Here is a 71,576-nt window from a genome sequence, read left to right on the forward strand (position 1 = left end):
TGTTAAGTGTTTATTCTAGTGAGAAATCCTCAATAAGACTCTTTATTGAGCAGCAAATCTGAAGAGTTTGTAGATTTTTTGCAAATGGAAATGTGCTTCATATTTCAAAGTTTGGGGAACTGACATTGACAAGGAACAGTGAACTGTCAGGGAAAGGACAGTTTGGTCTTCTATGTCTGTTTCAACACAATCTTAACACCTAATCATACTGCTGGGAATAGGTTTGGTACATGTGCTATATGTGTCTAGTGTCATGAGTGGCAAGAGGAACTCAAGCAATGCCATTTTTATGCAGTGTACGTTTTACACAGGTTCACACTGTGTATCTGGGGAGCTGTTAGTGAGCTAAAATGGCAACAGCCGAGCCTATACTTTCTGGGGCAGAGGAACTCTATGAAACTTTGACATTTGCGATGGCTGCCAGTGGATTGACAGGAGAATTCAGCTTTAGTAAAACAAGATGAAAGCTTTTGACTGCAGTGCAGTTGCTATAGCACATAGCAACACTCTGGAGAATTTTGGCAGCCCTTGTGAGTCAGAAAGACTGAAACAACTTGACGCAGCAATTTTAGAAAGTGGTGTGATGGGGAAGCACAGGAGTCTCCCTATTCTGAGTCAATTGTGACAAAAATGGGTGGGACAAATGGCACACAAACCATTCAGTACCATCACAGAACTAGGTGAAGCTCGGGTGTGCATACACACTTAACAGTAGCGATGCCAAAAAGGGTTTTCTTTCAAGTAAAGCCACTGAAGAACCACTTTTGGGTGCTCTAAATAACCCATTTTAGTGCGAATGACAAGAAATGATGTTACTTTTATTTTCATTGAAACAGCATTTATGGATGTTACTGTCTATAAGGCATGGCTCATTCTTGACTTCGGTCTGATTAGATGTTGTTTCACTGCTTTGTAACAGGGTCTTGGCCAAGAGTCTTGCTACCTCCCATAGAGGCAGCTGCTCCATAGGATATAGGCACAGGCTGTTGCAGCATGAGAGAAGTGTAGAATGTGTGGGGTGGCCTGTTTATCTCAGTCTGGGACAACTGGTCTGAAAGTCACTGGCATCTGTTCCTACCCATTTCCATTCAGTCAAAAGTAATAAACTCAGCATAGACTTTGTTATCTTAAAATGATGGGTACATTTAAATGTTTAATTGCAATTAATTTGGTTTTCATTGGAAATTATTTTTTGTCTCAAAATAAGTGTATTATATTTCTTAAGCTGTGTTTTAAGAACTTCTTATCCATTGTACATAAACCAGTAACTTAAACACACAACAGAATTCATTAATTTAATGTTGACATATTTTTAGATTCTAATTCAAACAACCTCATTGGATCATTTTTCTTAAGTGACAGAGTTACTGGAAGCCCTGTTAGGAGGCTGCATGAAGCTGGAATACTGCGCTGTATTCAGGTCACCCCCGACTGTGAGCGTTTACCCAGGCATATTTGTGACACAGAAAATCATGGCATCTTGCCAAAATAATAAGTGAATTGGCTGGTGTGCCTTCATGTTTATAGCAACCGTGTCATAGGAAGAGATACGCTTTTCAGCAGACGGAAACGCCATGTCTAATTCCTGTTAAAGCATTCTTAGCAGCGTCTCCTTAAAGACTGTGGACAGTTTGAAGAGTGCCTTGTTATGGCTTCTGACGCATGTTCATTATGACTCTAATCAGAATGAGTAAAGATATCCTCTTCTGAGATTATGTCAAAACAAAATCCCCAAAAATAGCTACCTGACAGAACAACTACAGATAGTACTGTGTCATAAATATCACTGCTATTATAAAAAGAAAAAAACAAGTGTCTTTGAACTGGTAACTTATGTTTTATTTTGGACAATTTCTGTTGATTAATATAATAATAATAATATATAATATAATATATAAGCATAATATAATCAGATTATGTTTTTGGAAACTCCCAAAGGAAAGTATCAGGTAATGGAAGTACCAAATGTCACAGATGATTTGTGACGAGATCACACAGGGTCCTGAGTCGCTTAGTAACCACAAACAGAGGCTAGGCACTGACCCATGCTCTGTTTATAGGCCTCTGTGCTAAAGGGAGACTATCTGAGTCATGAATGCATGTCTTGTGTGTAGTCAGTTTCACTTGGCCTGAAGAGTACACATATGAGTTTGAGAAGATATAGAAATTCACCAATAAATTCAGGGAGAAGATCACCTGAATGTGCAGCTGAAGAGCGAAATGTGTGCTTTTCAGGCTTTCTGCTTCTGTGTCCCTCAGACATGTGCAATCCCTGGGGGTAAAGGGCCCAGCTGCTGTTGGCATGGCGGCTATGTGGAGCTGTGGGGAGCAGGTGGGAGGCAGAAGGAAAAGGAGAAAGAAATCTCTAGAAACAACTCCATGAGGAAGTTAATGTGACAGTGGTTTCTGCTGATCATCTCAGATGGTATCTAGATTTAAGATTACACCATTAGTGGAAATAAGCATACTAGTATATTGGTTAAGCATACTAGTATACTAGTATAGTGTTATTATGAGTGGCTAATGTGAGACAGTCGCACTGTAAAACATGTGGTTTGCTCATCATTATTGTGATGTTGGCTTACTTAACTTACTGAAGGGGCACATGTTCACATTCCACCACTATACATCAAATCCTTAGTTAGTTAGTTAGAAGAGTTTCTGTGCAGCTTTCTTTTATAAAGCAGATGCTTTTTTATCACCTAACCAGCAGACATGCACACCAAAGGTCCAAGTGAGTGTTTCTCTGAGTGTTATGCTAATTAAGTAATTAATGAAAGTTACTGAAAGTTGTCACAGTAGTGCAGATCTGTCTTCAGCTATGTCAAAGTTTATTAAAATAACATGTAAACATCCCAAATGTAGCAGTACAAGCACAATACTTATAATTTGTCCATATTGTGCAGTCCTACTTCATTATCCATGACTTGTGATCAGACTGAATGGTTGCTAAATGATTTCAGATGTTGGTTGATAATGCTGTCTGGCTCCAGATGAACCTCAAATGGACATAATATTTAGCTTCAAGGTTCTAATTTGGATTTAATTGTCTTCACACAAGTAGAGAGACACTTCTGAGAGCAACCACGGAGATGAGTTAAATACCCTGGAAAGTTCTCTACTTTTCTTTTGTTTGTTTTCTATATTATCCATTATAATGTGTTCACTCTGTCCTGTCTGGAAATAAATCCGTTGTCAGTGCATGGCCTGCCCGACAGACTACGTGCCTGTATGAGGGACGTGAAAGCACTGCTGCTGGAAAGTGCCGGGGGTCTAAATGCCAGAGCATGTGACTCTGCCCGTAGGCGGAGTGGTTTAGAAACGCGAGGGCGGCACCACAGCAGGTCGGCTTTCAAAAAACAAGCAGTGGCTGCCCCGGCAACCCACCAAACATGCATACACAGATTCCAGTGAGAGAGTGAGAAAGATATATATATATACACACACACACACACACACACACTATATATTTATATATATAGTGTGTGTGTGTGTGTGTATATATATATATATATATAGATATATATACTATATATCTACTTTAAAATGCAAAATGCACCTTGTCTGTAGAGAAGAGAAGTATGGCCAATAAAACAGGACGATCTGGAGCCTAATGCCAGGTTTGGGCTATAAGGCTATAAACACCATTGAGTTGTAGAGCAGTGGAACTGTGCCCACTGAAATGATGGTGCTCCATCCAAAACTTTTGGGATGAGCTGAGAAGTTGAGGATAAGGTGGGGTGGTGATCATCCAACATACTGACCTCACTAAGGCTCTTCGCACTGAATGCAATGAAATCCTTTTTTTTTTTTTTTTTTTTTTTAAAGGTGCACGTATTTGTACGTATATTTGCACGTATAAATGTGTCCTCCGCATTTAACCCATCTGTGGTAGTGAACACACACGCACACACTAGTGAACTGGGGGCAGTGAGTACACACACACCCAGAGCGGTGGGCAGCCAACTCCAGCGCCCGGGGAGCAGAGAGGGTGAAGGGCCTTGCCCAACAGTGGCAACTTGCCGAACCCGGGAATCAAACCCACAACCCTGGTATCGACAGTCCAGAGCCACTGCCCCAGCAATGATCCAAAATCTAGTAGAAAGCCACCCCTGGACAGAGTAAAGAGTGATTTGCTTTTAGAACTGTGTCTCTGTGTATTGTTCTACACTAACAGCGTGTGGACAGTGGGTGGCACTGCAACTTTTGTTATGGGGTAGATTGTATTCAAAGTCAAAACACCTTATCATCCATCTTATTTCTGAATCTTTAAATGCAGTGAGGGATATTTGAAGTAATTTCTTGACAATGCCACAACTGTCTTCTAAGGGGGGGTTCTAATTAACAGGGAATCCTTGTGGTTCTAGACTGTTCTACTAAGAATAATATCATTTAAACAAAGTACTTTCCTCTTGTCTGCAACGAACACATTTTATTTTTATGCACACTGATCCAGAAGCCAAGAGTTTGAGTACAGCGTTTATGAAAAGTGGAGAAGTGACACTGCGGCTGACAACGCTTACAGTCACATTAGTGGTCAGAGGTGAGGAAAGAGGTCAAGAACGAGGGCTAAACGTTAAGCAGCCTTCTTATAAAATACATAAGTCTTCTCAAATGTGAATGTCTATCAGTGTGTGTGTGTATGTGTGTGTGTGTGTGTGTGTGTGTGTGCTGTCTTTCCATTAAAGAAAGCCTAGATTAATATAGATGTGTGCATGCATGAATATGTATCTGTGTGTGTTGTAAGCTCTCCCTCACTGGATTAACTAGATAGTTCTTAGTATGGAGATGGGTTTGTGTGTGTGTTTATGAGTGTATGTGTGATTATATGCAGATTAAAACATTGCATTTTGTGATTTTATATTTATTATACATCATGTGGAACTACCAGATTCATGCATGTCATTCTTGTATGTGAATGTTTGTGCGTGTGAATGCATTTGTGTATGTTTCATTTTCAGATTCAATGCAGATGAATACATCACTATCTATTTCTATAGCTAAGCACAGGATATTTAGGAGTGTAATAATAATTCCACTTTTTTCATTTACTTTCCAGAATAATGTCTCTCGTGGATACCATCTCTCCTGTGGAGTGTTGCATAGGGAGTCTTGCCCAATGAACCTTATTGGTGTAGTGTCAGGATAGCAAAGCATCACTATCTGTTTTTATTACGGAGCACAAGATAATTTTCCTGCTTTTTAAATGAATGGAATAATTTTCCCAATTTTTCTAAATTTCTCCAGGATAAAATCTCTGCCATTGTATTTAGTGTTACGAGTCTTTCCTAAGGAATCGTTTGGTGTAGTTGGTGAGCTTGCCAGCATGGGGAATCAGACCCGAGTCTGCCACAGGGAGAGTGATATTACTCACTACTTAAAATCAATTAAAATCGATTAAAATCAATGGAATAATAATTCCACACTTTGTTTTTTTTCAAGATTAATCTCCCCTGAGAAATGTCTCCCATGTATTTCCTCCTTCCCCTGCCTCATGACCCTGTCCTCTTCCTGATGAGCAGGAAGAGGACAGCAACGGTCCTCCGTAAACCTCCTTGGTGGACCCTCGGGCTCCCGCTATGACGTCACTGCGTGAGTAACGCGGGCAGGAAGCGGGCGCTAGGTGGCGCCACATACGAGCCGCCGTCAACGCCTCTGTGTGTGTGTGTGTGTGTGTGTATGTGCGTGTGTATGTGTTTTCGTCCTGCCTGCTCTTCTCTTCGGTTTCCAACCCCGGCGCCGCTCTCAGCTCTCTCCATCACCTGTGCTGCTACGGGGGGAGGAGGGAAAGGGGGTCCAGAAATGTGGATTTAGCTCGTAGAACGCCGCCGTGGTGGGACGGTGACCGTCCTTCTGTTCAGCCTCGCCACTCGTCTCTACGATGCATCCGCGACTATGGAGAGCCGTGCTGGGCATGACCCTGCTCTACCAGCTCGGGATGGCGGGCAAATACGGTGAGTAGAGAAGGTTGTGGAGATGCGCGAGGGGGGTAGACAGGCGAGGAGGGAGTGGGCAAGCAGGAGAGAAGTCAGCCAGAGAGAACCCACGAGAAGCAGACGTGAACTTGCGGAAGGTGGATCCGTGCGCCCTCGAAAGACACGTAGTCGTTAGTTTTGGACGCAGTCGTGCTCAGGGCAGCAGTTCTTGGCTCAGGTAACGCCTGTCTGTAACACACAGACAAGCTCTCCCAGCTGCTGGAGGGAAGTACAGGAAACATTAGGTCCATTTTATCACAGTTTGAGGTTTCTGCATAGACGAGGCAGAGCTCGTGACCAAGGTGCGTATTGTGGATTGAAGTAAAGCAGGAAACCACAGCAGCAGGGCACCTTTCGTCTTAAACGAGCGGTTCATATTGGCCAGATTGCAGCAGATTATTAAGAAGCCCAGTAAAGCCCCCCGTTGAGCTGAACGTGGTCACCAAAACAAACAGAAAACCGGGACTATGGCGGACGTGACCATATTGAGCAACTGGTGGAAATGGGCGAGCGCCTTAAGGTGGGAGCGTTCAGCACCGCGGACAGCGACCACAGCCACAGTCTGTTTGTTCTCCCTCTGCCCGAGTTAATTATTAAAAATAGGCCACTTGCTGCCCCTGCACTGACCATAGCAATCACAGGGCACAAGCCAATGCTGACAATGAGTGAATGAGTTGGGGTGTAGCTTGGATTTTGTTTTAAAATAATCAGATAATCAGATAATAATGGATGTTTGCTTGATTAGATCCGTCAGTCCTTCAATCGTTGCTCACCAATGATACTTTTGTGCTTTCTGTTTTAATCAATTCATAAGAATGAGAGTTGTCTAGATGCCTCTACAGTCTGTTTTTCCTATCTTTGCGTATCACCGGTGTGACTTGTAAATGCTTTTGGAGCTTCTCCCTATTTTTCTTCTTTTCATTTTTCTAAATAACAAAGAGTAGAGATGAAGAAAGTTCAAATAATACAGAATAATGTGTGTTGCTATCCACACTCTTGCATATACCTGAATGCCTCTCTCTCTTTCTCTCTCTCTCTCTCTCTCTCTCTCTCTCTCTCTCTCTCTCTCTCTCTCGTTAGCTCCTGCTCTCAGGGGCAGCAGTGATTCACTGTGTATGCAGACCCACGTCACACGCTCTTGGTGTCCGTCATAAACCGGCCACAGATCTTTCAAGATCCATACTGGCATCCTGTTGTGCGTGTGTTGTATAGTGTACTGTGAGGAAGTTGTATGTGTGTGCTCCTGCATGTAGATGTGTTCATTTAATTCTGCAGGTGTGCGGTTAATGTTTTCATTACCCCTTTAGACTAGGAGAACATTGCTCACTCCTAACTCTGTACCCTACATATTATCACCACAGTAGTTCATGGTAAAGACTGGATAATATTACAATACTAACATTAATAACGGACTAAATAAGCCTGAAGTTGATTGTCATTTCAAATATTGTTTTTCCTCTATTTTCCTTTTAATTTATTGGGTTGTATCAGCCATCAGCATGCAGAGTGTGTCCAGTGTGAGCAGGAAGCTGTCAGATCAGAGGCTGTCTCTCTCACATTCAGTGATGTGATAACATCCTCTCTTTCCCTCTCGCCCTTGTTCCCTTTCTCTCCCTCTCTCCATTTCCTCCTGAATCACTCATTTTGTCACACAGCTTTGATCGCCACCTGTTAGCGAGCGGGGACGTGAGATTGACAAGCCTCGTCTCATCCTATTTATATTTGCTATGAATAATGCAAGTAGGATATGCTCACTGGGGTTGGCAGAAATCACCAGCACATCTGCCCATTCCCTCTGCTGGTAAATAGCTGATGTACAACCAGCTAGAGCACTGAGAGGAAGAAACCGGAGAGAGTATGGACAAGGAAAAGGAAAGCTCTTGTTTTGGGGGTTTGGCAGTCTTTGCTTGATTGTTATGAAATGTGTTAAAGCATTTGTGATTCTGAAACTGAGTTGTTGATGACTTGCTGTGATTGTGTTGCTGTTCACCTCAAAGTCATTGATGTTTGAAAGACACTGGTCTCTATATATAGTCTATAAAGATGCAGGTGTTGGTGTAACACAGCAATGTTGCCGAGTGCTTCAGATTGTTTTTAAGGAACAGTTCACAACCAAGTCTGGTTCCTTTTTACAATACTGGTAGTGTAGGGTTTACTATTGTGTCATAAAAATAATGCAGGGCAGAACATGTTATTAAACCGTCCAATCAAAACAAACTACAGTATACAGTATTTTCAAAAGTATGCAAAGGTCTAAGCTTCACCATGACCAATAGCAAAGACAAACTAGTGGGGTATAGAGCCCCCTTAGCACTGAGAACAGAGTGCCGTTTGTGATCCAGAACTAATCATCCAACATCAGTACCTGTCTTCACTAATGCTCCTGTGGTTGAATGCAGTCACATCCTCATAGCAATGTTCCAGTCATGTAAAGCAAATGTTACTACAGCAAACTGGGGGTAAACTCCCTAATAATACCATTGATATTTGAAGATATTGGTAAAGCCAACGTTTTCAAATATTTGGACATACTCTTTTAAATATAAAGGAAATATAAAGGTACCACAAAAGGTTATTGCCATAGATGCCATAGAATAACCACTTTTGTTTCCATAAAGAACCACTTTTGAGTTTGAGTGTGAAGAACCTAAAGCCTCAAGTTCCTTCTTGTGATGGAAAGGTTCAAGATGACCAATTTAAAGGTTCTCCACACCCACATAGCTCTGTTGCAAGCAGGGTTCTTAATGGAACCAAATGTAGTTCTTCTGTGGCATTGCTCAAAGAACACCTTTACACCTTTACATTACTAGTGCTGTGATTTTGTGATAGATGTGGAAAATACTGTGGAATATACTGAATTTCATCAGTTGCCTGTTAGCACTGCTTAGCTCTGCCTTTGGGCCGCTTCAGGCCTAACTGTTACCCAGTGTTATCACAGCAGCTTTTTATCTGTGTTTGTCCTGCTCCATTCAATTGGCAGGAGTGCTGCTGGCCAGCCTAGGTGATTTCTGCACACAACCCCCTCCTCCCCAAGCATACACACACACCATACAAATACATGTACACACATTCAGACAGGAAGTTGGTAAGGAGCCGACTGGCCCCTAAGTCACGTCAGTATTTGTTCAGCTGTGTCCAGCCAGCATTAGCACCAAGGTTGCTTTAGCCCTTATGTTGTCCTCACAAAAACTCTGCACCTGGAAGAAAGCAGGCCCTCAGCTGCTGCTTCAGGGCACTGTGTGGCTAAATGCTGCTCATTATCAGAGTTTAATGTGCTTTTGTCGGTGCTATCAGGTTGTGGCTCTAGCTTCACTCCTGAATGTGAAGCAGACGGAGAGAAACAGGTGGAGACAGATTTGAGTGGAGTGGCTGTTTACAGGCTGCCCACTGATGCGAAGCTGATGTGTGTGTGTGTGTACGGGAGAGGTCACTCACCCAGACGTACAAAAGCCCAACTCAAATAAGATCTGCTGCCTACTGCTCACATCTGTTTAGTTGCTGTCACAAAAAAAAAAAAAAAAAAAAACGTGTATTACCAAAATAGCAACTTTACAGGCAACCTTCTTAACTTTCAATGGAAGTGTAAAAATATTTTATGACATTTTGTCTAACTAGTGATTTTACTGTGTATTTACCACTGTGCACTAAAAAAGATGAGCCATGGGGGTTGTTTGACTTACAGACTGAAAACATGTTATTACAGTTGACCTACCTGTTCTCTGCCAACATAAATCATCCTTTTACAGAAACTGTTGCCATGTTGGACAAGCTGTGTAAAAAGATGCTTCAGTCTAACCAATGGACCAAATTAGCTGTTGATTCTAATCTACATTTTAAATATAGTGTTATGAAATATAATGTTATGTTCAGGCTGCTACAATTCCCCTCAAAGGTGAATGGCATTTTGACAGCGTTCTCTTAAAGCAGTTGCTATGTAAAGTCTAAAATGTTTTTCTTCTGAGACACATAAAGCACCAACACACCTTTTCAAACTGGTGCTAAAAACACAACAACAAAGGAGAGTTCAACACGGATTGAGGAGAACGCTAACTGCCAGTGTTGTTCTGTTCATCAGTTAAAGCAACACTATGGAGAGTTGCCATATCTTTCTCCTGGGCTTACCTTTCAGTTAGGAAGTATAAATTGTGCTTTGAGCTACCACTAAAGAACACTTTGTTCTTGACGATTTGAGAGATACAGAACCATAATTAAAAGTGAAGGAAGCAAGTGGACTGACATGACCATATTGAGATAAAAGTAAAAACAAGCCCAGAGTAGCAACAACAGTGAGGCTATTCTCCTTATTACGAGTCAGTGGAGCAACACAATGATTTTAAAGCTATTATTATAAGGCACAAATGCTACATAGAGGCGTCAATTTTACCAACAATTTTACTTTAAAATAAAAGTTCCAAAATCGCTGTTTTGAATCCTGGGTCATGCTGGGAGGCCCAAGTGGGTAGATGGCCTGCTTTCTCTCCCCACATCACCTCAGTGTCTGCTAGATGATGAATCAGAGCTGGGTACCTGGCTCTTTCCTCTGCGTTGGTTACCCAGTGACATTGCATTGATGGCAGTGCGAAAAGAGGTGATGGCTGGTTGCACACATGTTGGAGGAGGCTTTATGTGTCAGTCCTAACCCTCTCAGTGTCAGGACCATCACATATGATGTGAGGATGGACTAACAAGCGGGTTGGAAAATTGGGGAGGAGTATTGGGTAAAAAAAAAAGCTTTAAGAGACCAATGTATTTGATAGCATTGTACTGAGTGAATGGGGGAGATGAAGGGCCATCCCACCCACCCAGAGAGAGTGAGATCAAGTATGTTTGCTTGTACTCCCATGAATGGCTGCGGGATCACAAGGGATCAAACTTATGATCCTGTATTAATAGAACCAGTGTTTTGATGATTGAAGAAACAACATTGTTTGAATTGTGTGGAGTTTGTTAATTGTTTCACTTTTCTCTCTCTCTCTCTCTTTCTCTCTCTCTCTCTCATTCTCTCTCACTCCTCTAGGCTGTCTGTTTGAGAAGAGGCTATGCTCCAAAGAGCAGTTCTGCTCTGATGGTGAGTGTGTCAGAAATAACCCACTGCTGGTGAAGGTTAGCGTAGCTCTCTAATGCTAACCTCTGTGTCCTGCCGCTGCACTTCCTGCTCATGATGATTTAATCAGAAGCTTGGTGCTTCCTGCCTCAGGTCCACTGTATCCAGCCAGTGCACAACAAGACCCTCACACCCCCCCCCCCCCCCACACACACACACACACGCACACACAAACACAGCCACACAGCACACATACACACTGCTAAATAATTTACACTGTCATCCCCATCACAGGAACCTTCACTTGGCTTATTCCTTATCTGTCTGGAGACAGCGAGAGTGTGTGTGTGCATGGATGCTCGAACTGTGTGTACATTTTAAATGGCCTGATGTGTGAAAGTGTGCCGTTTCCTACAAGGACAGAACATTTCAGAACATTGCGAGTTCACTATACTGCAACCAGCATGTCACAGGCCATTCTCTGCCCGTCACCTGCTCTCCATCTCTCTCTCTGTCTCTCTCTCTCGCGCGCTCTCTCGTCTTTTCTTTTCCCTGTCCCTCACCAAGTCCCTCCCCCACTGCCCTCCATCTCCATAGCAACCCTGACATCATCAAGCCCATTGCAACTTGGTGTACGCCTCCACAATCACTGATGAGTCACTACCCTACGCTTACGCACAGGCGCTGTGTTTCTGCTGCACAGTAACACACACACACACAGACACACACACACACACACACACATTTGCGTGTGTACCCATAGACACAGTTTAATCACTGCTCTTGTGCAAATGTTGTTGAAGAAGGATCCTGAAATACAGTCGCTATTCTGTGAGCATTATCAGGCCATAAATGGTCAAGGCTGCCTCTTCTCATGCTGATGGAAGTGGTTGACAGATGTATAGGTACACTCTGTGCTGTATATGTGGGCGTATGTGAGTTTATTATATTCTATGAGACCCCTTTCAGGCACCTTTTCACAGATATATATATATATATAGGCACACACACTCTTTTTTCACATCCAGTACATAGAAGCAGGTTCTCCAGACGTACTCACATCACATATTCACAGAGCAGTGCTCCCACACACCCAATAGAAACCAAGTGCGGCAGACACCCTGTTGTTTTAATGTCACTCTCTTTTCATCCTTCTAAACTCCTGCGGCGGCTGCTTTTGCTCTTCGTCATGATAAGAGAGCATGAGGACAGTAAGACCTCATATCTCTGTATTAGAGTTGTAATCAGTATTTTTGTCAAGTGTAAAAGCTTTCTCTCTCCATTATGCCCTCCATTAGGCATTTAATAGCACTGGGAGCTGAAAACTCTCCCCTGAACACCTTAAAAAAATTTCAGCATAATTAGGAAAAAAAGCAGTGGTTTCCCTTGTTGCTGACTTTTTCTCCAGTTGAGATCATGTATTATATTAGGCATTATATTATATCATATTTTATTATTTTTAGAAAAGCTGTCGTTCACTGACATTGGAAAATAATTTTTTAAGTTTGATCATGTAATTATTGGATGAACTTGATCTAAAAAGACATTTTAATATGGAAGAAGTGGAAAAACAATATGTATGTGTACTGATCAGTCTGAACATTAGCACCACCTGCCTAATATTGAGTAGGTCCCCCTTTTGCCACCACAAAAGATCTGACCAATTAAGGCATGGCCCCCAGAAGTCCTTTAAAGACATCCTGTGGTGTCTGGCACCAGGACATTAACAGCAGATCCTTTAAGTCCTGTAAGTTGTGAGTTGGAGCCTTTATGGATCACATCAATGAGCCTTAGGTGCCCTTTACCCTGTCGGTGCACCAGTTTGCTAGTTTTAAATGAAATTTGAGATACAAAGTGCGAATTTGAGATACACATTTTATGCTTGACAGCAATGAAATATCATATCATATACGTTTTCTATCACACAAAAACAACAACTTTAAAACAGCAACTTTAAAGGAGAAGAAAAAAGCCTTCGTAACTTTCAATGGAAGTCTAAATAAAAACATTTTATTCCAAGTCAAGTTATGTCAAAACTCAAAAATGGTGACTCAAGATTTTTTTACATCGACCACATCAGTGGCATAGATATAACACTTTATTAACTAGTAATACAAATAAATTGTCTAAAACACTCCAAGTGAGTACTGTTTTTCTGTCTAGCTTTAATGTATCATCACTTCAACAGTTGACCAGAGTCTTACTTATTATACCAGATTATGGCTCATATTTCCGTATCTGTGTGTAACTGAACCATCTTGCCCATATAGTGCCACTCTCCTGTTTCTCTCCACCTAAAAATAGCTGTGAGTCATGTCAGCTCTGGATGGAGAAATGGGGTTGAGTTCAGGCTGAGAGCTCGGCCGCCGCTTTCAGGGATCAATTCCGCCAAGGTCTTTTTTAAAACGCAGCGTTTTTGTTAGGGATGACTCAGTGGTTTGCATGTAGGCGATGAATTTTGGATGTGTGTGTGTGTGTGTGAGAGAGAGATATGTATATGAATTTCACACATGGGACAGGAGGATGTGTTAAGAAAGAAACATGAAGAAATGTTGTAGTGTACAGCAAGTGTATTTTCTTCATTTTACAGAATGGCAGCTATATAGAAAAGATCAATTAGCTATACTAATGCTCACTACATGACAAGATTTTGGATATGAGCCTGTGGAAATATTGAATATTGAATACTCACGTAGATCTTCTTGTTTTATATTGTGTAGGGAGGAAGACCTTTATTAAAATGTATATGTAGAATTCCTCATATACCTCTCTCTCTCTCTCTCTTTCTCTGTGTATTTGTGTATATGTGATGTGCTAATGCTTATCCTGTGTGTTATAGACAGGCTATTTGGCCAGTGTCGGAGCTCCAGACAGGATCAGGTTCAGTACCAGGTGTCTGTGCCTGTTCTCCAGAGACTGCAGGAAGTACTTAAACAGCTGATGATGCAAGGTACACGCAAGCATAGCTCATTCAACTCCTATTACTCATCACTCATTTACAGAGTTCTCTCAAAGTTAAACATGTTTAACAATCATCAAGTAGTTAAAAATATATCAGTGCACGCCTACTCGCTGTGACTCATGTTACTTTAAAATGTGCTCACCAAATACCACAGATGAATACTGTAACCATACACGACTAGATGAGCAATAAAGTTGGAGGATTTGCTACCAAACTTACCAAAGTTAGAGACATTTGACTTTTGATTTTACTTTTGACAGAAATTTTTTGGCTTGATTTATTTTTACATATATATACATCTTTAAATATGAATCTTAACTATGTACAAACCTCTCTTTTCTTAATTCACATACATTTTAAATCTTAATCATTAGTTTCATAGCAGTTACTGAATAATAATGAATGATAATGAGTGAATAATGAGCCTCTCATTCTCTAAAACTTTCTCTGTTGTGTGTGTGTGTGTGTGTGTGTGTGTGTGTGTGTGTGTGTATGGACAGGATTCTCCTGGCAGGATGAGATCACCCAGCACATTATAGCAAAGGAGCTGAGCCGTATTCCTCACTCTCGGGCTCAAACACCTCAGTTAGGACAGTGAGTAGTAGTGGCAGCAGCAGCAGTGATCATTAGCATTAGAATCCTTGTTCTTTCCATTCTTGCACAAAATGATACTCTGTCGTCTTCTCTGTGGTCGTAGCCAAAGCTGTTGGACTGACTTCAAGGGTTTCAGTTTTCTATAATACAGTTAATAACAATAAAAGCTAAATGGGTTTTGGCTAGGATGTACAGATCTAGGAAAATCTCTAATCAGCGAAGAAGCTGTACCATATGTGGAGATTATTTAAACTCTTTTGAAAAGCTCTGCACTCTGCATATCTCAATTAAATGTTCTTTAGAAAATCAAAAGTGGTTCTTTAAAGAACTTAAAAATGAATTCATCAGGTAAAAAGCCTTTTTCTGTGGTACTGTGGTTTTATATTCAGCCAAAAAAAACAGAGGTTTTTGTTGTTGTTACAAAATAACACATTTTCTATTTTGTCACTGTCATGCAAATATCTCATATCTTTACAAGAGAAGTAAAAAACTTCAATGGAAAACTTTCAATGGAAGTCAATGTAAAAAGCTTTTAATCCAAATCATTTGATGCATTTCTGTTGGTCCGTTCATCATGAATGTTTAACACAGTGTAAAGAACACTGCCAGATTCATATTATGCCACAAAGTAAATGCAAAAATGGATATAATCTTGCATGACGGCAGCAATGTGTGTTTGTATTTATATATAAAATGTACATTTTACTACTACCAAATATTATGTTGAAATATTTCACCCAATATTTGAAAAGTGAGATGAATCTCTTTGTGTTTTTTTGTACAGGGCGACACAGCATTCTCCTAAGAAGGCCCATTCCAGCTCGAAGACAGAACCCAGTGTGGCTCAGAACTATCTGGATTATATGATTTTAGATCCTCGCCAGTCCTCATCTCTACGCATGCAGGCACTACCACTGGACCCATATGCCTACTTACAGGTACAGCTCTAGATATTGATATGCGTGTGTGTGTGTGTGTGGTGGGTTTTTGTTTCTGTCTGTAACAGGGTGGTGGGGGGTGGTTAGAAGCTATTTGCATGTATAGCATGTGTCTAATTTCGAGGATAGAAGGGGGATGTGAAGGTTTCTTTGCCTTTATTAAAAGAAAACAAGACGCATAAATACTTTCATGCTGTTTCAAACTGACTACAACCCTGCATTTATGTAGTCATGTTTGACAAAGTGTACATTTCCTGAAAAGTAAACATCAAAAAACAGGCAATTCTTTTTTTCCTGACGTCTCCTGAAAATGAATTGGGTGCCTGCATCTTCTTCATCTGGTCTCTCTCTAATTGTCATCTAACAGGACGATATCACGCAGTCCCTGAATTCGCATGCCGGCGTGGGCTACCAGCGCCCCTCCTCACGCTCCGGCTCACAGCAGCAGCGAGACAGAGAGCGGCAGCTGCTGGAGGATGCTGTCTCCCTCTACCTCTCCTCCGCACAGCCCTCATTTCGCCATCGGGGGGCAGCAGGCCTCCCCGCCGCCCCTTATTATGAAGACTTGGACTTCCCGCTGGATTATGGAGAGGACTACACCCTGCAGGAGCGACCCAGCTCACGCCAGCGCACCAACAAAAAGGTTCCACAGGACTATAGCTCTCTGACCGGGCTGGACGGTAGGTCCCAATACGTCCACGCTGGGAAGGGGGGAAAAGGGGTTCGCTTTTGTTTTATAATGCAACTGTAAAGCTTTTTGTCTAGGCCCGCATCATAGGTGTAACGCCCTTTAATAAAACGATTCTGCATGCTTTTTTCTTATTTACAGCTGCGTTTTAGTCATTGAATATTAAGTATTTGGAAATGTGACGTATTCCAGGGCAGGCAAAAATGCTGTGAAAAAATCGGCTACCCTTTTCTGAGGTTTTGGAAAGTCTTAAACCTTCATTACCATTAGTATTGTCATTTGTAAAGTAATGTGATTTGAGAATGTTTGTTTTAGACTTTGAGTAAGTGTGTTTGTGTGTGTGTCTGTGTGTATGTGTTGTAGATGCCACAACGGTGCAGCTGGCCACGGTGTTGGAGAGGTTGGGGATAGAACCAGAAGAATTGAGCCCTCAGCAGTTAAACCGATTTGCTGTACTACTGCAGCTTCTGCAGACAGAAGAGACTGGCAACACAGGTACAACACAAAACACACACACAGACACACACAAATGCATATATATATATATATATATATATATATATATATATATATATATATATATATATATATATATATATATATATAAACAACAAATCTCAAGCCATTTAATTTGATGCGTTTCTCTAATAAGTCAATGCTTTAAAAAAGGCAGTATTCATTTCATCGTGCTCTCTCTTATTTTATCATTCTCAGAGAACCAACCGGGAACAGTCACAGTGAAAGAGGTTTGTTCTAAAATAATTTAGCGTCACATTATGCAGGGATTATTTTAAAATGTTGTGCTAAACAGATTTCCCAGTAGCATGATATTAGCGTTTAAATTGTCTTAACTATAAAAGGCAGCAACCACAGTGAAATTCTCTCTATTTATTTTTTCAAGATTTGTTTGTGCTTTTACATCACTTTTGGGAAAACTCACTGCTAAGCTCTGATAATTAATTTTTATAGCTGTGAGTGCAGGGTTCTTCCATACCAACATCTAGCTGTGCAATAATACAATTAGGACCTGCAATCCACGTGTGATACTGTAAAAGCTGGATCAAATTACGGTGGAACTCTGTAAGGCTCTGGTGTCTGTGATGAACTTTAATTTAGCATTAGATCTCGCCTTTGTTTCCGTTCTCTTGCTGTATTATTGTTCTGATTGCAACGATTGACAGCGTACGATCTCCTTGTTTTGTTATCACAGACGATTGTAGCGGGCAGTGACACAGTGTCACAGAAAGGTGCCAAACCTCCGTCTCCTGCTGTGGCTGTACCCTCTGCTGCCGGGCCACAGCTGGCTCCTACCCTGGTCCCCACCTTAGCCTCAGTGACCGTGCCTCACAGAGCTGGTTCAACCACACAGGGACCCATCGTGCCAGTGAAGGACATGGAACTGAACGAGAAGAGTTCACCAGATCTGAAAACAGGAGGCAAAGATGGCAACAGTGTCAGAGAGGAGTATGGCTACATAGTCACGAACCAGAGGTACCAGATTTGTTTAGTTTAACCCTTTGAAACCCTAAGGAATCGGAATGTGGCTTGAATAATACGACAATGGCTCACTCCACCTTCAGATTTAATAGACTGCATTCACCAAAGTCTTCCTCAGAAAGTCTTTTCTTAAACTTGTTCTTGAGAAAAGTCCTAAAAAAGTCTGTGTCAGATTCATGATGTGTTTTTAAAGTGTAGAATTGTTCACAGTTCTACTCTCATAAAGATGTAACATTTAACAAATCCCAAATAAGAAATCATTGGTGAATGTCAGAATCTTCTTGAAAATGTAAGTGGGTTTTAAGAAGATTTTTTTTCTTAAGAAAAGATGGTAAATTAGGTCCACACCTTTTCTACACTTCCATACATTAGTCTCATAAACTACATCAGTGTCATAGAAAATTTAACCATGTGTAACTCCACAAAATATGCTAAACAAAATAGGTACCAAAAATCACAATACTTTTTGCATTACAATTAACTGAATTATAAACCTATGCTTGAAGTGGTTAAGCTTATCCAGACTAATGAAGGGAAATGTCTCTGGAAAATTGGGATTTACAGCTTAATGTAGTCCAGAACCCATTTTAATGACACTCAAAAGAGGAAAACCATTTTGCAGAGGAAAGCTATACAGTACAAAGTGTTTATGACACTTAAAACTCTAATAGAAAGTTTCTCAAACTGCATTAAGTACAGTAAAATACCAAGTGAAAGTACTACATTCTACAAATGATCCTACTACTCGTTTACAAATGATCCTACTTGTGTCATTTAGGAAGGTTCAAAAAGGAAGCAGTAATTGTTTACAGCTCACATCATTTTATACATTTCCACATTACAGTAGTTTCTAAGGATGCTTGTGTGGGTATGTGTGTGATTTCCCAGCCCTTTGAGCCTGTATGATGGGGTGAAGCTGTTAGAGACGCTGGCAGAAAGAATCCACCTCACAACAAGCAGCTTCATCAACATCAGGTACAGTCAGTATACGTTTGTGTATATGTGCCTTTGTGTGTATGTGATTGTGTAAGAGTGAGTGTACATGTGCCCGTTTAAGGCATGAAAGAACAGGGACACACAGAAGGTGCCAAAGAAAGACAAAGTGTAATCCATTAAGTGTAATCTCAGCTGCCCAGAGCACATCCATCAGCAGCTGTGTGTGTGTGTGTGTGTGTGTGTGTATGTGTGTATCTGCAGTGTGGTAGGGCCTGCGCTGACGTTCAGGATCAGACAGAACTCTCTGAACCTCAGCGCCGAGGACGTGGCCGAAAAAGCGGGTGAGTGACAGGCTGTCTCGCACACACACCTTCTATTCTCACCACTCTCATTCCAACTCTCAATCTACAAGCAATTTAACAAAAAACAGTCTGAGAGCAAGCGAGAGTGAGAGAGAGTGAGAGAGAGGCATTAGCTGTGTCTCTAATTATTTTAAACATCACCTATTGCTCTCAAACATCTCACAAACACTTCAGAAGCATTAGCCTACTTCTCTAAAAGCACAGGGCTTTATTAGATACATAATTTAGTGCGTTAAACTCGATGCCACAATTAAACGATGCCACAATTTTCCTTTTTTTGTTTTTTATGACGGCCACACTTCACATTTGTTCCTATGACAGAATGACACACGGTTTATGCATTCGTTGTGCATGAAAGTGATCACATTATGAGCAGTTTACCTCCCTTTGCTCCTCAGTGGCTGAGAAGAATTTCTTGGAGGGAGAGACGGGACTGAAGATCATTCAGACAGGAGTGGGAGAGGTGGGTACCTTTGTTTTCCATTCTGTCTGCCTGTTTCTTTTTCTCTCTCTCTCTGTCTTTTCTGCAGAGATTCCCAGTCGTGCGTTTCACAACGAAAACGCACATTCAGTTTTACTGACAAGTATATAGATCGTCCGCTCTGTTAATTGGCTTGCAAAGTGGGGCGCTTTTTCACTTTACATGTGTATCTATTGGTGATGCCAGACTCATTAGTTGTACAACTAAGCAGGGAAGGCCCTAATTGGAATTCATTCGAATCGGTACATCATTTCATCCCAGGATGTAAATCACATATTGTGACACAGTTTCGGCCCGGTCCATTCAGATTCACGTCACATTCAGACCAAATTCAGCAGCAGCAGGCCTGAAGGAGGGAAAAAAAAAACAGAAAAGAAAAAGGCGCTAAAGCTGTGCCTCTGTTCCTGGCTGTCCGATTCTGTACTGTACTGTTCTCCCGCTCAAATCCTGCAGCTTTTTTCCCCCGCTGCTCCTCAGTTCTCTCCCTCACCCACTCTTTTTCTCTGTGTCCCCTGCCATTCTCCCCTCTGCCATTCTTCTGGCCCTTCTCTTTTTGTTACCTCTGCCGCTGACCCCTCCCCTCTCCCCTCTTCTCCCCCATCTCCCCCCCTTCCCCCCCCCTTCTTTTTTTTTTCTCGTGGCCTTTGTGCTCGCTGTGCATATTCAAGCGTTTGCCTCTCTTTCCCTCTCTCCGCTCGCACTCTCCCTTTTCACTGCGTACAGCTGTTGACCCTTGAATGCGGCCGAGCGGCTTTTGTTGCATCCGGCTGCTCATATTTTTAATTATTCTACATTGTCCTGTTGTGTGGCTATGACACTCTTCGCTTTGACATGTGTAATGTATGAATGATTGTGTGTGCGTGTGTCTGTGGGTGTGTCTGTGTGTGTCTGAGTGTGTGTGTGTGTGTGTGTGTGTGTGTGTGTATGTGTCCCAATGTCCATGTATTTGTGTGTGTGTGTGTGTGTGTGTGTGTGTGTGTGTGTCCGTCTTTTGTGCCCTATCTTTCAGTTTTCTCTCTTTCTCTTTCTCGCTGCCTCAGTAATGAGACCTGGTTGCACCTGCTTCTTTTTTGTCTCTCCATTATGAGGGCCAAATCCTCTTCTGCACCTCCCCACCATCACCTCTTTCTCTCTCTCTCTTTCTCTGTCCCTCTTTACTTCTCTCATTTCTCTTGATCATTGAATTGAATTGAATTGAATTTGTGTATATGGTTCGCAGAATTGCCGAGGTGCTATCCCCCTGCTACCTTACTTAGATTATCCAGCAATCTTGTTAAGTGTGATATCTACTCAGCACACTCTGTGGCACACATCATAAAATGCTCTAAAAGAGAGCATCATGTGTAAGCGTAGAAGTTGTACCATCTAAAATGTTGTTCAAAGCTCTCTTTATTGGGGTTCATGGTGTTACTGCTGTTTAAAGTTCACTATTAATCAGATCAGAGGTTGTTTGTCCCAACTTGCTTACAAATCTGTAATCTGTGCCGAGGTCTTTTTGGTGTCACCTAATGATTGGGGTCATTCCAGATGTGCAGGTCGAACTAGGCTAGCTGTTAATTCATTTGAAGCCCATTTTTTTCTGCACCGTGACACTTTTCTATATACCCTATTCGTTTTATTGTCTCCTCATGCTCTTAGCATCCCCCCTCCCCTCGGACAGCCCCCCTCCTCTCCCTCTCAGCCATGAGCAACATGTGGAGCAGGGCTGTGGGACGTGGGGCCTTCAAATGAGCCGGCCGCTGCTCACGAAGCCACATTTGCTTCCCTCCTTTTCCTGCTGCTTCTATATATTCTGTGCGCTCGTCCCTTGCACCTCTCCCAGCTTCCTTCAGGGACGCAACATTTAATATGCTGTTCGCCCAGATCCAGTGCTTGGGCTTTCCAGAGGCTGCTGAGAGTAAATTCAGTGCTGCGTTGAGGAGCGTTGTCCCGGTGCAGCGATTAATCAAGGAGATGGGTGCGTGTGAGCTCCTTTCTACTGCTCACATGTGCCTCTGCTGCAGATATGTACTGAGGTAGGACCGAGATGCACTGTTTTAGCCTGCTTTTTAATAAGGTTACGAGGAATTAATATGATTGTGTACACTAAGGTAATGCCTCAGAATGTAATTCTAGTCAACTAGTCATAAAAGACCTTTACTGTGTGATCTCTATGGTCATATAAATGTACTATTTCAGTGTTGTTTTAACACATGGAAGGTTCATTTTAAGTTCATGACTATACAGGTTAAATACCAGTATTGTGTTTTTATGTATAATTTCAGAAAAACCTATGTGAAGTATGATTGTGTTTTTTAGTAGACATTTCCTGTGCTGACTATCAGACTTGGAATTGGAAGTTTTTCAGGCACTGCATCTGCCCTCTAAGTCAGTGTGACCCAGTGTCGAACTGAACAGCAGATCAATACTCGCTGTTCCACTGTGTGAACTGTGCTGAGATAAGCCTGAGCACACTAACTGTAACTGGAATTGTGAATGGAATTAGTCTTACTTGCAAAATGTATTAAAGGAAAATATTTGAAACATATTTATCATTACTTTATACAATAAACAAAATAAAACAAAACAAAAATAGATTAGGCCTAGGCAGATGAATTAGATTAAACTAAGTAATAGTTTGCACATGCATTCTTTGCATATCTAAATGTGGTAGAAATTGCTTATTGTAAGGTACAACCTGTTTATAGATTAGAGTCATGAATTGTAATGTGTAAGAAGTGTTAATGGTTGCTCCTCCTTTACTTAGATTTATTATGGCAGTTAGAGGTTGGACCACACCTTGATGAATTGCTCATTGGTTAGTTGTGTGTTTGGGTGTAGTAAGTGTGCCCAAAATGATTAAATGAATGAATATGTATACCTGTAAATGAACCTATATTTGCTCATATGTACATGTGTGTACACATATAAACTATATATACTATTCATACTATTATAATGTTATATTAGTAAATATGATATTAATGATCAATTATTAGGCTGCTAAGAAATTAAGTAATTACATTTTAAGCTTTGATTGGCATTTTCCACTTTTCCACTTTTCTTTGCAGATTTAATAAAAATTTCAGCAAACTTACCTTCTTAAAACAAAAACAAAAGACGTGTGATTTGTTTCCGTTCCCTCCACAGAGGGAAATTAAGAAACAATTAAGAAGCAAAAAATCAAACAACATCCGCAAAATAAGACACTCTTTGGATCTTGCTTTCCGTTTTGGATGGCTCTTTCTTGTAATGTCTTTGTGTGTGTGTGAATAAGGGTATGTGTGTGCATATGTACATTTGAAATTAAACACTGTTACTGAGCTCTGAGTGTATCATCTCGGATGGTGATGTCAGGTGGATTGGTTGCTGTGGAAACTAGGCAGTGCAGCCTGGATGAGTGAGATGATGTAATGCGTTTGTAGCCGTTGCGGGCGCCCTACAGTTCACTGGATTTCTATTGGTTTCATTTAGGAATCAGTGCTTGGATTACTGTTAAGTGGGTGACCGCATCAGGCCTATTATCCCACCCATCCTGTATATTCTACTCTCAGTGCCTAGATTTCGTCAACTCATTTTGTACATTTTCAAAGTTTCTCCAAGCTGTCCAGTTTTTTTTTTTTTACATTTGTAGCATCAGGTCTCATTGTGGACTGGGGTGCATTTTTTACGGGATTGTGAAGACTTTTCAGGAATTTTCAGAGGCATTTATTTAGGGATTATATTGAAGGCTTTGCACAGATTATCTTTAAGGTTGAGGACAGTGCTGCTGCAGCAGGAATTTTGACGAGTCATGCACAGAATGCTTCAATCTGATAACGAGGCAGCTTCACTGCGCTGCTGAAATAAAGTTTCTAGGACTGAATGGGGGAGAAGATAAAACGCAGACTGCTTACTGATGGGATATGAGATTTGCTGAGATCTCTGAAAGATGGCCCACACTCCCATTTCTTCTCCACTCCATCTATTGTGATGCAGATAGGGAAGCTCTATGTGATCTTAACCCTCAAATCACCAAAAACACACACACATACACACACGCACACACACACTATGTGTGTGAGTATACTCTTTTTTTTGTGGCATAGGTTAAAGGGCTCAGTTGAGGTCAAAGGGGTTATGGGGGGATGGTCTAGAGGTCCTGGGACATTGCTTATTATTCCGTCACTTCTCAAGGAACAGATGTTATCACCAACAGACAGACGTACTATCTCTCCATACAATAGTTTCTGATTATTTTAATATATATATATATATATATATATATATATATATATATATATATATATATTAAAAGAATCAGAAACTGTAGTGTGGGCCTTTTAAAGCGGTTTAAATACTTGAATATGCAGTGTGTGTGTGTGGAGTGGGATGTGTGTGATAATGATCAGTCAGCATGCATCTCTTCTGCAGAGAAAATTCATGCAGAGACATTTTAGTTTGATTCAGTGAGTGGTGCTGCGCTTGTATGAAATGCATTAGTCATAGTGGTGTTAAACAAATCAGCACCCTCCAGTTTCCTCAAGTTTTAGAAGACTTGTACACCCTTAAAAAGAACGGTTCTTAAATGGTTCTTGCCTTGAAAGTGTAATTCTTGGAAATACAACTTTTTATTGATGTAGAACCGTCACATTACATGGAATTTCTTTAAAGAACTTTAAAGGTTCTTCACAGCTGTGTAGCACAATTACAAAAATATATTCTTAAAAAATCTCCTATCGAAGGTTAGGTTCTTTATGGATCCAAACGTGGTTCCCTGTAGCTTTGCTTCAAAGAACCCCTTTTTAGCCATAAACATTATGCATATTATTCAGTGAATCTGGAACCTTTATTCTTAGCACAATTGTGTGTCTTCTGGGGTTCTTTAGTATTGGTAATGATTATGTATAGAACCATGAAAACTCAAAGAACCTATTAGTACCTGTTAGAATATTCTCAAAAAATCTTCTTTTAAAAAGGGTTCCTCTACTGTTCAAAGTCATAGAACATAGCTTTTTATGGTACTGTGTAGAACCCTTTTTTGTCAAGCATGTGCAGAGACAAATTGTGTTCTGTATTCTGCATGTTTTATCTGCCACTCAAGGCCCTTTTGCTCATTCTCACTCCTTCCACTCCTTCATGCCGTTGGCCTCCACTCTCCCTCACTTTCCCTCATTCTCCCTCACACTCCCTCAATTCCTCTCTCCTCTCTGCCTCCCTCGTTTCTCTGCCTGGCCCTCTCAGACCCTGGGGGGCCTTTGTGCTCCTGTCCTAAACCAGCTCATTTTTCCTGCCCGCGCCCCTGCTCCATTCTGAAAGCCTGTCACTCTTCCTTTTGGGGGCCTCTCTGGAGTAGCAGGTGAGGCGCCCCACGCCCCGTCCCCTTCAACCCCCTTTCCCCCTCCCCCCACTTTCACCCTGCATTGTCCCCCCTGTCCAGTTGCACACTGCCTACCCCCGCTTACCCCCTTCCACACCCCCTTATCCACTCTCTCGGAACATTCTTCTGGCCTTTCAAGAGAAAGGGCCGAACGTAGGGAGGGATGAAGAAGGGGGACAGAGACTCGTACTGAGAAACATGTGAGGAATGAGAGGGGACAGGAAAAAAAGGGAAAGAGGGTGTGAAGAGGACTGAGAGAAAGAAGGCCGAGGGGGTGGAGTGGGGACTTGGGAATGGTTGATGAATTTTGAGAAATGTTGGAAGGAGGGAGAGAGTGCCTTGACATCTCCGTGGTGAGACAGACGGATGTATTCACACTCTTCTCTCATTGCTAACTCAGCGCGCTGCCTTCTTCAGATGGCTGTGAGCGCTGTGCCGTTTGTCCGCAGGCACTTTGCTGAGACTGTTTTACATATGCACATTAAAGCCCAATTTCATTTTAGTTGGATCCACTGAGTAATGTTGAGTCTGTAATAAATTCATTCGTCTCAGTGGTGTAAAAAAGAAAGTCCTGTCCTACTTCAAACATCATGATTTCTCCTCAATTCCTCCCCCACCCTGTACGATGCTCTCAAGGCATGTTTTTGTGCCATCAGATTAGTCCTAGTCCTCCATTAAATAATCACTCTCACTTCAAAGGTAGGCCTAATCTGTGTCCAGCGCCCCAGCTGTCAAGGTTTAAACATGGGATTAGTGACTGAGTTTATCTTGTGTTTGCACTGACCGGCTGTTTTACTCCTAATAAAAGTGTGTATTAATTATACATCATTGCTGTCACAAAAACTTTATCTTTATGTTTAACCTTTTTCACCTTTAGACATAACTCAAATCTGGCAGTTGTTTTTTACATTGTGGTACAATTTTATGATGAATGGGCCAATACAAAGTCTACAAAATGACTTGGATTTAAATCTATTGACATCGACTTCCATTGAACGTTAAGGTGTTTTTGTTCTTTCTCTGGTAAAGTTGCTAGTTTTTTTGCTAAGGTTTTTGCATGACAGCAACGATATATTATATACAATATCTCATTTTTCTGAAGTTGTCTACAATATTATTCCACCTGCAACAATCTGTTTATTCATAAAAATGGTGTAAAAACATGTAGAGAGCAGCTTTACCAGCTAGTTTGATTCATTTTCATTTTATGTTCGTTCTCATTCTTTTTCTATTTCTATTCCAAGGTTTTGTTTAATAAGTAATGACTGTCGGCAATATCCTCTCCCTTCCTTTCCTTTCATCTCATGTCCTCTCTTGTCCTCGCTATCGCTCTCCCTCACTCTCACTCTCCCTTATTCTCTCTTTCCCTTTCTCTCACCTCTCTCTCTCTCTTTCTCCCTCATGGCTGTGGATTACACAGAGCATTCTCTTGTTGCCATGGCAGCACCAGAGCCTGTTCTCCCCTGCGGAGGCTCCCAGACGCCATGGCAACATCAACAGGCAGGGGTTGGAGGCAGGGGGGCCGAACGCATTTACCTCTCTCTCTCTTTCTCTCATTCTGTCTCGGCCTGTCCTTTCTTCTCTCCCAGGAAATGAGTAAGAGTAACCGAAGAGAATCAGGGTGTGAGAGAAAGAGAGAAAGTGAGGGTGAGAAAGTGAGCGTGATAGCGAGTGAGTAAGAGATCTCTCCTCTGGCTGATTAACCCTGCATTCAGGGGAGGGGTTTCCTTAATTGTTTACTTGTCTGTAATTATGCAAAGGGGGCGAGGGGCAGGTGACTTTTGCTAATTATTTCAGGGGGTTGAGGAGGGCTGGCACGTGGCGGTATGTGCGCGAGTGTGTGAGCGTGTGCTTGTGTGGGTTGCCTGGGTAATTAGTCGCTGATGATGGCGCTGACATCCAGCTTGTTTACACAAACAGAGAGAGAAAAAACAAAAGAGACAAAGACTGAGAGAGTGCGGGGGAGACGCTCTGGTAACTGTGCCAGAGAGACCACCCAAAACCCAGCACCTAGCATGCCCTCTCCTCCTCTGCGCTGCCATTGCAGACACGTTCGGCTGAGCCTTTGACTCCTCGCCGCATTCACAAATATTCACCTCATTTTTAGGGGCAGAGTTCGGCCCAAGTGGCTGTTGGAAAATGCAAGGTTCTTTATTCCAATGTTTTCCCTCTCAACTCTCGCGTCATTGTTTAATTGTTCTGTGTGACTCTGGGAACGCAGATGCAGCTGAGCAGATTCAATTTACATTTAAATTGACTTTGAATGTTTAATTACAATAATATTGCTGGTTAGGATTAAAAGGGGTTGGCTAATCATTCATCACGTTTTCTTTCTCCCTATCTCCCTGTCTGCCTGTCTCCCTCTCTCCTTTTTTCTTCCTTTTTTACTGTCTGCCTTACCATAGAGGAGCGAGGGGCTTCCTCAGGCCACACGGATTGGAGATGGCTCGCGTGGGGTCGTCCTGACCATGGTTGCCATGGCATGTGTTGGTGCAGTGGTGTTGGTTGCCCTAGCAATCGCCTGTCTGCGTCACCATGCCCGTCAACTTGCCTCCGGCAAGCTGGGACTGGGCCCTGAGGCTGGAGCTGAGACACATTTTGACTACCAGGTGGGAAAGCAAACTACTGCACAGAAATGCTGAAAAGAGGCAGGAGTAAAATGCTGCAAACAAAAATAAGTAAATTAATAAACATGTTAAACATGTTGGAAACAAAGCTACAAGCTTTTGAATTAACCAGTAACCAGCCTGTGTGATAATGTGATGTAGCCTTAAAGGTAACATATTCTTTGTAGGCTGTGCTTTTGAACTGTGGCAGTGAGTTTCCTGTGTGTTGGTGTGTGTGTTGGTGTCTCAGGAGCTTTGTCGGCAGCACATGGCAGCAAAGTCGTCATTTAGCCGCCCAGAATCTGGCGGTCGGAGAGGTACAGACACTTCCCGTGTGAGCAGTGTGTCGTCTCAGTTCAGCGACGGGCCTCAGCACAGTCCCAGCTCACACAGCAGCACGCCATCCTGGAGTGAAGAGCCTGCACAGTCCAACATGGATATCTCTACTGGACACATGATACTGGTACAGCACCCTAGTCATACACATATAAGTCTAGTGTGACACCAGCATTTTATTTCATAGGAAATAATGGCTTTTACATTGATTATAAAACTTATAAGAGAAAACGGCAACAGCCTTACACATAAAAATTTAACTTGAAATATATAGTTATCAAAACAAGAATTTGTGTATTACATTGGTAAAGCTTATTATTTTAAGGTACATAATTCTACATTTAATGGCAGTTATGCTCTAATAATCATAAATAGGATAAATCAGAAATAAGCAAACATTTTTTGAAAGTCAAAATCTATGTTTTATAAGAAGAAATCTTCTTAGGCACAGTTGGTGAATGAGACCTATTGGCTTGATGTGAGCTTATACCTAGAGCCTAGACCGGCATTTATGAATCTAAAATATACATTAAATTATTTCTGTCTAGAGAAAGTAAAATTCATAACAGAAATGTAATGGTAAGTGCTCTGTATCTGTCAGCTGCTTCTTTAATTAAACATTTAAACATTTAGAACCTCTAATTAATCTGGCTCATATTGGTTGTATCATTTAGAAATTAATTTTTAAAACCTTTAATAATTTTTAAACCCTTTATTAATACTTTCCCTACTGTGTATGTTCATGTTCTGTCCCCTTAAACATGGAGACCTCAAACACAGAGCCAACTCAGCAACCTGAGCAGCTTGTACCAAAGAAAACTTTGTGTTCATTGTTCAATAAACTGATCGTTTATTAATCGTAATCGAGGTAAAATGTTCAATTAATCATAAGGTTGATTTGAGGTCACACTGCCCAGCACTAGCAGAATAAACTAAACCGGCTTCACTGCAAGCTTTGACAAGCATCTGCATTACCATGTTTTACCAGGCATACATGGAGGACCATCTGAAGAATAAGGACCGTTTGCTGAAGGAGTGGGAGGCTCTGTGCTCGTACCAGGCTGAACCCAGCTCTGTCTCCATCGCCCAGAACGAGAGAAACCTGGAGAAGAATCGCTATCCTGACTTTGTACCCTGTAAGACTCTGTGCAGGACATGGTCTTCAGTAGTTATATTGCACATTATTACAGTGGCATAATATTTCCCATCTGTTCTCCACGAGTCACATGTAACCCACACAAGTTTTTTTTTACTGTGATATCCTGGTTTTGTGTTTGCATGCACCAGATGACCATTCCCGGGTGAAGCTGAAGCCTGAAATCAACCCCAACAGAGAGGACTACATTAATGCCAGCATTATAGTAAGAACAAATCTGACTAATTTTCACTAAGCAGTTTTTGTACAAAAGGTGCGCAAAAATGTCACAAAGTTGAATGTAGTTGGTTAATTTAATAGAATTACCCTTTTCCCTGACAGATAGACCATGACCCTCGCATGCCTGCTTACATCGCAACCCAAGGCCCCCTGCCACACACCATTGCTGACTTCTGGCAGGTTCGTAACAGTTCAGTGGTTAACAATTAACTCCCATACTGTTCCATTCAATAACCATTTACTTACTAGCAACAGAAAGCCTGTTGGGCAGACACAGCATGTTAGCTGGGTTTTGTGTCTGTATGTTTGATATGTATATATATATGCGTGTGTGTTGCAGATGGTATGGGAGAATGGCTGCACAGTGATAGTGATGATGACTGCTCTGGTGGAGGATGGAGAACAGCAGTGTGAACGCTACTGGCCTGATGAAGGATCGTCATTATACAACATCTATGAGGTGAAAAATGAAATAGTTTTCAGTAGAATTAACTTGTTACTTACAATAAAACAATGTTAAAGTGTTTGAGTTTACCTACATTACATTTACTGTATACTGCTCTGAAGTAATACTTACAGTGTTAAGTTAGGACAAAGTAGTGAAGATCAGTCCATGGTTTTCCATAAATCATTTGTCTGAACTCCACAAAAAAATCTGCAAACTACCTGAGAGCTTGTTGACTAGTTTCTATTTTAGGCACCAATCTAACCTCAACACCTCGTCCAGATGCTTGCGCGAGTACGGATCGTTATCAGCAGCACCATATGGTTGTCACTGGTTCTCACTGGGCTTCCTCATGACCCTCAGGTGAACCTGGTGTCAGAGCACATCTGGTGTAAGGACTTCCTGGTGCGAAGTTTTTACCTGAAGAACGTGCAGACGCAGGAGACACGCACATTGACCCAGTTCCACCTGCTCAGCTGGCCTGCACAGGGCATCCCCACCTCCACACGCCCCCTGCTGGATTTCCGCAGGTACTGCTACAGATGAGCTCCACCACTGGACTGATACACAGCCATTCACATGATTGATCACACACAGGGACGCCAGAAGACATTTTAAGTTGGAAGTGCTGAAATCGGAAGTATCACTAATGTGATGAACACAGTGACATCATGCATCATGTTTTTTTCTATTTAATTTAAATTGTTTAGATATTTTACATCAAAACAGATCTGTCAGATCAGATGGTGAATGATGATTATCTGTCATTAGGAGAGAGACGATAATACAGTCCCGTGCAACTGACTGATACAGCAACTGCAGATGCAGGCTCTGCTCATTTCATTTTCTCACGTTCTGGCTAAACCTTACAAATAAGAAGAGATTTTAAACAATTCTTTGAGGATGGTTGAAATTTGTCATGTTATGCCAATATTTGAACTGCTAAAGCTCTGGTCCATGCTTTCTTATCGTCCTATTGACTTCTGCAACGTCATGTTCATTGGTATTCCAAACACAACCATCTGCTCTCTTCAGTATGTTCAAAACTTAGCAGCTAGAATTTTCTCAGATTATAAAATTCTGCCCATGTCAGAATACATTATTTTTATTAGCTGCAGTTGCAGAACAACTCTGACAGCAAGCAGTGGTACAGAACGTTTCAGCACCTCCCCTTCTAGCGTCCCTCCACACACCAGTGAATTCTGTCCTGGTGAACTGCTGCCTAAGTCCTAGGTCAATCCTTGCTATTTTCACTTCTCCTTATGTGGGTCCTGTTTCTATGTGTCCCTCAAGCCCTGTGAAAAAAAAACACCCTTGAAGACGTGTTTGCTCAGTTCTTCTCCATTCCTTGCCTCTGCAGCTGGGGTTCCTGGTTCATGCTGCTTCCCTGCTCTCCTCCCTCTCAGCCTCTGTCACTTTCATGTTCTCTCTCTCTTTCTTTCTTTCTTTTCCTCTCACTCTATTTATCTCTGTCTCTCTTCTTTCTCTCCCCCTGTTTCTGATGGAGGCTGGTGGGCTCCTGAACGTTGCACACCTCCCAGTGTCATTTTTGTGGTTTGCAGCTAGTAGTCTGGGTCCAGTTGCATAGTCACAAAAATGATCATTGGTAGGTGTGAGTGCAGCAGGAACAAGGCTGAAAGGACGCTCCAGTGCCTCTCCCTCTTCCTCCCCTCTCCTCCTCCTCTTTCTCCTTTCTGCCCTGAAACGAGGTGGCTTTGACATCTGCGCTTTTCCTCTCCTCTAAACCCTGTCTGCGAGACTGAATGCTCAGAGTGAAACAGCATGTTAATTTTAAATAAAACTGTGGGAAATAATGTCTGACTGGGGAAAGGCTTCTCCCACCACCTTTTCTAACCCTGTTGTATTTTTTTTTTTCGGCCTGGCCATCCCTTTTCAGGAAAGTGAACAAGTGCTACCGCGGCCGCTCCTGCCCCATCATTGTGCACTGCAGGTAAACAACTACAGTACCAGTCTCAGTCTCAAGGGGGCAGAAAGGAACTCTTTACTGCCAAGTATTGTTAGATGTGAGATAGTAGTTCTTAAACAGGTCCTTAGGAATACCACATTTTTGCTTGATTGGGATTTGAAATACCAATTGGGGTGGTACGCGTCAGTTCACTGGAGGGGGACCCTCAAGTTCAGTAGCTTTTTAGAGAACATAATAATACCATATTACTTTGCAGTTGTGTTTCTTTAAGTCACATTGCCTCCATGTGCCTGCATTGATTCCAGGCTTTTTATATTAGCTTCTGTTTAAAGAAAAGGTTATGAAATTGTACAGATATGACCCTACCTCTAGTAAAGCGAATGTATTGTACCTTTGAGGGGACATTTACAATGACTGTGACCAAAATGGCTTCCTATTTACAGTTTAGGGCACTACTGAGTATGTGTGCCAGTTTTCTGAATCATGCCCAAATTGTGAAGTAGAAATTGAGTGTGATACTTTTGTGTGTGAAAACCTGTGCAGTACCTTTTTTAAGACAGTATAGAGCAAAAATAAGGGGCGTCTGGGGGTCTCTGAGGACTGAAAGAACCACTGATATGAGGCATATGACTGTATTTATTTGTTGTGCAATTCCTTGTAGTGAAGGCACTGGACGAACTGGCACCTACATTCTTATTGACATGGTCCTGAATCGCATGGCGAAAGGTATTCCTCTACATGCAGTCTAAGCCATAGTCTTACTTTATATTATATATTACTATCACTGATGTTTGATGATATGTATGATATTGATGATGTCATATTTCTAGGTGTGAAAGAGATTGACATTGCTGCCACACTGGAGCACATCCGTGATCAGAGGCCGAGTATGGTGCGCACCAAGGTAAGCAAGCTACTGCATCCTTTTTGCATGTGCATGTTTTATATATGTTGGTGTAGAAGGTTCTCCTAAAAAAACATACTGTATAATACCTTCAACTATCTCTTTCTGCAGGATCAGTTTGAGTTCGCTCTCACAGCTGTGGCAGAAGAAGTGAATGCCATTCTGAAGGCCCTCCCACAGTGAGCCATTGTGTGGTGTGCCAGTATGCCAATATGCATCCTTCCCTCCCTTCACCCACACTTACATACACTCATATAAGCTAATACATGGACTCTACCATGCTTGGGAATTTTTCTAATGCATTTTAAACCATGGCCTTATTCATGGAGGACAGTGGGAAGGCTCCTTGAAATTACTTTATCATTATTTATCATCACTGTGTGCTGGGTAAAATGGGGAGGGCTTTCACAGAGTCAATCATAACCTGGTAGATGGCCATATGAAAAAAAAACAACTTGTCACATAAGCTTCAGGTACTGACACAAATGGACCTAATTTCATTGTGGCAAATTTTAGCACATCTCTTTTTTCCTGCAAGCAGATGATGCCTATTGATAATCTTAACTCTGCAAAGGTTGAAATGACATCCATGTTTATTGTCCTATTCAGTCAGACATGGTGGTTGCATATGTGTATGCACAATGCTATAGATTGAACAGAGATGGGGACTCTTTTTGGAGGAATGTATTGCTTGATTAGTGTATCACAACACAATGTGTAATACCCATCACCCAATGTGCTTGCATTTCCTCATGCTCTTGTGGGACCTTTCTGTTGTGTGATTATTGTAAATAATTCATGGACAAGTCTATTTGTTGATTCCTGTAGCAAATGTGTGGAAAATTATACAAAAAAAGAGAAATATATGACTATAATTTTTAAATTGTTCTGAATTAAATGTGGTGTGGTGCAGCAGCATGGCGTGGGCTATTTGTGTTCTGTGGTCTTCATCATGGGATTGACCTTCCTTTTATCTTGTATCTTGTACTGCATTGAAACCACATATAGAAGTCGCAGGGGGCTGTTGTACGGCCTGGGGTGGGGTGTACTGCTTGGGTGTTGGACATCTCAGTAAACAAACAGAGGTTTTATTGAGAAATGTTCTGTTTTTCTCTAAAGTCTCTAAATGCAGTACAAACCACCAGTGTGCCACTTGAGAGCTTTTCTGGGCTTGAGGGCTTTCCTCTACTAAGACTTCAGGTGTCAGACAGAAGTGCAAATATAACAGAAGGAAGCCGTTGACAGGCACCCTTCAGGTCAGTGCAGTCCAGTCAAGTTTATGTCAAGACCTTGAAGGACATCCCTGCATTAGTCTCAAGCTTGGATATGAGTCAGGATGTCTTTTTAATAAAATAATAAAAAAAAACATGAAAACCCTTTGAACAAATATTGAGCTTTATCATAATTTCAGATGAGTATGAATTCCTAAATATAGCATTTTAAATATGCTTTACATTTGTTGTATCTGAAACACTCAGCATGATTCAAACACACTTTCCAGTAGCTTTTTCCATAAGACACTTTCTTAACTTAGTTTTAATGAGATTTGTGTATTCGAGTATTAGAATATTATAAAATAAACTTCCAGTCTATCCTCTTGAGCTTTGGATTCACACACCAACACAAACACACACACAAACATCCTCAGTACATATTTTGCCATGTTTGCCATGTTGTATTTTTTCCAAATAAAACTTTGAAAAGAGTGAGCAGCAGCAGAGCCAGAGGGCGAGCAGAGCACCTGGGAGCTCTTCACCTGTTCAGGGCACATGGATGGACGATGCGTTAGTGCTGTCACTGAGACAGGCTACGTACCTCTACTGCTTTACTGCCATTCTTTACAACATACCAACACTAGCATATGGTGTTAGGGTGAGTACCAGTAGACAGAAACTCTTAATGAAAACATGAAGTGATGGTAAAACTATTACAGTACTATCCCCTAAATTATCCCTTATATCCCTTATATCACGTATATGTGAATGCAGTGCTAATGTGCATTACTTTAGATCGCAGGAGTAGGCAGCCCTCTAACGTGTGGAACAAATTAAAGATACTTAAAAACTGCTTCAACGCCAAATGCTATACAAGCTTCTAAACTGGAGTACTAGACGAGGGTAGCCCACCCCTACCCTACAGTGTTCAGAAATGAAGTAGTCTGGTGTTAAGGATGCACTACACACAGAATGAAAAGTACAGGGTTTGGAGGTTAAACTAAACTAATTTTTACCTCAGGGGGACAGAAGGGGGGAGATGGTGACCAATCAGCCCGTGAAGGCCTGGAAGTCAGACTCTGTAACAGTAGGGAGAGGGAGTCAGGCAAACAAAGACAAAAGAAAGCATATGAAAAAAAAGAAACATATGCAGATGAACGTGATGCACATCAATAATATCTCAATGTAGGCCAATGTGGGCTGACTACAGTAGACACTATGGCAGCACAACAGACAAGACAAGAAATCTGTTTAAACTGAGGAGAAGAACTTGATGTTTGCCTCAATGGGTCTAAAAGTGTAGTGTAATTCATGTCCAATGCAGGATTACAAAATAAATGTAACAAGGCCTGATATTAAGGACATTAGAAGGAATTAATCTACAAACTATACAAGAGAAAATAATGCACCTTTAGGATACTTTAGGTGTAACTGTTTCAGTGTTGCAAGAGATTGGAAATGATCAATGTGTTTAAATATGTTTGTAAAAATGAGTGCATATCAAATTAGTTTTTGACATTTATTGTTCTTTCTTTTAGTGTTGACAAATCCAAGTGACCAATGAATGAATTACAGATGTTTTAAACAAGTAAAAAAAAAATCAAAAAGTATATTCATAAGTACCAAACTGCAGCCCCAATTTGGGATATATTTTAGTTCCAAGACTTTTAGATAATACAAACCTTTCAGATACCATTGATCATGAACAAAGCAGCTCTTTCTTAACATGGCATAATAAAAAATATATCATGAAAATATATCATGAAATCAACTGCCAGTGAAAAACAGTCAGTATCATATTTGAAACCTGTGCTTTTACTATTGTTTTGATTTGATCTGTTTTACAATCTTCCTGTAGCACATAAGAAAAATAATTAGGCTTTTATAAATGCCATTTTGGCAACAGACAGGCAGGTGATAGATAAGACATATCTAGCTCCTTTGGAAACACTAACATGAATTGGCACATTATTGTATTGCATTCTCCACCACAATCATGCATCTCACTCCTCACACAGAAAAGGCACTGAGCAACATCAACTTTTGCTTCATTTTGATATAAAACTAACAAATCCTCCTTTTCCAACCAACATTCGAAAACAGAATTAGCAGCACTGAAATCAGGCTAAGGGCTGTGGGCCTAGTTTCCATTTGATTGTAGCTTACATTAAAAGAGAACAGTATATATATATATATATATATATATATATATATATATATATATATATATATATATATATACAAATCAAATCAGCATATATCGACCACCCCAGATTTGGCATGAATTCAGCCCATAATATCAGCTCCACTTACTGTATAGGACCATTTTGTAGTTCTATAATTACAGACTGTAGTCCATCTGTTTCTCTACATACTTTGTTAGCCTCCTGACATGGTGGTGGTGTATTAGTGTGTGTTGTGCTGGTAGGAGTGGATCAGACACAGCAGTGCTGCTGGAGTTTTTAAACACCGCAGTGTCACTGCTGGACTGAGAATAGTCCAGCAACCAAAAATATCCTGCCAACAGCGTCCTGTGGGCAGCATCCTGTGACTACTGATGAGTGAGTAGAGGATGATCAACACAAACTGTGCAGCAACAGATGAGCTTCTGTCTCTGACTTTACATCTACAAGGTGGACCAACAAGGTAGGAATGTCTCTAGGAATAGAGTGGACAGTGAGTGTCTGATCCACTCGTACTAGAACAACACACACAACCATGTCAACCGTGTCACTACAGTGCCGAGAATGACACACCACCTAAATAATGCCTGCTCTGTGGTGAACCTGATAATTGAAGAACAGGGTGAAATTATCTGTAATTATAGAACTACAAAGTGCTCTTATACAGTCAGTGGAGCTGATATAATGGGCAAAGTTAATTCCAAACCAGGGTGGTCATAATATTCGGATATGACTGTGTAGCATCTATTGCATCATTATGATGTACAGCATTAACTGAACAAAGTATGCCATCACACCACACACAAACATTTTCAAATAATCATTTTAAATTATTTTTTTGCAGCAGTTCATAATTCACCATTTTGTGGAGTTGTGTATGAGAACATTCATAGCAGAATCATTTTGAGAAATTCCTCATCGCCTAAAAAACTCTCTACATTCAACAGTTCCCTTTAAAAAGAACTCCAAACTAATAGTGCTGCGGCTGGAGAGCAGATACAGTGAAATACTACATGTAACTTTTCCCAAACTAACTTTACCTCAGAATCTGAGCGGTAAAAATGCCTCAATTCAGTTTCCGGGCTTAATGAGACCAAAGTTGCATGTAGGGCGTGAAGATGAACAAACATAGTTACTTATCTCACAGCTAAGAAGGGAATTTACATAAAGCACAAATATATAGTGTAGCTGTATGTGATTTGCTTTAGTACAATGTTCATGGCACTGGATTTTCAGGCACAAACATTGATTACCTTTGCAAATGAAAAGGAAAACTGTCAGTTGTTAGGCAAACTAATTACCCTGTCATAAACATTCATATTGGCACCAGTCCTGTTATTCACACCACACCAGCAAAAAACAACAAAATAAATCACCATCTCCCCCTTTACACAGTGCTTATAATACTCTGCAACAACAGGCAGAGATCTCTGTTAGCACACTGCACAAATCAACAGACCGAGTTAAAAACACCACAAGAGCCATTCAAAAAGTTAATACTGATAACATCATGCAGCAGTGCATAACAGTGCATCCAGCCATGATTCATTCCACTGCTCAGGATCGTCTCCCACTAAAACACCACACATCGACACTTCCTTCGTCTTTTCAGCACTGTGGTCCCATTGCCTATGGGCTCCTCGCCCCCTCTGTCCTCTACAACAACCCCTCCTGGGCTGACACTCCTTTCTGATCCCTTCCCTGTTCCTCTCTCCTCTGGAGACGAGGGGCTGCTTTGTGCTGAGTCATCTGTGCCATCCCTCTCTGCTCTGGGCTCATGAGTGAAATCCCCCCCATTCCCTCCTTGGCCACCCCAAGCTTGCTTGTCCCGCCCTTCCCCAGCACCTGAGATCATGTCCTGGGCGGAGGCGGCTGCACGCTGCTGAGCCTCCATCTCTGACAGGCTGTAAGCCAGGGCCATCTGCAGATCTTCGTCCTCCTCGTCCTCACTGGCGTCGGGGCAGCTGAAGAAGGGGGCGGAGCTAAAGGAACGCTGGGTGGAATTCCGGGGCGTGTGGTTAGCCAAGTCGGAGTGGGCGGCTCTCGGAGGGAGTTGCTGCTGCTGTGTCTGCTGAGGTTGGCTGGTCTGCTCTCTGCGACTGATTTCTAGAGCTAAGGCCATCTCATCTTCCACACCTGAGAAAAGAAACACAGACTGCTACAGTGACAGTCTGGGTCTGCAAGGTCTAGACACTTGACATAGGCACACTTCATTCAGCCAAAAATCTTATTCACACAGTTCACCTCTTATCGACGAGAGCATAAGTCATGATGGTGTAAAAAAGTGTTTTATTTATGCAGCAAATGTAGATAACAATGGAATTTATAGCCAATTGTTAGCATTGTACAAACTTAAAAAACACTCACACACTTACTGTAAAACTTACTGTAAGTTGTTAAGTAAGCTTAAATATTTTGCTTTATACATTGCATAAAGTGTAAACTGTTATCTATTAACTAGACAAAAGCAAGCTGTTTAGCTAAAAACAATAGCATTAACCATCTTAACGCTACCTGCAATGAACAGGTACGCAATGATTCCCTGATGACCCTGACCATGATGAAACTGATAAGAAGATGAATAAATGGGTGGATCTTAAAGTCTGAATTTTGTCCATAATTTGTTCAATATCTGCCGAAGCTAACTGCCAGCTAAAGACTACAATTACTTGTTTGCTAGCCTTTTAGCTCCAGTTCAAGTAAAGAAGTGAACATCTTGGCTTGTTTGGGGTAAGGGATAAGATTGTGTCCAAGTGTAAAATGAAGCTGAACCATCACTTTAAATCTACTGTGAGGAAAAGGTTACTGTATAGACTGAAGAATAAATGCGAAAGATTTACCGTTGATGAGGATAGTTTTCAAAACCCCATCCTCCTCGATTTCTGTTCTCTCTTGTCCATTCTCTCTGATCCTGTAAAAACAAATAATTAACACAATTTCAGTTGCATCTTTTTTAAGATTACTGTCTCACTTTATCACAAACATTAATGTGTGTCTTGTTATAAATACTTGTTTTGAATTTCCTTAAGGGAAGCCTATTAAAATAAACATCCTCAACCTCACTGCTAATTAAATTAGCTTAAGTGGGAAAAATAACAGCACTTGATGTGTGCTGCAATGCAAAACAAAAATTAATGATAATGAAAAAAGCTAAGATAAAGATAAGAGAACTGAACTGACTTTTTTGTGGTGGTGCGTTTCCCGTTAATAATGCGTGTGGAAGTGGACACCGACTTAAAATTTCCTCCTCCCATGCCTCCCATTGAGGAGGAGGACGACGAAAAGGTGGTGAAGTCAGCTGCAGGTAAAAGAGAAAAGACAAAAAAGTCAACTTAAAGTCTAGTCAGTAAATGAATAAACCTCTCAAGCAAATTACACAAAATTTCACAGTCTTTAAGCTAAATATTATTTAGCATGCTAAGACAATATGACTGGATAAAGACAAATTCCCTTGTGGGTCTTTTCTGGAGCAACACATAATCACAGAGTTCGGTTAATTCTATTTTTTCCAATAGCAATACGCTAACTGTGAGCTGAATCTTAAAGGAAAACATAAAGGAAACATGTGCTACAGAATGGAAAAGCTTCCAACCATCTGTTGAGGGGAAGGAGAAGAACCGGCTGGTCCCGAGTCTGGAGGATCCATGGTTGTGAAATGCGCTGTGCATGCCTCCAAAAGGGAAATCATCTAACAGGTGGCAGATACAAAGAAAGACAGAGAGTTTAGGAGTGAGAAAGGCAGCCATTAAGGCACACAGCTCACTGGAACACTGCAGAAGCAACAGGAGAGGGAGAATGTGACATGCTTGTGTGAGTTGTAGGTGTGATGGAAACTCTGACAGAGAAGAAACAGCAGCAGTCAATGAGCCTGCCATCGAAGCATGTGCTAACTCCCACTGACTAACCGAAGAAATCGGCAAATGGATCTTGGCCTCCAAAGAACTCCCGAAACACCTCGTCTGGGCTGCGGAATGTGAAGGTGAATCCTGGGAAGTCGTCTGTATAAGAGCTACCGCCAGAGCCTGGGGGAAGGGAGAAAAAACATAAGTGCATTTTTCTATTTTATGAGTATTACATATACAATACTTATATATATAAACCACAAATATGGTCAAATGTGTCTCTTTTGGTTTTGGCAGAAGGGCTTAAAGAAAGCCTAAAAGATTATTTAGAACAGTTCAAATCATTTAGGGCAATAATTTTAGCATGAATACAAAAAGGTAAGATAAGATTATCTTTTATATCGCAGTGGAGGAGGGTGGACTGTATGTGGACGGAGTGAGTTTATGTCAAGGTGGGGGATTTTAAACTGGCAAGGAGTTTTGGTTGAATGTTGAAGTAAAGGAGTAAAGAGCTGCAAAAACTGTATTTCCTGACCTGAGCGTGGCATGTCACTTTTGCCATAAGTATCATAGGCTTCTCTTTTACTTCCTTGAAAATGTAAAAAACATGGCACAGCATTAGTACAGGAATATATATATATATATATATATATATATGCAACTGCAAAACAGAGTTCTGTGATGTCTTACTGTCTGACAGGACTTCATAGGCCTCTGCAATCTCCTTGAATTTTCTTTCTGCCTCCTCTTTGTTGTCTGGGTTCTTGTCTGGGTGCCATCGCAAGGCCTGCTTCCTGTAGCTACACAAGCACACACATACACATGCATCCAAGCACACAAAGACGTTTGACTGTAAAGGTGCATTTTAGTGCATTTTGTATCTTGAAGGAACTAGTCGTTTGGAACCAAACCAAACAGTTTGTATACTACCCTTAACCAATCTAAAACACACAAAATAAGAATTGGGACAGTGTAATGGTAATTGGTGAACTGGATCTGCAGTCCAAGCAAACAGAGAAACCTGAAGCTGGTCCAGAACAGGGCATTAGTCCACTGTGCATAAACAGTGCTGAGTCATAAATGTTTTAAAGGGAAATGTGCTTGGTCATCCTATCTGTGACTGTGCCTTGAAACACAGCCATAGACGGGCTACCCTACTCAACACCAATAACACAAATATATTTTGTGTTATATATATATATATATATATATATATATATATATATATATATATATATATAATATATATATTTCTTTATATATATAGAGATTTTTCTTGTGCTGGACATGTGTTAGTGCTAGTCTGACCTCTAAGTCTGACCTAACATATTTGGAAATATGCCATAGATAATATTGAGCAATATGTCTGAGTGTTCAGTTGCACAAGTGTCTGTGAAGTGAGCCCAACTGGGCCACTTGTATACTACACTGCTTCTTACTGATGATAGCAACTCAAGCTAACAGGCAGGCAGCCTTGACGTTCTGCTGTCCATAAAACAAGATAAGGGTGAAAATAACTGAATTCCGAATGATCAAAAAGATAATGTAAAAGAACTTACGCTTTTTTGATGTCATCTGGAGAAGCGCTGCGTGACACTCCCAGAACGTCATAATAATCCACCATGTCTTCCCCTCCTCACTGCACCTATTCACCTCTTGTAATAAAGAGATGAAAATTAGCATCTCTGTGAATTTAGGGGATAAATGAGTGTTATTACATGCTAACACAAGGAGCGTGGCCATAACACAACCTGTGTCCTAACAACTTGTTACTGTGTGTCAGATCCAGTATGAATTGGAGGAAAGCATGACATGTAATGCAGTATGTTGCTGCATTCTTGTTAAACCTATTACACAAAACTCTGCTGTTGGCCTAAGCTTAATGCTGATTTGAGACGCTGATGGGGGCTTTCTGGTTAGTCAACAGTTCCATTAACTAACTGGTGATTGTCTGAACCACTACTAGTGCATTGTTGATTTTGCCTCCATCAACTATGGGATTTGGATCAACTGACTGAATATAGAAAGGCATTTCCCTCGAATGAGGCCGAGTTCTCTGGAAGCCACACACACACACAGACACACACAGACACACACACACACACACACACACACACACAATGTGCTGTTATTTCCAGCCCTGACTCCGCGATGTGTTTGGCCCATATGGTCACTGACAGCTGCAGTGCCAACACGCGTCATCCTATTACATCGAGAGTGTACAAAGTAGTCCAGACTAAAGACACTTATTGACCAGCGTGTTTCAGTAATCCAGTAGACCCTCTTTATTGTCCATGCTATCCACAAGACGAAGCGAGATGGCAGTTTTTACCTTTTTTAGAAGTGTCCACCGACCAGGCGCAGCGCCTCTCCGTAAACACGAATGAATTATTTGGGGTGAAGCCGCTGAACGCTGAGCGAAAAGAGGCGGATCCTTCGCGAGAGGTTGTGGCTGATCTCTAACCGACAGCCTCTATTACCGACATGTACACACACACACACACGCACACACACACGACTCCGTCACGTTCTCTCTCGCCGTGCTGCTCTGCCGTGCCTCATATCCAGACCGAGGGCTTTTCCACGCGGCTATATTTGTCCCTCCGCCGCCCTTCTCCTCCCGGCCGCGCCGCTGCGTCACAATCAGCTGAGCGCGAGCTCCAAAAAACAAAAAATAGAACGTCTAGAACATGCCAGGGCGTCACAACCAGGCGCCAGAGCCCCGCCCACTTCTTCTCCCCTAACTTCTGAAGAGTAAATAAAACACTATGGCACTAAAGGACACTTCAGCTTTTATAACTATTTTACCTTTACGTTTTAGTCTTTAGTCCACCTCCACCTCTACTAGCGTTTTATCCTTTGTTTTCATGTACAGTACCTGAACAAAAACTGTTGAAGTATTATTTGTAGATGAGGCGACCACGCCGTTAGCTACCAATTTACCAAAATTTATTGGCCTACTTACATATTAATCGTAGCTACGGCATATTTTGCGAACCCTGGGCTGCTGACATCAAACTGAAGCAAAACATCACACTTTCAGGACAAGCTAGACTACTTTAAAGGATACACACACCTACAATATCTGCTGACGTTTTAAATCTTATATAAAAGTTTGTACAGTAGTGAAGTCCATTGTACAGTATCATATTATTATTGTTTATTTTTTAAATACTTTTCTATTATTATGAAAGGGATTCATAAAAAGCAGCTTCAAATATCTCAGCTCATGCAACCTTTTGTGGTATTACTCAAAATTGTCTGTTCGATTCTGTAAACGCTACCATGTTTTTTTTATAGCAAAATTATTTTCAATACAGCTGAACTACACTTTTGAAAATTAGCTTTTCTGCTATTCATGTTTTGCAACAGAACTGTGAAAATACAGAATAGAAGAATTCACTGTCAAGCTAAGTCACAGTGATAATGTATGTATATATATACAGTGTGACTTTTTAAATTGTCATTATCCATAAATGTATGCATGACAACTTTACAAAGGTATAAGGGTGTGTAAATGTGAGTTTTGAATGAGGATAATTTCCAGTAAATGAGGGTCATATAAGAAACACACTCCAAAAACTTTTTAAATCACTTTTTAATTCAGTTTCAGTTACAAAAACAGAGCAAGCCTTGTGTTTTTGACATTTGCTATTTCATCTAGACTCACTCATTTTGGCAAGTCTGAAGATTGCAGATTCAGCCATGCAGTTTAGAAAATTACTAGTCAATAATTTTCTCTTTAATATTCTTCTCCTTCTTCATCTTCTTCTCCCATGCTGTCGGTGCCCACTTCTTCATAGTCCTTCTCCAGAGCTGCCATGTCCTCTCTGGCCTCTGAGAACTCTCCCTCCTCCATGCCCTCTCCCACATACCAGTGCACAAAGGCTCTTTTGGCATACATCAGGTCAAACTTGTGGTCCAGACGAGCCCAGGCCTCAGCAATGGCTGTGGTGTTGCTCAGCATGCACACGGCTCTCTGCACCTTGGCCAGGTCTCCTCCAGGAACCACAGTGGGGGGCTGGTAGTTGATACCCACTTTGAAACCAGTGGGACACCAGTCCACAAACTGGATGGTTCGTTTGGTCTTGATTGAAGCAATGGCTGAGTTGACATCTTTGGGCACCACGTCTCCACGGTACAGGAGACAGCAGGCCATGTATTTACCATGACGAGGGTCACACTTCACCATCTGGTTAGAAGGCTCAAAGCAGGCATTGGTGATGTCAGCAACAGATAGCTGTTCATGGTAGGCCTTTTCAGCAGAGATCACAGGTGCATAGGTGGCCAGAGGAAAGTGGATGCGAGGGTAGGGAACCAGGTTGGTCTGAAACTCTGTCAGATCCACATTCAGAGCTCCATCGAATCTGAGAGAGGCAGTGATGGAGGAGACTATCTGCCCAATGAGCCTATTGAGGTTGGTGTAAGTGGGACGCTCAATGTCCAGATTTTTACGACAGATGTCATAGATGGCTTCATTGTCCACCATGAAGGCACAGTCTGAGTGCTCCAGGGTGGTGTGGGTGGTCAGGATGGAGTTGTAGGGCTCCACCACTGCTGTGGATACCTGAGGAGCTGGATAGATGGCAAACTCGAGCTTTGACTTCTTGCCGTAGTCAACAGAGAGGCGCTCCATTAAGAGGGAGGTGAAGCCAGAGCCAGTTCCTCCACCAAAACTGTGAAAAATTAGGAATCCCTGAAGGCCAGTGCATTGGTCAGCCTGTAGGGAGGGGGAGGATAAGCAGACTGAAAATTAATTTCCATGAGAAATATTAAAGTTACATTAAGGACTGAAACATTGAATTATTATGTTCTTGGAATTTTTTTATTATATATATTTGTCAGTGCAAATCTTAATAATTGGTACTGTAATGCCTTCAAGGAGCAACTTTCTATTAAATTAAAGATAATATCTAACCAGTTTACGGGTCCTGTCCAGCACCAGGTCAATGATCTCCTTTCCGATAGTGTAGTGTCCACGTGCATAGTTATTGGCTGCATCCTCTTTTCCAGTAATGAGTTGCTCAGGATGGAAGAGCTGACGATACGTGCCCGTACGGATCTCATCTGTGTATGAACATTACAGAAGTAGTTTGCAAACAAGATCACAACTAGACACATATTTCATGGTAATAATAATATAATAATATAATATAATGTATATTATATGTTGTATTACATTTGTCTGACAGTTCACCTAAAGGGCCCATATCTTATTTTTCTTGCATCAGTTTCCCATGGATACACTTATGAAATGTCTGTGGTTTTGTGCCCCAGTAACTTCAAATTCAATTTGAAAATGGCCACATGACCATTCTCTGAGCTCTCATTATCTCTTAAACACAGGCTGTTTTGTAATTGTGCCATTAAGACAGTATTAAACAGTATGTAAATGAGCTCTAAATTAAAGCTTTGTATTTTCCCTTATTTAAAACATCAATGTAAATGTGCTGGTTTTGTGAATAAGTGCAGTTTTTGAGACATCACAAAAATAAATGTAGCAAAATGGCTGCCTTTTCCTCAATTAGAATGGTATGTTTTACTTCTTTTTTCACAAAGAGGTGAAGAAAAGTCAGTTTTCCATTATATGGGCCCTTTAAACAGTTGGCATTCTCTCACGTGTCATCTTACCAATCACAGTGGGCTCCAGATCTACAAAGATGGCACGTGGCACATGTTTCCCTGCTCCTGTTTCACTGAAGAATGTGTTGAAGGAATCATCTCCTCCTCCAATAGTCTTGTCACTAGGCATTTGACCGTCAGGCTGGATCCCATGTTCCAGACAGTAAAGCTCCCAGCATGCATTTCCCATCTGGGCCCCAGCTTGGCCAACATGCATTGAGATACACTCACGCTACAAAAATGCATAAGAGTAGAATGAAGAGAATAAAATAATCATTTTTCACAATCCAGTTTTCTGTTCCAGACACTTCATTTGCTCCAAGTAATATCTTCACAGCATAATACATTAACTGCTTTGCAGTCAGTATTAAACTCTAAGCATCTTCTTATGTTATAAATGAATGGCGATTATTTAAAAAAGCATCTCAAATTAAGACTTAGAACTGTCCATCAGTTTACTTCATAGTTCTTTTTCCACCTCTCTTATCTACTGTTTAGTCTACAATACTGTCCTGCCGAGTTACTGTACATTTGCATGTGCGTGTCATGCTAAGGCCAGCTCATTGGAGCTGTGTGTTGGAGAGGAAATAGCCCAGTTCCCTAGAGGACAGCCCCCACTCCACCCCTCCTCTGTCCCATTCAGCTGCACACTCTCCTTTGTGTAACAAGTAGAGATATCTCGCCCAAGCTGCTTCAGCAAAAAACAGACATATCCTTTATTCCCCACGGCTCCAGTCTCTCCGATGTCTGTCACTCATGATCTCATCTACTGCTAATGCGTCTCTGTATGTCATAAAGGCAAATGAATGGTTTCATTCTCTTAAGTATAAAGGCTTTGCTCTAATAGGAATGTTCCTTGTCACTTGGTTATTATCACAAGGTTTTCTAGCTCTTCTAGGATCGCAGAACCGCTTGAAGCTGACTTGCTGATCAAAAAACGGAGAAGTGAGTACGTAGGCTTCCTGCTGGAATCTGAAGCAGTGTCTGGGATTTGGCTTTGAAGGCCTCAGCCACATCCTCTTTATTAGGAGAGGCGTGCTCCCTGTGCTGTAGACTCTGCGACCCTGTCTGAACTTTTCCTTTGTCTAAACAGTTTATACACCGTAGAATCAGCCTGCACTGACATTTGTCGGACCACACATTTAAAGCATAGACATTTCCAAACTATACAAATTAGAAATAGTTTTGATCACATAAATTTGTTTGCATCCTGCTAGTCAAATCATGCCCTGTTCGAGAATTTAGAGTTCAGTCAGTTTTTTTTCCAGATTACTAAAAGAATGCTTGTAAGAGTTGATCTACGTCAGCACTCACCATCTTGATAGATTTTCCTTCAGGCCGACTTGAGGGTTCGGAAAGAGAAGGCAGTTGTGGGGGAGAGAGGGAGAGGTGGGGTTTTTATAGTGAGGGAGGAGGAAGGGAGGGAGGAAGCAGGAAGCAGGATCGCCTGTTGGTGCGACAGAGACAGTTATGCAAAAAGGCCGCCCTCTTTACAGAGGCAAGGGCTGCGCCCAGAACCACGCACTGCTATGCTACACTTCTATACATACTATACTAATGAATGCAGTACTGAGGGTGGTGTACTATAAATACATACTGTTTATTGTGGTAGTATGCAGGTTTTGCAGCAAAACAGCATACTTCCTTTCTATCTTGTTCTTATCCCTTTCTCTCTCTCTCTCTCTCTCTCTCTCTCTCTCTCTCTCTCTCTCTCTCTCTCTCTCTAGGGAGTTCTGGGTGTGTGAAAAGCCATCTGGACCTTTTACCGGCTGTGGGATGTGCTAAACAACTTCGAAGGAATTTTAAAGAAAAAGTACTCTTTACTGATCTAATAGTAATCTTTTATGCTCCATAGAGCCAGTACTGGTTAGCATTCTTCTAGTTTCCATCTTATTACTAAATAATAATATTAGGATACAAAAATGTCTCAGAGTTTAACAGGCTGCTGTCATCTTACAGTTTTGAGAAGTTCGGTTTTGCCCATAAAAAAAAAAAACATTTCACTGCATTTCATTGCATTTAGGATTAAGCAAGTCATTATTACAGGTTTACACTTAAATAATACCCACAGCTGTCTTTAGTACACTGGTGAATTCCAAAAGGGCAATAATTACATGAACACTATAATGGACTGTGTTATAATGCATTAAATATTGCATGTTTATCTTGTTCAAACAAAAATTTAACTTTGCATCCTTTTATACAAAGCATTTGTTTGTGTTTAATAAAACCAGTTAAATTGATTATTACCACATGAAGTAGTTGGGTCGGTAGAAGGGCAATTAAAATGACAAATCAGTGTATGATTTTTTTTGTCCAGATTAAAAATGGGCAAACTAAAAAATATATACTGCTTATAAATTCATTAACACCAGTAATGCAGCAAATAGCTCAGTATAGTAATGTGTTTATGCTTAATGAAAGCACAATTCTCCTCTTTATTAGGAAGGCAAGGGAATACAAAAGACGTTTGTCATTCAAGGATGATTTGTGTGGTACAGAGTGATGGTGGATGATCTAAACAGTGCTTCTTTTTTCCCCATTGTTCCTCATGAAGTCCTACAGATGTCTACATTATAGGGAAAAGCCACAAGATGGGGCTGTTTTGTTCTTACTACTCAGTGATAGGGGACGGGAATCACACGTGTTTCTGTGAACCCCTTGTGTTTATTACAGTAAGGAAAAGGAAAAGCAACAGAACAGAAGACTGAAAAAACTCATAATGAGACATTTTCTTTTTCCCACAGCTTTTTGCATGTTTGCTGGCAAATACATAGCTAAAAACTTTTTATTACATTTATTGTATAACATCTATTTCTATTACTAATTTACCATATTCAGTAAACTCTGAGAAAGCATTACATCAGATACCTTTAAAACTCAACTCCATCCTCATCCTCATCTCCTAAACTGTCGGTGCCCACTTCTTCATAATCCTTCTCCAGAGCTGCCATGTCCTCTCTGGCCTCTGAGAACTCTCCCTCCTCCATGCCCTCTCCCACATACCAGTGCACAAAGGCTCTTTTGGCATACATCAGGTCAAACTTGTGGTCCAGACGAGCCCAGGCCTCAGCAATGGCTGTGGTGTTGCTCAGCATGCACACGGCTCTCTGCACCTTGGCCAGGTCTCCTCCAGGAACCACAGTGGGGGGCTGGTAGTTGATACCCACTTTGAAACCAGTGGGACACCAGTCCACAAACTGGATGGTTCGTTTGGTCTTGATTGAAGCAATGGCTGAGTTGACATCTTTGGGCACCACGTCTCCACGGTACAGGAGACAGCAGGCCATGTATTTACCATGACGAGGGTCACACTTCACCATCTGGTTAGAAGGCTCAAAGCAGGCATTGGTGATGTCAGCAACAGATAGCTGTTCATGGTAGGCCTTTTCAGCAGAGATCACAGGTGCATAGGTGGCCAGAGGGAAGTGGATGCGAGGGTAGGGAACCAGGTTGGTCTGAAACTCTGTCAGATCCACATTCAGAGCTCCATCGAATCTGAGAGAGGCAGTGATGGAGGAGACTATCTGCCCAATGAGCCTGTTGAGGTTGGTGTAAGTGGGACGCTCAATGTCCAGATTCTTACGACAGATGTCATAGATGGCTTCATTGTCCACCATGAAGGCACAGTCTGAGTGCTCCAGGGTGGTGTGGGTGGTCAAGATGGAGTTGTAGGGCTCCACCACTGCTGTGGATACCTGAGGAGCTGGATAGATGGCAAACTCGAGCTTTGACTTCTTGCCGTAGTCAACAGAGAGGCGCTCCATTAAGAGGGAGGTGAAGCCAGAGCCAGTTCCTCCACCAAAACTGTGGAACACCAGGAAGCCTTGTAGACCAGTACACTGATCAGTCTGTGGCAAGAAACGGCACAGAAGGAACGAAAACATTATTATTATTATAATTTACATGCAAAAGAATCTAAATTTAAGTTAAGTCACACTGAGTAAGCAAAAGGGTCGGACCAGCCCTTCTTATGAACAGAAGTGGACTGAAAGATTGAAAACTTTGTCAGAGGATACAGAAGTTAAATATACAAGCTTGCAGGATTTTAGATAGAAAGGAATAGGAGCTTCAGTCATGGCTCTCCTTCCAAGCTTCATTTATTCCAGAACTCAATTTAAATGATAAAGAACTAGACAAAGCACTAAATTGTGCAGTGCTGATATCCTGCAGCACTTGTGTTTGGATGTGTTTAACCTAAAGGTAGGAGGAGGAAGAGGAACAATGATGACGATAGCTAACCAAGTCAAACCAATTATTGAAAAAATATATAAATGTCATATAACTGCATTTCATACCAGTTTGCGTATGCGGTCTAGCACTGCATCGATGACCTCCTTTCCGATGGTGTAGTGCCCTCGAGCGTAGTTATTAGCAGCATCCTCTTTCCCAGTGATGAGTTGCTCAGGATGGAAAAGCTGGCGATATGTCCCTGTGCGCACCTCATCTGTTTGTGAAAAAAGAAGCCCACTCTTTTTCAGTACAGACCATGGACAATAGGCAATGCAATATTATTAAAAAGTTCTTTTATAACTATCAATGGGCCATATTTATGAAGAGTTACTGATCACTGAGCACTAAGATCAGTCTAAGATCAGTTTTTATTAGTGCCTATAGTCCCATTCAGTGCCATTTAAAAGAGCATGAGCTGATTTGCAGCATATAAGAATCTTAATAAATGTGGACCATTGTTTGCCTATGGAAAATAATGTAATGCTGTACAATAATAATAATAATGTTGTCAGCTGTTTGAATACACACCGATCACAGTGGGCTCCAGATCCACAAAGATGGCCCGGGGGACATGTTTCCCTGTTCCTGTTTCACTGAAGAATGTATTGAAGGAATCATCTCCTCTAGCTGTGGTCTTCTCGCAGGGCATTTGCCCATCTGGTTGGATCCCATGCTCCAGACAGTAAAGCTCCCAGCATGCATTTCCAATCTGTGCCCCAGCTTGGCCAACATGGACAGAGATGCATTCACGCTGGAGATTGAAATACAGTGTTCACAGTGATTAATAAAGCAGATACTACTTCTTCTAAGTAATGTAGCCTACATGGACATGAAATTACCATTTAATATATTAGTATATTCCAGGACCAGGCTCAATCCCTGTGTGGCACAATGGACATTTATTGATCCCTTTTCTAGTAAACATATAACATAACTGATCATAATTCTACCTGTATTTATTTATAAGCCTCTGGTGGTCCTTACCATGTTGTATAGTGTCCTCTAGCCGATGTTAAGTGTTCGGGATGAAGATCCAAATGCCTCTGACAGAGAGACCCAGCATATTTATACCTCATACCTGTGCTAAGTGTAATAAGAGAAGAGCCAGAAGTTGATACTATCATTTGGCAGAGGAACAGAAAGAGAACAAAGGGGGGAAAATGAGGTTAGCACCTCCTATACTCTGAGGACCAGTTTATTGTTGTTCTGGGGTGTAAAACTGAATAGACACTCTTACAGTGTGAGGTTCACTGCTGTGCCAAAAATTCTGTTCTAATAGATTTCACAATTTATCAGTGAAGACATTACCACTAAGCTAAGAGACACTGCATAAATTTGCAGTTTTGTGAAATTGGACAGTCATGAGTTAGTGATTTAATCATATGAAGGGCCCACTCTCATGAATTAAATATGCCATCTTCCAATTCACAGAGGAAAGAAGTGATGTGATACTCTGCTCAGTGCACATTGAATAGAGCTATTTTGCCAGTTATTGAAAGGCTGTAATATAATAGCTGTTCAGATTGACTTGTAAGGCACTTATGAGGCAGAATAATGACCAAACCTTAAATGTATCTTTTGTGTAAAACCCTGGACATTTGCATAAAGTTTGGTTCACATCCTCTACCCAGTAATTTGACTCTGAACCTCTCTAGAGGGCATCGTTCCATTTAAACTGCTAAAGTGTTGAACTATTTATTAAGTTTGTTCATTTTGCCTCAATGGTTTTTAAATCTCTGTATTTACAACACAGGGTGTTACGTCACCATGAGCAAGTAATAGCATTTGGAAAAGTGATATTCTCTCTAGTTTCGATACTCCTGTGGTCTTTATACTGCCATCTTGCCCATGGCATGTTCTGTCCATGGCCTCTGATAAGTCAGTTTTTATAAATGCTATTTGATATTGTGAACAGCGCATAGCACAGCTTCAATTTCACTCTTGCTAGGAGGGCCTTTTTGTTGGCATAAACTCCGGGTAGCAGGGTGAGCAGAAGCTGTCAGATGACATGCTTTAGGGGTACAGCAAACTCGGGAGAACTAAGAAATGTGCTAAAATGCAATCCTCAGACAATGGTAATAGTATCTTGCAGAACCAGATATCAAGCAGGCTTTACAAAAGATTCTCTGAGAACTTAACATGACCCATTCTGTCTGAATTCAGTGTTTAAGTGCTGCCTAGACCCCAAGTGAGAAAATCTGGGCTGACGAATGAAAAGATCCAAAGACAAGCCTAGACCTCATGAAGAAACTTACCCTCCTCTATGAGTCTCCAGATGGTGATAAAATGTACAGATTCTAGAGGTATTTAAATTTAGGACCTATCCAAGAGACTGAAACATCTAGAGGTAGCAAACGTGCAATGGCTAAATGCTGACTTCAGCTATTCTGGCATGTGATAAGAGTAATGTTTTTAAAAAAGTGCCTTTAGTGTGTGAGCAGTGTGTCAGATTTATTAGTTCAACACTAATAGAATAAGTATGTTCTGAAAAATCTCCACCAGGTGGCGACACAACCACACACAAACATCAGATAATAAGGCGCTTTAAGAAAGATTTTTTTAGAACCCGGTCAAGGGATGCCAAGGCTTTCATCACTTGATTAAGAACCAAAGCCTTGTCAGTCTGGAGACACACAAAAAAAATAATTCAACTAATTCAACCTTTTCACAAAAAAAACAACAAAAAACTTTTGTACACCTCCACTGCATGTACAGTTGTGCAGAAAAGGCAAGTATATTTTTGACCTTGTGTGGACATATTAGTATTTGATCAATGGTATGTATTGATAACATTTAAATAATAATATGAATAAAATGACAATGGAAACTGACTGACTTTGACGGTGGGGGAAGTGAGAATCACTATTATAGGGAACAGAATTAAATGATTTGGGAAACCTCGTTATGTTTCTGAGGTCACTGCTGTGCGACAGCAGATGGCGTTGCATAAACAAATAGGACGTCTGGTGTCATGACAAATCCTATCCCCCCGGACACTTCCTATCCCCCAGGACACTTCCTATCCCCCCTGGACACTTCCTATCCCCCCGGACACTTCCTATCCCTCTGAACACTTCCTATCCCCCAGGAAACTTCCTATCCCCCTGAACACTTCCTATCCCCTCGGACACTTCTTATCCCCCTGAACACTTCTTATCCCCCTGAACACTTCCTATCCCCCCTGGACAATTCCTATCCCCCTGAACACTTCCTATCCCCCTGAACACTTCCTATCCCCCAGGAAACTTCCTATCCCCCTGAACACTTCCTATCCCCCTGGACACTTCCTATCCTCCTGAACACGTCTTATCCCCCTGAACACTTCCTATCCCCCCTGGACACTTCCTATCCCCCAGGAAACTTCCTATCCCCCTGAACACTTCCTATCCCCCCTGGACACTTCCTATCCCCCAGGAAACTTCCTATCCCCCTGAACACTTCCTATCCCCCTGAACACTTCCTATCCCCCCTGGACACTTCCTATCCCCCAGGAAACTTCCTATCCCCCTGAACACTTCCTATCCCCCCTGAACACTTCCTATCCCCCAGGAAACTTCCTATCCCCCTGAACAATTCCTATTACCCTGGACACTTCCTATCCCCCTGAACAATTCCTATTACCCTGAACACTTCCTATCCCCCTGAACACTTCCTATCCCCCTGAACACTTCCTATCCCCCAGGAAACTTCCTATCCCCCTGAACACTTCCTATCCCCCTGAACAATTCCTATTACCCTGGACACTTCCTATCCCCCTGAACACTTCCTATCCCCCAGGAAACTTCCTATCCCCCTGAACACTTCCTATCCCCCTGAACAATTCCTATTACCCTGAACACTTCCTATCCCCCTGAACAATTCCTATTACCCTGAACACTTCCTATCCCCCAGGAAACTTCCTATCCCCCTGAACACTTCCTATCCCCCTGAACAATTCCTATTACCCTGGACACTTCCTATCCCCCTGAACACTTCCTATCCCCCAGGAAACTTCCTATCCCCCTGAACACTTCCTATCCCCCTGAACAATTCCTATTACCCTGAACACTTCCTATCCCCCTGAACACTTCCTATCCCCCTGAACACTTCCTATTACCCTGGACACTTCCTATCCCTCAGGACACTTCCTATCCCCGCGACTGTTCCATTAGTTAAAATTGTACACGTGATTAATTGTCCATCTTCACGCGGCTGTCATACTTATATGCCAGATTAAAATTTATGGAAAGATGCACTTGCTATCTGCTATCGAGCTAACCTGCTAGCATGCTAGCTACATCGACTGGCTAACGAGTAGCATGCTAGCTACTTCGGCTGACTAATGTATTGGATCCTAAATGGTCCTTCTGTAAGATGACGTCAGAGGGGATAAAATGTGCTCAGGGGGCTTCCTCTTTAAACCAAACAATGCGATGGATTATGGGTACTTCATGCCCCCTAGTGTAAACTGTTTATTGCGGTGCATTGTGGAATTGTTACAGTCCATTGGAAAGACTGTACTATGTTTTTTAAAACCACTACAAAAACCCTCACAGTGCACTTTAGCTAGTAAATATGGCACAGTTTCGGCACAGCTATTGTTTTTGTTTGGTGAGCTTTTACAGAGAGTTCCTATGGGGAAAAATGCAGGGACGTCATACCACTTCCTGTTTGGTGCTAGCTGCGTGGTTGATGGTTAGGTCAGTTTTTAATAATCTACTGTTGGCCAGGATTTGAGGCAGCAAAGCAACCCCAAACCATAACCCTCACACTATAACACCTTTTGTTTTTCTAAACAAACTTTACTCTTGCCCTGATGTTATTTTTTGAAGGCAAGGGCTTCCTCCTGGAACCCTTCCAAGTAGGTCTTTCTAATGGTCGATGAATGCACTTCAATCAGATCAGCAGTGGCATGAGGTACCTGCAGATCCTGTGATGAAAAATGTGAGAGGTTTAGGGAGTCCTTCAGCATCTCACGGTTTACTCTGCTCTGCCCTAAGCGGAGCATTATACATCTGATGAAACTCAGGACACAAGGGAAAGTAATGATCTACAGAAAGTTAAAGAGATCCTGGTGCTCAGCAAGACAGTCGCTGTTAAGAGAGCAAGAGAAGCATTGTCCAGTGCTGACAAGGCTGTGGTCTCTGTAGTTGCTGACGTGTGATCATTCCTGTTACAGTTAGTGCTCAGTAGATCTGGAGGAAAAATCCTCGTGCCACTTCTGGAAAGTTTAATGCACCGAAGACCTCCACAGGTCGGAGTAAGACCATTAGTTGTGTCGTTTGGCCTGTGAAAGGGTAGAGGTGTATACCATGATGGGAAATAAGTATAGCATACTAAATGTTCTCTTTCCTTTGCAACTTATTAGAGTAAAAACTGATCTTAAAATAAGCTTAAGGACACAAAAGAAAAGTACTGTGAGTAAGGCAGACATGGAGGACATTGAGCAGATGGATAACCAGGAGGATAAGAAGCCAATGAAGTTCTGGGAATGAAATCTGTCAAAAAGAAGAAGTTGTGGGTGGTAGTGAGACTAAATGTGACATCTTAGCACTGCAGGTTTTCCTCTGATAGCAGAGAATCAAGAACAGAAACAGTGAGAGCTTTGGAGAATAGAAGCTGCACAATTGATTGGTCAATTGTTTTCTAATTTGCATCTAATTTGCATTCATGTTAGAGCTACGTCTAGACTCATAATAACATACAGACCACTAAAGAGCTTGCTTGGACATTGATAGTAGCTGTATGTTCAGAGTTATGTACATATGTTTTGACCACCTTAAACACCCTGACATTGATAATTATGGCCTGTTTGGTGCTGAGAGCCATTGCTTTTGTAATCTCTACATTAGTAAATGCAAGTTTATACCTAATCCAAGTTTACAGCATGTTTCCTCCAGTGTGTGAAGATGGCAGATCACATAGGCCTTGTTACCTATGAATCACCTCACTGCTATGTCTTATGTAAGCATGTAGTTCAGTTAAACGTCCACCAGAGGGCAACACATCACTACAGCTCATCACACACAAGCCATCCACTGAAAGCTGATTTTGGACCAATTTGGACATATTTTGTTTCTTTTATTATTCAAATATATAATAATTGCCATTGTGTCAAAATGTAACTAAATGCAGTCTGAAGAACCTTTATTATACAAAATTGTCACTATAGACTAGCTATTAGCTATACAGCTATTCACATTTATTACAGATTTGCAGAGTTGCAGTTTAGAGTCAGGGATCTGTTCATATGGCTGGAATAACAAGACTGCAAATTGACGTCAAATGTGTAACTCCCATTCAAATTACTGGGCTCTGGAAATAGACGTGATGGACCTCCAATGGCTTTATTTGTAATTACACACAAAAGTCTAAACTTGATTATAGACCTTGTTTTGTAATGTCAGTGTTAAGTAAGTGTTTAATGAACATATGTAACAGAATGAGTAGCTAATTGATGTTAATGTGCAGTGACTGTCTAGACTAGCTGGGTGTGGCTCAGCACTAAAACATCTATGGAAGAGTAAGGCTTCACACTGGGGCCTGTTCAGCAGTGGAAAAGGCCGCAGTTGTATAAGGATTTACATATTTACTTTACAGCTTAAAGTAAACATGTCAATGCTAACTGGATCCTGGCTTGTTTCAGAAGATGTTTTATTGATGGTGTATTCCCAAACTTCGAGAGATGTTGTGTGTAAAGACTGATCTTATTTCACCCCACCCCAAACACACACTCACAGAAATATAGACACACAACTTTCCTCATGGTGCAAAGTGCTGCTGCAAAGATAAGAGAAAGTACTGAGTAATCTTTTAAGAGGTAACGCTCATGCTGCTGTGCCATTGTGTGATAAAAAATGACCGTTTCCCAACAAACTATTCAGACGCACATCCAGCTCTGAGTTAGAGCAAACTGAAGGAAGAAAGAAGAAGAAAGAGGAGAGCAGGGTGAATCAGTGTCCAGAACTAAACATATTTAACACTTCAGGGGAGAAATATAGTTACTGGGCACATGATGGCAGAGTTATCATTATTAAGTCATAGTATTATCAAAAATGAAACACCCAAATCCCTGTCCCATTAACTCCATTATAAGAAGAAAATATGCCTCCCTAGTGATCAAATGACTGGGGGTCCCCTACAGTACACTATGAATGAATGATCAGATGAAGCTTCGATTTCTCAGCAGAAGTGAGTAAGGGGGAGGGAAAGCCCCAGCACTGTAAATATAGAAGCATTGCCTTACGGAGGCCACCTGAATTCAGACTGTGACTGGGAGCAGTTTCCTCAAGCCTCTGTTACTTATTTCTTGGAACAGAATAAAAGACCAGGATCAGCATGGTAAGACGGGCCTGCTTTATTTTGTCTTTGATGTTTGGATACATTTGTAAAGCTATATACTTTCTGTCTTTAATGTTATTTTATGAAAATAAAAAATATGAATTGTGTTGCCAGAACCTTCACATTCAAAATAGGCTAAGAATTAGTATAAGATAGTCCTTGTCGAACAGACATTAAGCCTTATTTAACCCCTCCAATAGCCAGCGGTTCTAGACCATAAAATGCAGTCCTGTAATACAAGAATAACTTAGCATTGGTTTCAATACAATTGCCGAATAATAGGCTTTGGGATGTAAAAAGCCTGGATAGAGTTAAAGTTAAACAGATGAAATAGGAAATAATGAATAGCTTTTGTAATAGTGTAATGCACAACCAAAGATAGGTCTCATGGCATGTTTACTATGAAGCCAACCAAAACTATACCTAAGCCTGTAGTGGTGTACAAAGGTCATTGATACATATTTTGACATATTTTGTACTTATACATGTTGCTCGTAGATCAGTGTGAAAGATCTAGGCTGTCCAAAAGGGGATGAAGCAATAATTAAGCTTTATAGAAGCTGCTTCTGTGTCACATAGTGATGGCCTGAATAGCTGGTATAAATAGTCCCCTGATGCTGGTGTGCATTACTAAAATGTCCAATAGTGGTATGAGCTCAGAGTTTAGTAGCTCCTGGGGGTGTAAATAGGGCATGCTATTTCCAGCTTAGATGTCCCAGAGACACTGACTTTGAGCCCCTGCCTGAAGCACAGGGCAATGTTTGGTTGATCTACACTGCACATCACTGAAATGATGTATTGATTATAAAACATGAATTATTAAACCAATATCTTACTGCAAGATGTTTCTACCCTTACATTTCTTCACTGTGGTCACTAGTCACTGTGCTGTTTGTGGTGTTTTTTGGCTTTATCCAAACCTGTCTGTTTCAGTGTTGTAGGACTTTGTCGATATGGTATATGGTTTACTAAAAAAGTCTCCATGTCTTCCTGCTCACCTTCTATAGTACGTCTGAGCTGAACTTCTACAGTGTTCACCTGCAGTTGAACAACTACTGTAATACAAGTCTTTCAAGTTAACCATCCATATTCTTTCTTTTAATCTCCCTGTAGCGTGAGTGTATTTCTATCCATGTGGGTCAGGCGGGTGTTCAGATGGGCAACACCTGCTGGGAGCTGTACTGTCTGGAGCATGGTATTCAGCCTGATGGCCAAATGCCTAGTTGCACCCCTGTGGGCGGCCATGATGACTCCTTCACTACCTTCTTCAGTGAGACTGGTTCTGGCAAATATGTGCCACGAGCCGTCTTTGTAGACCTGGAGCCGTCAGTCATTGGTGAGTGGAGCTGTGTTGGGCATGTTTCTTAACTTCTTAGATTGGTATTTCTTTATCCTGTTATTTCCGACCCCCTTCCTTGCAGAGGTCCAACTTTTCCTTACCCTAAGCTACTTGATCCGGCTTATCAGCTAATGAGCTGAATCAGTTGTTTGGACATGGGCAATGTTGTAATTCCGCAGGAAAGTGTGTAGCAATATATATACAGTGTTCCAATTATCAGCCATTATCAGATAAGATGGCTACAATCTAATGTTTTGGGGTTGTTTTTTTCATTTTCCAGATGAGGTTCGCACAGGGCCATATCGACAGCTCTTCCACCCTGAACAGCTGATCTCAGGTAAAGAGGATGCTGCCAATAACTATGCTCGTGGGCACTACACCATTGGAAAGGAAATCATCGATTCAGTCTTAGACCGTGTTCGCAAACTGGTATGAAAGCTTTGATCTATGATACAGTGCTATTATCTCTTGATAGACTTTAGTAATCTAAAAATACTGATATTCTAATACGAATTATTTTCTTATAAAAATGAAAAATAATCTAGTAATGGTTACTAGACTCTAATAATTAGTACTAGCAATGGTTCCTTAATAGCTGTGTGATTTTACCTGTTGACCTTTGCTCTCCACAGACTGATCAGTGTACTGGTCTACAAGGCTTCCTGGTGTTCCACAGTTTTGGTGGAGGAACTGGCTCTGGCTTCACCTCCCTCTTAATGGAGCGCCTCTCTGTTGACTACGGCAAGAAGTCCAAGCTCGAGTTTGCCATCTATCCAGCTCCTCAGGTATCCACAGCAGTGGTGGAGCCCTACAACTCCATCTTGACCACCCACACCACCCTGGAGCACTCAGACTGTGCCTTCATGGTGGACAATGAAGCCATCTATGACATCTGTCGAAGGAATCTGGATATTGAGCGCCCATCTTACACCAATCTCAACAGGCTCATCAGCCAGATAGTCTCCTCCATCACTGCCTCTCTCAGATTCGATGGAGCTCTGAATGTGGATCTGACAGAGTTTCAGACCAACCTGGTTCCCTACCCTCGCATCCACTTTCCTCTGGCCACCTATGCACCTGTGATCTCTGCTGAAAAGGCCTACCATGAACAGATCTCAGTTGCTGACATCACCAATGCCTGCTTTGAGCCCTGCAACCAGATGGTGAAGTGTGACCCTCGTCATGGTAAATACATGGCCTGCTGTCTCCTGTACCGTGGAGACGTAGTGCCCAAAGATGTCAATGTAGCGATTGCTGCCATTAAGACCAAAAGGAGCATCCAGTTTGTGGACTGGTGTCCCACTGGTTTCAAAGTGGGTATCAACTACCAGCCCCCCACTGTGGTTCCTGGAGGAGACCTGGCCAAGGTGCAGAGAGCCGTGTGCATGCTGAGCAACACCACAGCCATTGCTGAGGCCTGGGCTCGTCTGGATCACAAGTTTGACCTGATGTATGCCAAAAGAGCCTTTGTGCACTGGTATGTGGGAGAGGGCATGGAGGAGGGAGAGTTCTCAGAGGCCAGAGAGGACATGGCAGCTCTGGAGAAGGATTATGAAGAAGTGGGAATTGATTCTTTTGAGGAAGATGAGGAGTTTGAAGAATATTAACTTGGCTAATGAACAGACCTGTTTCTGAAACTCAAACTGACAGTAAGGAGCATATGTAAAGTATCAAGTGGTTTTAATTGAGATTAATCCTTAAGGAGCATGTATCAAGTTTTTGTATCTTTCTGAAATATCAAATAAAATTGGAAATATTAATTCTCAATGTCTCACTCACATTTGTTCTATGCTACTAGCTAAGCTATGCCTCAGAATGCAAAAACTAAAGTTCATAGTTGCAAGTTACTCTTGTGTATAATAATTATGTGTACATGATGCTAATAAGCAAAACAAAGCTCAATGGACATTATAACAGATGGGGGACATTGTTTGCTTCTCTCCTATGCTTTTCAACATATAAGCAAAGATTTAGTCATGGGCAAACAGTTAAAATATCTCTGGAATCTACTGGAAATTGAGCTTAATTATCTTTTTGTGGTGTTTAAAAACATATTTTTAATGTATTCATTTAATCACTTTTGAGATTCTAAATATCAAATTAATGATAGATCGCCTGTCTGGACAGGACGTGTTAAAGGATCTGCTGCTAACATCTTGGTAAGGACGCCTAGAGGTGGAGTCCAGGCCTGGACAGGTCAGAGTTGGAACAGTGAGTTCCGACCTCACAGTCTGATTGGTTAGGAAGTGTTTTAACTTCGCTGATGTTAATGATAACAGTATGGCTTTTTCCACAGTAAAACTGTATCACTCCGCCAACAACTATGGTCTGTCCACTCTGCAGCCATATTTGCCGCATGCAGTAATTCACGCCAGTCAAGACCAGGCTTCCATCTTTATGAATAAGGAGAGCCCAACATTTTTTTTTCCTTAATGTAAAAATACCATGTGCACTGATTGTACATTATTATTTGATATTGATACTGCTGATGAACTGTTCCGTCATGTTGGAAATATTTATTCAGTATGAAATTCAGGGATTCTTTTATGTATTTTTTGAACCATTGTATAAAAGCAAAATAGCACACTTAGTAGTAGGAGAATGAGACTGGTAAGAGCTAATGCATTGAAAGATTCAAACAGGCAGATGGAGGTTAATGTCACTAGTAGCAGTGGCAACATACCACCTTAACTGACAGAATAGGCTAAATGTGAATTTTAAACATCAAATCCAAAATAATAATTACAAAGGGGTTATTGTTGACATATGCATGTGCCGCTTGTGTGTGTGTGTGTGTATATGTATATATATAGCTATAAAAATATATAAAAAATTAGCTATATGTGATTTGTTTTAGAAAGAACAGAATGACTTAATATTAAAACCTTTGTTTTAGTGAATATAGTATGAGTATAAGAGCTGCTGTGTATAAAATAAAAACGTATAGTGGTTAAAAGGATGAAAAGATACCCTGTTTAAGTAGTCCATCGTTTCGCAGTTACGTGACTGGCGCCTTCTTTTAAGTATGTAAGCAGATACGGCCACTCATTTCAGCCAATTAAATCCCATTGAAATGCTTCTATTCTACCACTAGAGGGCGATGCAGATCTTCTGCTTTCTGCCTTACAGAGGACAGGAGACTGTGTGCAGTAGGTAACCCGTCTCCAGTGTCGGAACTGAACTACATATAACCTTGATTAAGTGATCTGATTAGATAAATGACAGTCAATTATTATTATTTACTTTGTTTAGGATTAATACTTTTAAGGATTACATTTTTCAGACAGCCTTTAGGTGTCCACTGGTAACTAATTGTGATTGGAGGAGAAAGAATGAAGGAGGAAATATTTTGGTTATATCTTTAGATTAATTTTTATGAAATCAGTTATCAGATAATTGAAAGCAAACTTGCCTTTGCCAATACCTAAACATGTAGAAATGTAGAAGACTACATCTAGCAGGATTTCTATTACAGAGAGATAATATATTACTGTTGGGTTATTTATTACTGATAAAAGTAATAAATACAGAAATCTGAAAAACACAGTAGAACAATACACAGTATGCTATATAATAACATACCTTATAATACACTCTTCATCAAATATTTATACATTTGCAATGTTGGTCAAATCTAAATCTAAATTCCCAATGCTGATCATTTATTAAAGCATTTCTACGGTGTTTCAGGCATCCCTGAAGTAATAAATAATCATTATCTGATTGTATTATTGACTCTAGAATCATGAAATCTCAAATCCCAGTCTTGCAATAATTTTAGCAGATGTTATGAAGATGTTGGCTACTTTGGTGAAAGCAGAAAGCCAGTTAAGCTATTTATTTGTTTAAAGGTTGACTTACCTACAATAAATATAGTACTCCTACTAATTAGCACTACTAATTTACAGTGATAGCATCAATGAGCTTGGTTTACCAGTTGGCGAATTTTGGTAGGTACTGACAACTGCATACCAGAAAAAAACCCCACAAGTCCTGCCTGATATTTTGGAGATGTTCTGACCCAGTTGGTCTAGTCATTACAATTAGGCCCTGTTGTCAGAGCAGCTCAGATTCAAATACCCATATTGCCCATTTTTTCAAGAACTGACATTTTACTGGATACCAAATTTTTATTTAGTTTCTGGACAGGTCGTACACTCACTTACCTGTTGTTTGTTTTTTAGCTCTCTTATTACTTTAAAAATGACTTGTTACTCCTAATGCTTGTTACTCCTACTGCTAATCCTCAGTTTGTATTCCTTAATCTTTGATGTTGCTTATGTATCTTAGCTAGTTGTTATTGTAATTGTAGTTGTTTTCTTCCGATTTATAATTATTCCCGTGCAAAATAGTATGATTAGGAGGGGAGGCGACCATCCAAGCAAAATGTCTCTCAGGGCCTGCAAATGTTCAGAAAAGGCTTTGCTCCTCAGTTACCGTGACAGAAATTGATTTTAGATCTGTCCCTCCCTGATACAGTTTATAAACGTATCTAAACATTAATGCTTACAAATCATTTATCATGCAGATCTAGTTCATTAAAGTGAAACTCGGTTGATTGTGCTGCAATTTTATTGTTTATTTGAAGGTATCAGACTTCCCTAATTAGACTAAGGCCCCACCCTGCTCTAGTCAGCAAGCCTGGAGCAATTACTCAAAATTGGGTTGGCCTGCAGATTTACTGCTGCAAAGGTCAGCAGGACCAAAGTGATGTCGTACCTCACTCCATGTCCTAATCAATCGCGCTAGCAACCTCAAATCTACACACATGGAGAGGCCATAAACCTTGCTACACACTGCACATGCACACACACACACACACACACCACATTCTGCAGTCAAAAAGTGCAATGAATTACTCTTTGATTAAGATTTTCACCAGTCATGCCCTCTCCAACAGGCCGCTCCGTCCCCTGCATGCCCACTATCAATCATGGTTTATTATGGTTTATTTAATGTAGTTAATACACACCATTCGAGACCTTGAATCATTTAGCTCTGCTCTGCCAAATCAACACATCATTTTGTTTCTTTTATAAACTCATCATTGCATTTCCTAGCTGAGAAATCCACAACATGCTACACAACCGTTTTGCACGTACATGTGTGAATTTTCATTCGCTGCTGTTAGTTTATTGTTCTTCCTTTAAAGCGATGAATCGATTTGAGTCCATAAGCCGTCCGTGCCGCATATAGATTGGGTGATGAATCAATTAGTGAGTGATTTAATTAGCTAGGCATTATGGGTCAGTGTTGAGTGCCTTGATTGTGCGGAGTTGCCAGGTCCTCCTAAATCACCCATTTGTAATTGGTGCAGTGGGAAAAAAAAAATTCTCCATAGGCCTCACAAAAGAAGCTGTGATGAACAAATGAACTGTAATGAAATCGCATCACACAAACTGTGGGGAACAGGTTCTCATGTCACTCTTCTGGAAATGTGTTCTAAATCATCAGGAATGTGTAACCTTGAAATGACAGGTAAGTATATTGGTAGTACTGAACATTGACTTTGGAACGTGATATGATTGTGCGTGCTAATCTATCTGATGGAAAGCCAGACACAATGCTGACTTTGATAGCAAGAGTGCTTGCATCCCTAAATATATACTCATGGCTGGCTATTTCCCCCCTTTTCCTTACTTGGTAATCCTTAACTGTAATGCATACTTGGGCAGACCGTGCAGTGAACTGAAACGTGCCAGGTGCACTATACTTATTATGTAATCTAATTAAGCACATTCTTCATACTGCTATCCGATAGAGCCCAGGGGAGCAACTAAAACACAAAGACTGTGAAACATCTACTAGAGATTGGCAGTGGTGTTCAGCTGTTAGCTGATTACATTGATCTCATTGATTTGTTACAGCTTTCCAGTCATTCCATCTCCAAAGGTGAGCACTTTATCTTTATATAAACACGGCCGGTAGAGAGCACCTCTATATATTTCACAGAGTAATTAGGGGAAAGTGTTTTAAGCATAAGTATTTTCAGGATAATCAATGCTTTTTTTATTGTCCAATGGGTCAATACAGGTCCATATTCATTCATCTAATTAATTTTCACACAACCTTTTGTATTGCTCTTGTATTGCTTTATTCGAAGGTGTGTTGACTAACCTAGGCTAACCACTGACCTGTAGCTAATTTTCTCAGTGTTCTCCTCATGCTTTTTTTTCCTTTTGAGATTCCAGTTAGTGACATTGTAACAACCAAGAAAGCACCTTTTGCATTTATTGAATGACAGATTTGGTTATTTATTCATTTATATTGGGTATTTAAAAGAACAGGACTTAAAAAAAAGAAAAGAAAAAAAGTGAGGTAGCATGTGTGCACCGCTTAAGAAATTGTGCTGTGTTAAGAGGAGTGGATATTTATGTCAGGTGAGTGAATAGGTAGTTTGATAGGGTCTAATTGGCAGATCAAGACTTCATTAAAGCTGATTAAGTGCACGAGCTGATGAGATTACGCGGCGTCTCTGAGAGACAGAGAGGGATGTCGCTGGCAGAGGGAATTAGCTGATGAATGCAGTAGCAGTGGACAGAGGAGGAGCAGGCCTGTGATTAATGTGTGCTTGTGGGTGGTGGGGTGTTTGTGTATTGTGTCACGCAGTTGTCAGAGAGTGAGTGAAATGTCTTCATCAATTTGTACCCATTATCATGTCAATGGGCAAACAGGGGGGGGGGGGTGTGTAGGCCTCTGCTTGGCCCATCTGCATGCTCTTGCTCTTCAAATAATCAGCCAAAGGTCTGTCTCTCTCTTTTTCTCACTCTCTCGCTCTCTCTCTTTCTCTGCTCCATCGCTCATCATTCACACAGAGACACACTCCCAGAGTCTTCTTACCGTAAACCTCTTTAATTTCACTAAAATAGTGTGCTGACAAGGCCTTCATGTTGATTAAACACGAACACCACCAGTGTCAGAACACCAGGAAGTGTCTGTGCTGCTTGTTTTATTTATTAGGATGGACGGGTGGAACTGTTCCCCAATGAAACATCTTACCAAGAGCCATCAGTGCGTTGCAGAAGCTTGTAAATTGTGCAGAATAGTGCTCACAATGATGCAATGATGGATATTTGATAAGAATCGTTTCACTGAACGTACAGTGTCTCAAAATTTGCACTTTTAAAACTTTAATTAGGAAGATGTTTATTGTTTTAAGACTGAAATGGTGAAAAATAGGTTTCCAAGTCCGGTTTGTTGGAAAACATCTGGATGACACACACAGGCTATTATGGGCCTTTGAAGCTAACTTTACATTGTAGATATATGTAACCTTGCTTTGCTTGATAATCCTTCAACAGTGTGTTGTCCATGCATAACAGCAGTTCAAGGACAGGCTGAGCTTGACTGATATTCGTGGCAGTTTTAGTACCGTGGTGTGAGGAGCTGGTGAGTTAGTGGCAGCTGTGCGTGTGTGTGTGTGTGGAGGTGGGAGTGTGAGTGATGGTTGTAGTGCTTCATCTTAACTGACCAAGAATGGAAATATATAAATATTTGTACATTGTTACTGTACTTAAGTATTATTTGTGCTCTACTAGAGATTTCTATTTTACCAGATTATTATTGAAATTGAGTATTTGTTTTACTCAGAATACTTGTTACTTGCTTTGTCTTTGTCATTTAGACCGCTAATGTAATCAAAATGTTTGATTTTGTCAATTGACAAAGTTCCTGATTATATAATAAGTATGAAAAGTCATTAATAAAATGTTCTATAAGATTCATATCACATTTATTTTAATTTGTTGTTGTGTAATAATCAATACCAGCTATTATTCACATAATCAAACAAATTAAACCTAATTTATATGTTATAATTAGCTTTTTACATTTACAGTATGTGAGTGGGTTTAAACGTAGATACTTTTTGAACTGCAGTCCAGTGTGTTGGCTCCATACTTTCACTTTTGACTGACTAAGTAAGGTTTTGACACAGTACCCATACTTTTACCCCTGTACAATTTCTCTGTGGTTTTACTCCTCTGTTTCTGTCTCATTTGAGGTCAGAGAACAGGTGTCTTATCTGCAGGTGCTGGGGGGATGCAGGTTTTTATCAGAAACTGGAGGTCAACTCAAGTTTACTACAGAGAGGGTTCAGACACAGACTCATTTTTGGAGCATTACTGGCTTATTTCCTGGACCTTTCTGGAGTTTGGCCCAGTTAAGGGCTAGGAATATCTCTACGAGGTTAATTGTCCATCTTGGTCCAACACTTTGCCACATTGAAAACATGAAGAGGGTTATTTCTAGGTAGCAGACCATGTTGTTCAAAACAAATGGTTACAGGCACCTGTTCAGCTTTGGGTGTTTACACAAGGGGAAAGGCATGTGAAGATAGGCCAAGATTGATTTACATGCATTTAGATTTCAAAGAATCTCTATGGGCACACAACATCAGACATATTTTTTTGGTCAGTCTGAACATTAATAAATCTTTTCACACATAAATAATAAAGTGAACAGTGAACATTTATGATTGTGAAAGATAATTCACTTTTTTTGTTTAAGAAGCTCTATCTTTTTCTTAGTATCTCATTTAGTGGTCTATCTGTTATAGGGTAATCCACAGTATCTTTAATTGTGTGTGTGTGTGTGTGTGTGTGTGTGTGTGTGTGTGTGTGTGTGTGTGCACACATGGACCTTTCTGTGATTTGACTGGTGTGTAAACAGTATCTGCTTGAATGTCAAATTATAATGAGTGATCACACTCCAGCCTTTGATACTAACCCATTGAGCCAGAGATACACTTCAACATGAACACAAGACCCATTGAGGCTTTTCAATGGGCCCTTGCATCATTATGGTGATGCACTAAGACTAACAGCTCTAAAGGGCTTCCTCACACACATCCAGAGTCCTCTATATCGTATTAGTTTGCTAAGGAAATATTTTGATGATGTGCTTTCTGACTTAAGCCTAATTCAGAAAACCTTTAAGACCTTGTATTTGTGAATTCTGATGAACAAATGGTTAGTGAATGGATAAAAGAATGGGTCCCTCCTCAAACAAGAGAAAAGAGTTAATTAATTTGGAAAAGAACAGGAAACGTTGGATGTGTACTTTGCACAACATGTGTGTGGATGAAGCAAAGTATGATTGTGAGAGATCTCATAACCCTAATGCTGATATCTAATTAGTGTTCATCACCAATACTCAAAGTTTTATAAAAACACAAACAAAAACTCAGTCATGTACTGAAATTCAATGTGATAAAAAAATAGTGCAGTAATGCTAAGAAAAATGGCACATTTAGTATGAAAAGTAAAAATAACTTTTTTCCCATTAGTCTAAATTGACAAAATGATGCAGTTATATTTTGAATGAACATATAAAAATACCTCTTCTCAATTTTGATTTCATGTGAAGTTCATTGAATCTTAAACGTCACTCTTCATACTACTGAATTAACTATGAAATGATTAAAATGTGTCAGGTGGTTGCACTTAAATACTGTATTGTTATATAAGTTTGTTTTTTAAGATTTCTCCCAATTTGGTGCTGCAAATTAACCCACCTGTTCATAACTCCCCCTAGCACTAGCAATGCTCCTGACACTAGGAGGGTAAGGACTTAACACATGTCTCCTCTGATACATGTGAATCCAGCCACTGCCTCTTTCTTGTTTTGCCAGTGAGGAGAGAGCAAAACCAGTTATGCTCTTTCTTATTCTGGCCACTGATGGCAAACCGGTAAGATCTGGGATTTGAACTTGTGACTTCCGGACTATAGTGGTGGAACATTAGACCCATAAATACTGTGTTGTTAATGCAATTATTCTCAAAGCATATATTAATTATGTGTGACCTCTTGATTAATTTTAATGAATCATTTGGTTCAGTGTTTTATTCATAATAAAAGTCAGACTGTCTTTTGTTTTTGTTTTCTTGACCTAAAGGCAGATTAAATATGACAAATTAACTGACAAAACTACCTTTTTTGGCATATGATTAGATTACATTTGTGAATCTGTTACATTTGTGCTCAGGCAAACTCAGAGAGCATGCAGACCAAAGGAAATTAAAAAAATTGATATGGACATAAATGGGTTTATCATTGCATAGAGCAACTACAAACTGTTGGCAGTGTCAGAGCCTAAAAGCCATTAAACAAGATTGATCAGTAACATTTCATTAAGATTATTAATCTCAGGAGATCTTTTCTTGATGGCTTGCAAAAACGACTTTTTGTGCCTGAAAAAAGAAAAAAAAGCCACCAGATGTGCTCCCTAATAGTGTTGAAGGGTTTTAATTAGCCTAGTTGCAGTGGATGCCTTGTCCTCATTCTAATTAGCACATTCAGAGGTTAACCAGCTTAACAAATGGCTTTTGCCACTGAAGGGAGGCTTTTTTGGCAGGCGGACGGTGGCTCGTATTCTGTGTGTTCCCCGCCCTGTCTCCTCCTCCTCTGTGTCTTCTCCAGGTCAACCAGCCGAGAGATAATTGAGAGCCGTCCAAACAGTAATCGCTTATCTGCCTGATGGACCTGAAGCCCTATTCACAAGAAAGCCACCAAGTGACATCTGTTAACTCCACTTGAAAAGGAAATTACAGGCTGCATTTGTTTAAGCGGCTGCACCCTGTTTGTTATTGCAGTTTCCCTGGTCATTTGAAGATCATGAGCTGTGTGCCTACTTGTCACATGGAATACTAAGGAGACTTTGTAGATGTTTGTGAATTGGATAGTTTGTGCATGAAAAGTCATTTAAACGTAATTATTTGTCATACAGGATAAATAAGTAGGTAGGGATTATCAAAAGTAAACATTTGAGAAACACTTCAGTTTCACACGGTTGGAGATTATGTTCTAGCTTAGCCCTCCTGTAGTCTTCCATTTGCATATATGGGGGAATGATATGACCTTCCCAGTTTGCACCTCTAGCATGGGCTGAACTCGTTGTGTTGTTGTCGCAATAAATCATCCATCTTAATCAAAGTAGAGGCCTCCTCCATTGCTAACGTGACATGCCTGGTCCCAATGTGCCTCACCGTGTGCTTAATGGAACTATTTGTTTCCATAATGTTGCATTGTCACTGCATTGTTGCACCCTCACACTGACACACCAGCACGGCAAAGAGAAGGCAAAAAAGACATAGTGCCGTTCTGAGAGCACTGAGACCCGGCATGCGTGTGTGTGTGTGTATTGAGTTGAGTTGTTCTAGAGGTTGTTCTAATTAGTGAATGAAATTTCATGTTCGGCTGTGGGCAGCAAATAAACATGCCACGCACGGCTTCCACGTTCCAACTTGTCAGAACCTTGTGACTGAACGCTCAATTAACGGATTACTAATTCCTCCATTAGCTCCAGGAGTTCTGCTTCTCCTGGCTGGTGCGGTCCATTTCTTAAATAAGGTTCTGCTTTAGAAGGTGGCAGGGCGCAGCTCCACATAGCTCTCATAAGGCCACTAACAAATGGCTTTTGCGATGCATTCAGCATTAGAATACACCTTTCCTATTTCCTATGCGGACTTGAGAACCTCATTCTGGACCTGGTGGACCTGCCTGAAGTGATTGCTTTGCACTGTTTTCAGCACAGGGCACTTTTTAAACGCTTGCTGGATGGTTGACAGAGAAATGCATGTATGTATTCGCTGACTTTGAGAAATATAAGGTCACAAGCATGGACATTGTTCCAAACTAGCCCAGGAGAATTTCGCTTTTGGATGACTGCGAGATGTCTTGGCTGGGAGACCTTTATTCTCCCCTTGCCCTTGACTTCAGCACCATAGATCACCAGCAGCCAGATCATTTAAATACACCTGACAGCACCATTTAGACTGAGAGGCACTCCGAAAATTGCCAAGGATCTACAAAGTAAATATTGCATTTTTAACGACAACTTTAGGCCAGACGAGCACAGATTCTCAAAAGTGTGTGACGTTAGCTTGCAGGATATGTTAATGAAGGCATGATGGAAGGGGAGATGCTGTAATTTATGAATGGCACTTTTATGGTGTAAAAGCAAACATATAATCAGAACGCCTAAAGATATACGATACATGCAAATTGCATTTGTTTAAAAAACACTGTTTATCATAATCTGCTAATGTGCATAGACAGGCCATTGGAGCATGTATAAGAGAAGATGATTGTGTGCAGGCTGAATCCTTTTTATTTCTATTATACAGTATTATACAACTTGTTTTTGGAATTCTGTCTTCAGTGTTTATTCCTTGTCTTAAAGCAGCTTGGCCTCGATCAGCATAGCAGGATGTATTTACTGAGGAGGTGGAGTGAGTGCAAATTATGGTTATAAATTACTGCTGTTTATTTCTCTCATTTCAGCCACCATGCAGGCCCTCCTGATTAAAAACCACAAAGTCTATCGGTGGGTGGGGCGGCTTGTCTCAGAGCAGGATCAGGTGCCACGGGTAAGGCAAGATTGGCTAATTGAACTGTCATATGTAATGTTCACTCTCTCTCACCTGCACACACATACACAGATATAAAATGTGGGCAATTTCTTGACCTGTGTGTGTATGCATAGGAGCAGTAATCTCACACACTGTCGTTCTATTACCTGCCCCCAATGCACACACTCACACAGAGGACATGACACGTATTCAGACCTATTCACTGTGCCTGCCGTTTGATTTCAGCTCTGCCAATTAAACTCGGCGAGCAGAAATGAAAAGTCTGCCCATATTTTAGGAGGCTGGCTTATTGCGTTTGCTTTCAGACATATTGAATGATGCCTCTGAAATGGATGTGGAACATCGCTCAGGAATAAATCTGAAAGTAGAAGGGTATTTTTGATTACACCCAACCTTTCATGGGATGGGTAGGCCTTTTCTTCCTCATAGTCTAGATGAGCATATATTCTTCTCATGGAAATTCTCTTTATTTGTCATCACAGAATTTCAGCATCTGTCCATCTGCATATGTATTGCTCTCTTGGGCAGCCTTTGCCACCCACGATGCTCTGGTGTCTACAGCTCTGAACTCTGTAAGCGAGTTTTTTGGTGGGGCAGCAGATGCTGGGGACAGCTCTCAGTGCCTAATTATCCACTCCAGCCCTTGCTCTTTTGTGTGGCATGTGCACGTGCATCCGTTCAACTTTCTGCTTGACTTTAACTTCGTGATGGGAGGATTTGCTGCTAATTGTCCAGTAACACACCCCTCCAGCCTCTGCTTTTGTCCTGCCGTCTCTGCATGGTGGCTATCATTAATCAAGCCATTGAGGAGGGAGCTGAACTCGCTAACCTGCACCGCCCAGCCCTGATTACGGAGGAAGTTTTCAATTCCCCAGAACAGTCACAAGGACACAATGGGACAGAAATTAGAAGGGAAATTGTGACAGGAGCCTTGAATGAAATGAATGAAATTTCTGCTGAGGTTATCATTTCTGCATGAATGAAATAAACTGCATCATCACAGCCAAAAGCAAAAGTACCCAAAAAGTGAAACGTACCCAAAGA

At 41.1% G+C, this 71,576-nt stretch overlaps 4 protein-coding genes and 1 pseudogene across 4 annotated transcripts; 2 read left to right on the plus strand and 3 right to left on the minus strand.

Moving 5' to 3' along the window:
• Positions 1 to 5,657: 5,657 nt before the first annotated feature.
• ptprna (protein tyrosine phosphatase receptor type Na) lies at positions 5,658 to 33,323 on the plus strand. The gene is made up of 23 exons (XM_072685647.1): positions 5,658 to 5,954; positions 10,993 to 11,043; positions 13,859 to 13,969; positions 14,482 to 14,575; positions 15,360 to 15,513; positions 15,881 to 16,193; positions 16,565 to 16,696; positions 16,916 to 16,947; positions 17,412 to 17,692; positions 18,587 to 18,673; positions 18,896 to 18,975; positions 19,395 to 19,459; positions 27,221 to 27,424; positions 27,672 to 27,884; positions 28,746 to 28,893; positions 29,045 to 29,118; positions 29,235 to 29,312; positions 29,473 to 29,592; positions 29,941 to 30,107; positions 31,475 to 31,528; positions 32,166 to 32,230; positions 32,335 to 32,408; positions 32,520 to 33,323. The coding sequence occupies exons 1-23, from the start codon at positions 5,882 to 5,884 to the stop codon at positions 32,589 to 32,591; spliced, it is 2,742 nt and encodes a 913-aa protein (XP_072541748.1). The 5' UTR covers positions 5,658 to 5,881; the 3' UTR covers positions 32,592 to 33,323.
• A 1,804-nt stretch (positions 33,324 to 35,127) lies between these two features.
• Positions 35,128 to 42,281, minus strand: dnajb2 (DnaJ heat shock protein family (Hsp40) member B2). Its single transcript, XM_072685648.1, has 9 exons — positions 41,980 to 42,281; positions 41,207 to 41,302; positions 40,338 to 40,447; positions 40,183 to 40,236; positions 39,711 to 39,827; positions 39,398 to 39,493; positions 38,986 to 39,103; positions 38,646 to 38,716; positions 35,128 to 37,941 (listed from the first exon to the last, which is right to left on the minus strand). The coding sequence occupies exons 2-9, from the start codon at positions 41,269 to 41,271 to the stop codon at positions 37,379 to 37,381; spliced, it is 1,194 nt and encodes a 397-aa protein (XP_072541749.1). The 5' UTR covers positions 41,272 to 41,302; positions 41,980 to 42,281; the 3' UTR covers positions 35,128 to 37,378.
• A 946-nt stretch (positions 42,282 to 43,227) lies between these two features.
• Positions 43,228 to 46,633, minus strand: LOC140560936 (tubulin alpha-1A chain-like; annotated as a pseudogene).
• Positions 46,634 to 48,142: 1,509 nt separating this feature from the next.
• LOC140560937 (tubulin alpha chain-like) lies at positions 48,143 to 50,166 on the minus strand. Its single transcript, XM_072685650.1, has 3 exons — positions 50,031 to 50,166; positions 49,568 to 49,716; positions 48,143 to 49,120 (listed from the first exon to the last, which is right to left on the minus strand). Exons 1-3 carry the CDS (start codon positions 50,149 to 50,151, stop codon positions 48,143 to 48,145), a joined length of 1,248 nt encoding a protein of 415 aa, XP_072541751.1. The 5' UTR covers positions 50,152 to 50,166.
• Positions 50,167 to 57,941: 7,775 nt separating this feature from the next.
• LOC140560580 (tubulin alpha-4A chain-like) lies at positions 57,942 to 59,814 on the plus strand. Its single transcript, XM_072685073.1, has 3 exons — positions 57,942 to 58,158; positions 58,442 to 58,590; positions 58,794 to 59,814. Exons 1-3 carry the CDS (start codon positions 57,978 to 57,980, stop codon positions 59,766 to 59,768), a joined length of 1,305 nt encoding a protein of 434 aa, XP_072541174.1. The 5' UTR covers positions 57,942 to 57,977; the 3' UTR covers positions 59,769 to 59,814.
• The last annotated feature ends 11,762 nt before the right edge of the window (positions 59,815 to 71,576 follow it).

Source organism: Salminus brasiliensis, chromosome 8 (assembly GCF_030463535.1).
Source record: "Salminus brasiliensis chromosome 8, fSalBra1.hap2, whole genome shotgun sequence".
In the NCBI taxonomy this organism is placed as follows: domain Eukaryota; kingdom Metazoa; phylum Chordata; class Actinopteri; order Characiformes; family Bryconidae; genus Salminus; species Salminus brasiliensis.

Bases quoted from the DNA above. Each gene is read 5' to 3' on its own strand.
- LOC140560937 (XM_072685650.1), bottom strand. From the start codon at position 50,151: ATGCCCTGCGAGAAGACCACAGCTAGAGGAGATGATTCCTTCAATACA. The intron at 49,717-50,030 runs GTGTGTATTCAA...TTTCACAAACAG, and splicing joins TCTGGAGCCCACTGTGATCG to ATGAGGTGCGCACAGGGACA. The intron at 49,121-49,567 runs GTATGAAATGCA...TTCTTGCCACAG, and splicing joins TAGACCGCATACGCAAACTG to ACTGATCAGTGTACTGGTCT.
- dnajb2 (XM_072685648.1), bottom strand. From the start codon at position 41,271: ATGGTGGATTATTATGACGTTCTGGGAGTGTCACGCAGCGCTTCTCCA. The intron at 39,828-40,182 runs GTCAGGAAATAC...CCCTTCCCCCAG, and splicing joins AAGTGACATGCCACGCTCAG to GCTCTGGCGGTAGCTCTTAT. The intron at 39,104-39,397 runs GTTGGAAGCTTT...TTTTACCTGCAG, and splicing joins CTCCTTCCCCTCAACAGATG to CTGACTTCACCACCTTTTCG.
- ptprna (XM_072685647.1), top strand. From the start codon at position 5,882: ATGCATCCGCGACTATGGAGAGCCGTGCTGGGCATGACCCTGCTCTAC. The intron at 15,514-15,880 runs GTACAGCTCTAG...GTCATCTAACAG, and splicing joins ACCCATATGCCTACTTACAG to GACGATATCACGCAGTCCCT. The intron at 29,593-29,940 runs GTGAAAAATGAA...CATGACCCTCAG, and splicing joins CATTATACAACATCTATGAG to GTGAACCTGGTGTCAGAGCA.
- LOC140560580 (XM_072685073.1), top strand. From the start codon at position 57,978: ATGGGCAACACCTGCTGGGAGCTGTACTGTCTGGAGCATGGTATTCAG. The intron at 58,159-58,441 runs GTGAGTGGAGCT...TTCATTTTCCAG, and splicing joins CCTGGAGCCGTCAGTCATTG to ATGAGGTTCGCACAGGGCCA. The intron at 58,591-58,793 runs GTATGAAAGCTT...TGCTCTCCACAG, and splicing joins TAGACCGTGTTCGCAAACTG to ACTGATCAGTGTACTGGTCT.